General features: G+C 37.2%; 6 protein-coding genes across 11 annotated transcripts; 1 reads left to right on the top strand and 5 right to left on the bottom strand.

The window, feature by feature from the left end:
• Nucleotides 1–20,959: 20,959 nt before the first annotated feature.
• LOC148566630 (uncharacterized) lies at nt 20,960–22,808 on the bottom strand. The gene is made up of 2 exons (XM_088483766.1): nt 22,010–22,808; nt 20,960–21,918 (listed from the first exon to the last, which is right to left on the bottom strand). Exons 1-2 carry the CDS (start codon nt 22,806–22,808, stop codon nt 20,960–20,962), a joined length of 1,758 nt encoding a protein of 585 aa, XP_088339892.1.
• A 2,066-nt stretch (nt 22,809–24,874) lies between these two features.
• LOC107638816 (photosystem I reaction center subunit III, chloroplastic) lies at nt 24,875–26,066 on the top strand. 2 transcript variants are annotated; one of them, XM_016342215.3, is made up of 2 exons: nt 24,875–25,783; nt 25,892–26,066. In XM_016342215.3, the coding sequence occupies exon 1, from the start codon at nt 25,087–25,089 to the stop codon at nt 25,768–25,770; it is 684 nt and encodes a 227-aa protein (XP_016197701.1). In that variant the 5' UTR covers nt 24,875–25,086; the 3' UTR covers nt 25,771–25,783; nt 25,892–26,066. The 2 variants fall into 2 exon arrangements, with proteins under 2 accessions (XP_016197701.1, XP_016197702.1); XM_016342216.3 differs by having other exon boundaries at nt 25,870–26,066.
• Nucleotides 26,067–26,204: 138 nt separating this feature from the next.
• On the bottom strand, nt 26,205–28,298 carry LOC107635993 (metalloendoproteinase 1-like). Its single transcript, XM_021122324.2, has 2 exons — nt 27,824–28,298; nt 26,205–26,848 (listed from the first exon to the last, which is right to left on the bottom strand). Exons 1-2 carry the CDS (start codon nt 28,296–28,298, stop codon nt 26,262–26,264), a joined length of 1,062 nt encoding a protein of 353 aa, XP_020977983.1. The 3' UTR covers nt 26,205–26,261.
• Nucleotides 28,299–29,074: 776 nt separating this feature from the next.
• On the bottom strand, nt 29,075–33,399 carry LOC107638817 (LOB domain-containing protein 4). Of its 2 annotated transcripts, XR_015880829.1 has the most exons (3): nt 33,036–33,399; nt 29,459–29,863; nt 29,075–29,351 (listed from the first exon to the last, which is right to left on the bottom strand). XR_015880829.1 is itself a non-coding variant. In XM_016342217.3 (2 exons), exons 1-2 carry the CDS (start codon nt 33,222–33,224, stop codon nt 29,531–29,533), a joined length of 522 nt encoding a protein of 173 aa, XP_016197703.1. In that variant the 5' UTR covers nt 33,225–33,390; the 3' UTR covers nt 29,075–29,530. The 2 variants fall into 2 exon arrangements, 1 of the variants encoding a protein (XP_016197703.1); XM_016342217.3 differs by having other exon boundaries at nt 29,075–29,863; nt 33,036–33,390.
• A 5,801-nt stretch (nt 33,400–39,200) lies between these two features.
• LOC107638819 (uncharacterized) lies at nt 39,201–42,895 on the bottom strand. Its single transcript, XM_016342218.3, has 2 exons — nt 42,619–42,895; nt 39,201–40,751 (listed from the first exon to the last, which is right to left on the bottom strand). The coding sequence occupies exons 1-2, from the start codon at nt 42,893–42,895 to the stop codon at nt 40,468–40,470; spliced, it is 561 nt and encodes a 186-aa protein (XP_016197704.2). The 3' UTR covers nt 39,201–40,467.
• Nucleotides 42,896–43,938: 1,043 nt separating this feature from the next.
• On the bottom strand, nt 43,939–49,825 carry LOC107638815 (pentatricopeptide repeat-containing protein At1g02060, chloroplastic-like). Of its 4 annotated transcripts, XM_088485854.1 has the most exons (6): nt 48,775–49,799; nt 48,577–48,633; nt 46,826–46,966; nt 44,665–46,743; nt 44,393–44,505; nt 43,939–44,232 (listed from the first exon to the last, which is right to left on the bottom strand). In XM_088485854.1, exons 3-4 carry the CDS (start codon nt 46,957–46,959, stop codon nt 44,670–44,672), a joined length of 2,208 nt encoding a protein of 735 aa, XP_088341980.1. In that variant the 5' UTR covers nt 46,960–46,966; nt 48,577–48,633; nt 48,775–49,799; the 3' UTR covers nt 43,939–44,232; nt 44,393–44,505; nt 44,665–44,669. The 4 variants fall into 4 exon arrangements, with proteins under 4 accessions (XP_088341980.1, XP_088341977.1, XP_088341979.1 ...); XM_088485851.1 differs by lacking the exon at nt 48,577–48,633 and having other exon boundaries at nt 49,537–49,825; XM_088485853.1 differs by lacking the exon at nt 48,577–48,633 and having other exon boundaries at nt 44,669–46,743; nt 49,537–49,799.
• Nucleotides 49,826–71,536: the final 21,711 nt, after the last annotated feature.

Below are 71,536 nucleotides of genomic sequence, written 5' to 3'. Positions count from 1 at the left end.
CTTATTTTGATTAATAATTTGTTTTCAATGTTTTAGCTTTATATGTCAAATCAGAAATTTATTTAATTTATTTATTTATTTTTTTAACTTAAGATATTTTTTTAATTTTCACTTTTTTTAGTTCTTTTGTACGGAGTCTCCCTCCTTTTGTAGTATGATGATAATTTTTTTCGATTTAATTATTTGAGTAACATTATGATAAATTTATGATAATTTGGTCCTTGAAATTTCTGTGTAGATTTCATATTGTGGTATGTCGGTTAAAGTGGATTACCTACTAGAAGAGAATGTAAGATTCCAGAGGCTGCAACAACAGACATGCATCTACATTTATATGTGTATGTAAACATACATGCATATATTATATTGTTACTCATTTAGATCAAGTTTTTGTTCTTCACATTTTAATTACAAATGATTTTGTTTGTTTATGTTTGTTTTAATAGTCATGCTACTATCTCTTTTGCGAATCACTTTTTAGAAAATATTTTACTAAAGTGATGTTGCAATTGTGTCTATCATTGTTGCAGCCTTGTGAACCCGTGTGAACTAACAAAAGAAGAAGAGTATCTTGTACCAATCATTTATGGTACCATTTTGAATATGTATCTAGATTCTTAGTCAGGGTGACATTTATTATTGCTGCAATGCAATTGATGATTGAAAAAAAAATAGAAAAAAATAAGATCATATTTTAATTAATCTGTAAGCTCAAGAAATGTAGTATAGGAATGTAAGAAAAGTTTTGTGCAGGGTAATACTATTTGTCTGTTTAACTATTATTAAAAATCAAATGAAATGTTGTGGTATTTTTTCTTTTTCTTTATTCATTGTTTTTAAGGTGTTCATTTTATTTGGCCAAAAAAAGATGATTTCTCTGTCAACTAACTAATTCAATTTTCATGCTTAATGTAACACCTTGCCACACAGAACTTTACACCTAGGATGTAAAACAGAGGTGGCAAGGCGCTACAACTTCTAAAAGAAGGAAAAATTTATATACATAATATAGTGAAAAGGTTTATAACTAGGAGTCTTTGAGAAAAAATTAAAATAAAAAATGGTAAAACGAAAAGCGCAACATTCACGCTACGTAAGCGATAAACGAAAAAGATAAGAGAAGCTAATATAGATATAACCGAAAGAGAGTTCCAAGGTACAAATATCAAAGCTCAAGACTCAGCTCGCGAAGATAAACCGGCTTGATCATATAAGTATATAACATATATATAAGAAAACCCAAGAATAAACCCAAAATACAGAGTTACAAAACATATTTCTCCAAAATAACCTCTAAGAAGAAGTTAATATATCGCATACATAAGCAGTGGAGATAAAAGTATCTACATATGTACATATATCCAAAATAAAGCCCCAAAGACAAGAATCTCCGCTATCAGAAGCTTCCAGTATGCCTTAGTGAGGTGCCTCACGTCCTGCATCTAAAAACCACAAAATATGTATGAGTCCGGTTCTCAGCATGGTAACAGTGCCCACATAACTAACATATAAGGTCTCGGAAAAGCTGAAGGCAATCCTAGAACTTCCGACAATAGATTCAAACTTAAAACTAACATTTTAAACCATAAACAGAGTAAGGTATCTAAGGATTCCTGGTTCTATCTAACTTCCTAACTTAACCCCTAAGCTCTTCATCTCTTTCTCCAATCCTTCGAAACACCGATGCACAGACAGACAAAGTAGACAAGGCAAGCACAAGTAGATATTCAAACATAGCAAATATAGTAAATAAGCATAGATATTCAAGTAAGCAAACCCAAGTAGTGCAAACCAAACAAGTTACATAAATCCATATGATGCATGTATTTCCTACTGGCCATGAGCTCACGTGTCGGTTACTTTGTCAGAGCCCGACACATCCGGTAGCTAACCTGGATATCGTCCTCTTGAAAACCAGTGGGCGGTACAACACTACGAATCCCACCTGGCGGGTGGTACACCACCACGAACCCCACCATTGCGAGCGGTACACCACCACGAACCTCGCAAGATCTTCAATTGGAAAAACAACATACACATGTGGGCGGTAAACCACCACGAACCTCACACAACATTCTCTTTTAAAAACATGTGGGCGGTACACTGCCACGAACCCCACATACATTCTCTTTCTTTTAAAAATATGTGGGCGGTACACCACCACGAACCCCACATACGTATCGACAATGAGCAAGCGGTAAACCACCGCGAACCTTGCCAGGTCAAGCTCAAAACAATTTCATATTTAAACCTCTTTCTCAACATTACACCAACCTTTTATTAGCAAGTACTACAATAGTACATTCTCAAAAACATTTGATAGTAATATAGGAGTCTTTTCTTAAGATCCATACCTAAGGTAGTTACCAAAATAACACCGGCAGCTTAATTTCAATTATGTTTTTAAAATACCAAATGAATTTAGAATTGCACAAACTTTATGTCCAGGCAACTATCTCGGATTAAGCTTTCTAATAAACCAAAAATCATAATTTTTTGATCAATCTAACCTCGGAAATAGAAGAAAAACCATGCCTGCTCTGCAATGCTTAAAAACCAGAAAAACAGCAGCAGTGTGTAATATTCAATATTCCATATAAAATTCAAATTAATTCTAACCACCTTTAAAATTAATATGGTTAAACTTAACTTATCCAAGTTTCTTTCTCAATTAGTTCCAGGTCAATATCATTTTTAATGAAGAAGTTACACAATTTGAAAGTTAGATAGAAATAATTCAAAATCTATTTTAGAAATCAAGCAGCTTAGTATCTTTCAACTTGTATAACTTTTATTACAAAACTTCAATTAGGCTAAAGTTTGGTTTAAAAACTCCTAACTTATCTAGCAACAAGTGTGTCTTAGTTTCAGCCCAATTGCTATTCAATTCTAAGAGTTACAAGCATTGGAAATTGATGCATAACTTGCTGAAAACTGATTCTTTCCGGTTTTGATCACCAGTTTTCAAAAATTCACAACTCCCGATTCTTAACTCCTAAAATTCTGAAATTTTAGAGCAATAAATCAAGTTAATCAAATTTTAAAACAAAATTAGTTTCACTCCAAAACTCAGCTTGTAGGAGTCGCAGCAAGACAAACAAGTTGCTGCCCTGTTTGAACTTCTCTGCTGCAGGACAGATTTATCAACTTAACTTTAAAAATTTGCCATAAATTGTACATTTAACAAAAATGCCTCAAATTTTCCAGTCCAATTTCCTATATTCCCAAGTTTAATCCAGACTTGGTCCCACACAATTCCAATCATCACAAAATTAGTTATAATTTTTCAAAGTTTCTATCTTCATTTAAAAGTAATGCAGAAAATCAAATTTCATAATTCAACTTTGAAAATTCATAACTAATTCTCTAGTTAATACGAAATCTTTAAAATTGAATATTGATAACTATACTTGTTGTAGTTCGCTTAGCTTTTAGTCTCATATAATTCCAATCACTATTAAGATGCTGGTTTACTTTTAAAGTTGCCATTTCATTTCAAAACTTCATATTTTCAACAAGTAGTTTAGTATTTCAAAATTCAACCCCTTTAATACTTCTCAAAATCGATTCCAAATCAACTACCAACCAAATTCATCGCCACCACAATACATCAATAACCAGCTCAACGACAACAATCCAATAAAATTATCAAAATTCAGAAATTCTCAACAAGTGGTCATCAAACAATTCCCAATCCACATAATCAATCAATATCACTAATCAACAGTTCAACTCTTATCTTATGGTCACCTAACCTACGTTTTCACGACACATTATATTTTAATTACGAGAAACCGAAACCATACCTTGACCGATTTTCACGTATTTCCCAAGACCACCCACTAGGCAAGATTGCAAGCCTCAACACCAAAAATTCAGCAACTAGTTTCCAACTCCAAGCTTCCAATGTTACAAAATATATATATATATATATATATATATATATATATATATATATATATAGACACACACACACACACACACCTTGCCAATGAAAAATTGGAACAAAGCATGACAAGTTCACCAAGTTAATTTGATCCTTATAATGTACCGGACTTTGTAGAGCTCGACGCCATGGTCGTGTGGTCACAAACGGTGCGGCGATCGAAGCTACCGATTAAAAGTTACATGGATTTGAATAAAATCAAGGGTTTGTGAACTTAATTAATACATGTTCTTCCCCTTTTTGAATATTCCCAGCGTGTATGCATGCTGAATGGGGAAGATAATGAGCTGAAGCTCATTAAGTATGATGGGTTAGTTGGGCCCACGGGCCCGATTTGACTGGTTCGGTTCATTCGACTCAATTTTGGACTAAATTTTTTAAAATTAGTGTCAAAATTTTTATTTTAATTTGCTCTATCCTATTTTGTTATAAAATTTATGTTTCTAACTTATTTTGTTAAAATTTAATTTATTGACAATTATTCGCTAATTTTACGGAATTTACACTTAAAGTTTCTCTTTTTATATAGATGATGCGATTTGCTGTTTTATTGTTGTGATTAGTTCCATTCCATCAATACCAATAATGAAAATTTGTATGTTTTATGCCTTATTTATAGGGTTATCTTGCACAAGTGTTTGCCTTTCAATATCAGCATTCTATCATCACAGATGTTAAAATCTGGGTATGCTCCCCTTATTTAGTGCAAAAATGTTCACTTATATTTTGGAGTACCTATGATCTTCTTGAGGTTGTACAAAATGATAAAATATATGACAACGAATGAAATGTGAAAAAATAGTAAAGTTAATTTTAGAAAATATATAAATAAATAATAACTAAATAAAATGAAAGATAATAAACAATCTTAGTTTATAACCTTAGAATTTTAATGGTTGAAAAAGAGAAGAATTATATACTTCTAATTAACGGATGGTTCATATTGAAGAGACTCACCTATAAATTGAGTTTTTCTTTAATTCATTTCAATCAAGTCATCCAGATAGAATAAAATAATATTTTTTTGATTAATTTTCTCCTATATATGATAGAGAGAAGTGTGTTCTCTTTTTGTCAAGAGAGAGTGTTATTGTAATCTCCTTGTGATAGAGAGAAGTTGTAATTCTCAAAGAAAGTTATTCAATTGTTTCCATATTTTATACAAATTTCTAATTTTTCATCTCTATATTTTGCTGTGTCATTTGTCTGGTACCTAACAGTGGTATCAGAGCCAAAGGTTGCTGATTAATATTTTTTTTTTTCGCTGCGAGTTACCGTCTAAAAAAAATGGCAGCAAAGTATGAAATTCCAAAATTCAGTGGGAGTAATTTTTCCATATAGAAATTGAAGATAAAAGCCATTATGAGAAAAGACAATTGCGTGACAGCAATTGAAGGTAGACCTACTGGAATTACAGATGAAAAATAGAAGGAGATGTACAACAATGCTGTTGCAAACTTACACTTGGCACTAGCTGATTCAGTTTTATCAAGTGTAGCAGAGAAAAAGACAGCAAAGAAAATTTGGGATGCTCTCACCAAATTATATGAAGTCAAGTCACTTCACAACAAGATATTCTTGAAGAGAAGACTTTATACTCTTCGAATGAGTGAATCCACATCGGCAACGGATCACATCAACAATCTAAATATGCTATTTTCCCAACTCTCATCGTTGGAATATACCATAGCGGAAAACGAATGTGCAGAGCTCTTACTTCAAAGTCTACCAGATTCATATGATCAACTTATCATTAACTTAAATAATAATGTTTGACTGATTATCTTTCTTTTAATGACATGGCTGCTGCGGTTCTTGAAGAAGAATCTAGGCGCAAGAATAAGGAAGATAGATTAGAGAGCTCAAAACAAGCAGAGGCTTTGTTGATGACTAGAGGAAGATCAATGGAGCGTGGTTCCAGTGGGAGTCAAAGTAGACCAAAGTCACAAAGTAAGAAACAGGTCAAATGCTACGATTGTGGTAAGAGAGGGCACTTCAAGAAAGATTGTTGGAATAAGAAGAGTATAGAGAAGGTTCCAGAAGGATCAAGTTCTCAAGGATGTGTTGCAAGTACCTCTGATGATGAAGAAATCCTGTATGGCGAAGCAACAATTGGTTCTAAAGGCAGTAAACAGCTCACTGATGTTTGGATTGTTGATTCAGGAGCAACATGGCACATAACTCCTCATCGTGATTGGTTTTGTACATATGAACCTGTCTTGGAAGGATCTGTGTTTATGGGAAACGATCATGCCTTAGAAATTGTTGGAATGGGTACTGTCAAAATAAAAATGTTTGATGGTTCTATTCGTTCACTTCAAGGGGTAAGACACATGAAAGGCTTGAAGAAGAATTTGTTGTCGATTGGGAGACCCATATTGAAAGTGGGATCTTAAAAGTTGTTAAAGCAGCTCTTGTGGTAATAAAAGCAGAAAAGATTGCAGCAAATCTATACATGCTTGTGGGAGATACTTTGCAAGAGGCAGAGGCATCAGTTGCTTCAACAAGCCAAGAAGAAATGACGATGATATGGCATTGCAAACTAGGCCACATGTCAGAACGAGGCTTGAAGATTCTTGTAGAACGTAATCTCATTCCCGGGCTCAAATTGTTAAACTTACCGTTTTGTAAGCACTGCGTTACAAGCAAACAACATAGATTGACGTTTGGTAGATCAACTGCTCGGAGCAAGCACATATTGGAGTTGATTCATTCTGATGTGTGGGAATTGCCGGAGATATCCCTAGGAGGAGCAAAATATCTTGTATCATTTATTGATGATTACTCTAGGAGGCTATGGGTGTACCCGATCAAGAAAAAGTCAGACGTGTTTGCGATGTTCAAAGAGTTCAAAGCAAAGTTAGAACTTGAATCTGGAAAGAAGATCAAGTGTTTAAGGACAGATAATGGAGGAGAATATATTGATGGTGATTTTCTAATATTTTGCAAGCAAGTAGGTATTCAACGACAATTCACAGTTGCATATACGCCTCAGCAAAATGGTGTAGCAGAGCGAATGAATAGGACTCTCCTAGAAAGAGCACGAGCTATGTTGCAAACTGCAGGTTTAGCCAAGTCTTTTTGGGCAGAAGCTGTTAAAACCGCCTGTTATGTGATAAATCGGTCACCATCAACTGCAATTGAGTTAAAGACACCAATGGAGATGTGGAAAGGTAAGCCACCTAATTATTCTTCTTTACATATATTTGATTGTCCTGTGTACGTGATGTACAATTCCCAAGAAAGAACAAAGCTAGACCCAAAGTCTAGAAAATGTATATTCTTGGGTTATGCTGACGGAGTTAAGGGGTATTGCCTATGGGATCCCACTGCCCGCAAGGTAGTTGTCAGTAGAGATGTGATATTTGCAGAAGATGAATTGCAAAAAGAACAAGAAAATGACAGCACTATTAAAGAGATAACCACTGTTCAAATAGATGAAAAATGCAGAGAATGTGATCTTTCTGAAGCAGAACCACAGCACGAAGAACAAGAAGCAGAGGCTAATGACATAGAAGTTCGTCGATCCACTCGACAAAGAAGAACACCATCATGGCACTCAAATTATGTTTTGACAAACCATGATGCATATTGTCTTTTGACAGAAGATGGAGAGCCAACAACTTTTATGGAGGCTATGCGCAATCCAGACGCTTCTATGTGGATGACAGCAATGCAAGAAGAAATTGAGGCATTACATAGGAACCATACCTGGAAACTTGTTGAACTTCCAGCAGGTCGGAAAGCCATTGGTAGCAAATAGGTTTACAAGATCAAACGAGATAGTAATGATCAGGTGGAACGATATCGTGCAAGATTGGTTGTCAAGGGATATGCTCAGAAAGAAGGTATTGACTTCAATGAAATATTTTCTCCAGTGGTGAGACTAACTACTATTAGAGTAGTTTTGGCTATGTGTGCTGCATTTGATTTGCATCTAGAGAAATTAGCTGTAAAGACTGCTTTTCTTCATGGAGAACTTGAAGAAGAGATATATATGCTCCAACCAGAAGGTTTTGAAGAACAAGGAAAAGAAAACTTGGTTTGCAGGTTAACTAAATCTTTGTACGGTCTAAAGCAGGCGCCAAGGTGTTGGTACAAGAGATTTGATTCTTTCATTATTAGCCTTGGATACAACAGACTTAGTTCAGATCATTGTACTTATTACAAGAGGTCTGGTGATAATGATTTTATCATTCTGCTGTTGTATGTGGATGACATGTTGGTGGTAGGTCCCAACAAAGATCAAATTCAAGAATTGAAGGCACAGTTGGCTAGGGAGTTTGATATGAAAGACTTGGGACCAGCAAACAAGATTTTAGGGATGCAAATTCACCGAGACAAAAAGGATAGGAAGATTTGGCTATCGCAAAATAATTATTTGAAGAAGATCTTGCAACGCTTCAACATGCAAGAATGTAAACCAATTTCAACCCCACTTCCTATGAATTTTAAATTATCCTCAAGTATGTGCCCTAGTAGTGAAGCAGAGAGGATGGAAATGTCTCGAGTACTGTATGCATCAGCAGTGGGAAGCCTTATGTATGTCATGATCTGTACAAGGTCAGATATTGCTCAAACAGTTGTGGTGGTAAGTCGATTTATGGCAGATCCGGGTAAAGAGCATTGGAATGTTGTTAAGAGGATCTTGAGATACATCAAAGGAACCTCAAGTGTTGCATTATGTTTTGGAGGATCAGAATTCATTGTCAATGGATATGTCGACTCAGACTTTGCAGGTGATCTTGATAAACGAAAATCTACTACAAGCTATGTGTTTTCACTTGCAGGAGGAGCTGTGAGCTGGCTATCTAAATTACAGACTGTTGTAGCTTTATCTACTACAGAAGCTGAATATATGGCAGCTACACAAGCATGCAAGGAAGCTATTTGGATCCAAAGGTTGATAGAAGAACTCGGGCACAAACAATAGAAGATTTCTGTGTATTGTGACAGTCAGAGTGCCTTGCACATTGCAAGGAATCCTGCCTTTCATTCAAGAACAAAACACATTGGAGTACAATATCACTTTGTTTGGGAAGTAGTAGAAGAAGGAAGTGTTGATATGCAGAAGATTCACACTAAAGATAACCTAGCAGATGCCATGACAAAACCAATCAACACAGAAAAGTTTGAATGGTGTAGATCCTCATACGGCCTATGGAATACATGAGCAACATGAATTTTAAAAATTTATCAAAATTAGCTTTAAGTGGGAGATTGTGAAAAAATAGTAAAGCTAATTTTAGAAAATATATAAATAAATAATAACTAAATAAAATGAAAGGTAATAAACAATCTTAGTTTATAACCTTAGAATTTTAATGGTTGAAAAAGAGAAGAATTATATACCTCTAATTAACGGATGGTTCATATTGAAGAGACTCACCTATAAATTGAGTTTTTCTTTAAATCATTTCAATCAAGTCATCCAGATAGAATAACATAATATTTCTTTGATTAGTTTTCTCCTATATATGATAGAGAGAAGTGTATTCTCCTTTTGTCAAGAGAGAGTGTTATTGTAATCTCCTTGTGATAGAGAGAAGTTGTAATTCTCAAAGAAAGTTTTTCAATTGTTTCCATATTTTATACAAATTTCTAATTTTTCATCTCTATATTTTGTTGTGTCATTTGTCTGGTACCTAACATGAAATAAAGTAAATTAAGCACTCTAGGAATTTCAAGCATAACTATTAGATATCACATGATAAATATACAATTTTAGGAGGAAAAAAAATGATGGGAGTATGTCAATATGTGTGTTTGATAGTGTGTTTCAATATGTCTAAATAATTTTAAAATATAATAAAGGAAACCAATCACCCAAATGCTCTCTAATTAACTTAAATTTAACTCACAAGTTTGGGACTTCTCTCTAAACAAGTATCTATGTTGAAGCAATGTATTAATTTTAGCGCTAAGTGCATGTTCTAACTAGCTATATATCTTAATATATTAATGTCTTAAATTTGTGGACTCAAGCTCTGATTTTTAAATGAAAAATTGCCCTCAAATTTTGTTGTTCAAATCCTGCTTTCAAAAATGAAGATCATGTTCAAATTGTGTACTTTTATAACTGAGAATATAAATATGAAATACAGTTGAGTTTGAGTACAACTTAGTGATAAATATAGTGAAATGCATTGTGTTTTTAACTACTTAATATTAAGTTACATGTACTGTACTAAATTGTATACAATTGTATTTAAAGTTGATAAATAGTAAAATATACCATGTCTTTTCTTTTTTCTTTTTATTGTTGAGTTTTTTTTTTTTAATACCATAAATTTAGCCATGGTGTGATAAATCAAATGGGCCATATTTTTCAAATGGGCCATATTCTTTAAAAAATCAAATGGGCCGCAAATAGCAGCAAATATGCTTTCAGAGCAAAAATTTAACTGTTTTAAAATGTTTTAATTGCAATGTAGTAACTAATTGCTGGAACAATAAAATAATTGACAAAAAATTCTCATTTTGATTATGAATTTATAAATGCATGTGGTGATTTTATTGCATTAATTTAATAAAATCTATCATGAAAGCTATTTTGCTAGATCTTTTGAGTAGTCTTTCTTTGAATTCTCTTATGAGAGAAATGATATTTGCTCCACTAAATATAACCACCATTTTGGTTTATATTAACATATTTTTTCCTTGCTTATTTATGTTGATTTCTAATATTATTTATACTTTTTCCTTATAAACTTTGGATTTACGACTTAGCTAATAGTAAAATATTTTAGATAAATAATAAACGAGAAGAATTGGATACAAAAGCATTTGGAAGTGGTGGATAGTATTTATTTGCGTCAGAAAGAGCGACAATTGCTTGATGATTATAATAATACTCTAGTGCAAGAAGAGCTCTTATGGTTCCAAAAGTCCAGAGAGCAGTGGGTAAGGTTCGGGGATAGGAATACAAGATTCTTTCATATTCAAACTCTTGCGTGAAGGAAGCATAATAAGATTCATGGCCTTTTTCTCAAGGATGGAGTGTGGGAAACTGATCCAGAGGTTCTGAGTCAAGAAGTAGAGTCTTTCTATAAAAGCTTATTCTGTCATTTGGATGATGTTGATTTGGGTTGCCTTGGTGATGTGCCTCTTCCTTCTCTAAATGAGGAAGCTTGCAATAACCTTACGACACCAGTTACTATGGAGGAAGTCAAAGCAGCGGTTTTTCACATGAACTCTTTTAAAGCTCCGGATCCTGATGGGTTTCAAGCTTTCTTCTTCAAAGAATATTGGGAGATCATTGGTCTTGATGTTTGGAAGATGGTTAAGCAGGCATTCTCCGGTGTTCCTCTTGATCCGAGAATGTTGGAGACTTTACTAGTTCTCATTCTAAAGGTTGAATCACCGGTATCTATGAAAGATTTCAGGCCGATTAGTCTCTGCAATGTAGTTTACAAGATCATCACGAAGGTCCTTGTTAATAGGCTTCGTCCTCATCTTGCGGAGATTGTTGGCCCGCTTCAAGGAGGATTTATTCCGGGACGAGGAACTCCTGACAACATCATTATTGCCCAAGAAGTCCTCCACTTTATGAAGAAGACTAAATCAAAGAAAGGCACACTTGGCATTTAAGATTGATCTGGAGAAAGCTTATGACAGAGTTGACTGGAGGTTTTTAGCTCATACCCTTAAAAGCTTTGGTTTTCCTATTCCTACACTTAATTTGATTATGAATTGTGTCACTGCTTCTTCCTTATCTATTCTTTGGAATGGGAGTCGTCTGAATGGCTTTACTCCTAGCCGAGGTCTTAGACAAGGAGACCCTATGTCACCCTAACTTTTTGTGTTGTGTATGGAGCGATTGGCATGCTTTATTAGTCATCAGGTTGATTTGGGCTTGTGGGAACCGGTTGCTATTTCTAGAGGAGGACCAAGAATATCCCACTTAATGTTTGCGGATGACTTGCTTCTATTCTGTAAAGCTACAAAGAGACAAGTGCAAAATGTGATGTTGGTTTTAGAGACTTTTTGCAAAGCATCTGGGATGAAGATTAATGTGGAGAAGTCTAAAGCGCTTTGCTCCAAGAATGTCTCTGCAACAAGGAAAGAGGTTTTCACTGGGGTATCCTCTATCAGATTTGTCCAGGACTTGGCCAAGTATCTTGGAGTTACCCTTAGCCATTCTAGGGTGACTCGTTCAGCTTTCAATGGTGTCCTGGATAAGATTCGAAGTAGGCTAGCAAGCTGGAAAGGAAGTTTACTCAATCGGACTGGTAGACTTTGCTTGGTTAATTCTGTTGTCGCTGCTATTCCCACGTACCAGATGCAGGTCTCTATTTTTTCCAAAGGAATCATTAGTAAATTGGAGTCTATGATGAGGAATTTTCTTTGGAAAGGACAAGTTGATGGAAGAGGATTGAATCTTGTTAGTTGGAAGGTACTGGTTACTCCAAAAAAATATGGAGGTTTAGGGATTAGAGATCCTTATTGTGTAAATATTGCTCTTTTTGGGAAGCTAGTTTGGACTTTCTTCCAGCAGCCAAACAAGCTATGGGTCCAATTATTGGATGCCAAATACCGATCATCTCTATATGACTGTTTTAGTTATCCTAAGAAGAAGGACTCTCCCATTTGGAGGTGTCTTTGCAAGGCTTGGGAAGTGTTGAAGGATGGATTTGCTTGGTGTATTGGAGATTTGAACCAGAATTTTTGGTTTTCTAGCTGGAGGAAAGAAGGACGGTTATCTAATGAGATCGATTATGTTCACATTTCTGATTCGAATCTCTGGATACAGGATATTTGGTCGGTTGGTAGGTGGCATTTGGATACTCTTTATTCTCCTTTATCTCAAAATCTGAAAGATAATATTCTTTCTTACAATCCAGATGAACAAGCAGGTCCGGAAGTGGGTTGGTATTGGAGTGGGTCTGCTGCCAAAGTCTATAACTCTTGCAATGGTTACTTGTGGTTGTGTAAGCAGCTGTTTGGTTGGGAGGAGCGGGAGAATTGGCTTTGGCTTTGGCGCCAGCTTGTTCCGGAAAAGCATAAATTTTTGGCTTGGTTGTGTCTTAAGGAGGCTCTTCCTACTGCAAGTTTTCACTTTAGAAGAGGGATGTCGTCATCGGATAAGTGTCCAAGATGTCTTTCTAGCCAGGAATCGGTTTTACATTGTATTCGGGATTGTCCCAAAGCTCAGCTTGTCTGGCATAGGTTGGATATTTCTTGTCATCCTTTGGATTTGAAGAACTGGTTCTTGTATCATAGCAGAGAGCATCCGTTCAAGTTCTTTTCGGGACTTTGGTGGATATGGCAAGCAAGGAATAATGACATCTTTAATCCCGATGAAACTTGGCTTCCGGAAAAAGTGATTTATCTGGCATTAACTTCAGAAAAGGAGTTTAGGAATATCTTTGAATTACAACGTATGTCCCTTCCCTCTACTCTAAATGGTTTTTAGAATTCCCCATCTATTGGTACTTTTAAGATTAATTGTGATGCTAGTTATTTTGGTTCGGGTGATAGTGTTGGTTTTGCTTGTGTTATTAGAGATTGTAATGGGAGTTGGCAAAGGGGGTGTTTGGGAATGATTGAGAGTAATAGTATTCTTCAAGGAGAATTGTTTGCTATTTGGAGAGGATATATCTTAGCTTGGGATGTGGGTCAACGAGATGTTATTTGTGAGACGGATTGTGTGGAAGCATTTAATCTTGTTACTCAAGATGGTTTTGGGTTTATTGATCCACTGGTGCTCAAAATAAGAGATATCATGCATTGGAATTGGCGGGTTGACTTTCGTTTGATTATGAGAGATGCAAACACGGTGGCAGATACTATGGCAAAGATGGCGATGAAGTTACAACTTTCGCATGTGGAGCTTCTTTCACCTTGGGAGGAGTTTAAGAGTAGTTTTAAACGGGACTGTCCCTCTATTTAGGCAGTTCCTTGTTTTGTTTGTTTTGTTTTTCTTTGTTTAATTTATTTCAGTCACAAAAAAACGAGAAGAATTGGATGAAAAAGAATAATTAAAAGGAAAATAACCAAATAGCAGTGGTTGTTTGGTTGGAGAAAAGAGATAAAGTTGGAAGAATAAAATGGTAAAATTTTTTCAGAAAAAACAAACTAGAAAAACTTTGCTACATTTTGGAGTGAGAGTGGTAGAAATATGAATGTAAGAGATGATATTAATTTAATAAGATTAATTTTTTATTTGTTCTTTTTTTTTTATATCTTTTTTATTGATATGATTGATGAGTTTTTATTTGTTATTTTTGTTTGATGGATAAGCTAAAGGAGAAGGACTTGCAATGAAATTTAGTTGAGAATATTTATGGTAGCGTGTGAAGAACACTAATCCATTTTTATGCCTAACAATGGCAATATTAGAGGATAATGGAAAAGATGGTTAGAGGACAATGGAAAAGATGGTCTGCAATTCTGCATGCATGTGATGATCTTTAGTTCTAGAAATTTATAGTTGATTTATCGCAAGTAGAATAGCTTCTTTTTTATAAATTTCTTTTTTAAGTGTTAGTTATTTAATCTGATATGTTAAGTCTATGACTTTGTCTCTAATAAAATCAACGTAATTGATGAAATCATCTATAAAAAAAAAGTTATTATTGTTAAATTCTATAAATTTCTTGATTTAACGTTTTATTAATATCTGTCATGCTAATAAGTGTGACTTAGTTTTATTCTTAAAATTATAATATGTTTGATAACATATTGAAAAAGTATATTGTTACGGCCTGGCCCAAAACTCACGCGGGTCAACTCGACCCGAGTTCTCGCCGGACCAATGGGGCGTCCTCCACCCGACCCGGACACGCGTCCCGTACGGCTTGCACACAGCCGTGGGACAACACCTTTGAGAGTATGGGCCTGCCCATTGGAAGGGCCCACCACTGACATGTATATAAGGGGGAGACTGGCTCTCCCCCCAAGGTACGTCACATTCACACATCATTTCCTCTCCGCCTGCACATATTCTGACAAGGGCGTCGGAGTGTCTTTGCAGGTGGCACCCCCCTTCTCCATCAGAAGTGCTCGGGACCTCGCTCACCCGGAACCAGGGAACCACGACCAGACGAGCTTCTCCACCATCCGAAGCGTTGACCTCAGGGTCCTAACCCGAACCGTCCGGTACCCGACCTACCGAACATTGGTGCCGTCTGTGGGGACCGAACCCACGACCACCGTTCATGGATTTCGTGCTGGTCCAGACTGGGACTGGTTCCGAGGTAGCGCCTCCCATACTCGGGGGAGGCGCCGTCGCGACGGAATCCCGGCAGCAGCAACGATCGCCCCCGAGGGATGCGACGCAGACTCACGAGAGACGCCCCTTCGGGGGGACGGGTGACAACCACGCCAGGATAATGCAAGAACTACGCCACAGAATGCAGGACTTAGAGCGCAGGCTAGCAGAAAGAGAGCGCGACCAACGCTCCCCAGAGCGGAGCCCCACCCGTTCCCGTTCAAGAAGCCGCTCAAGGCGCACGCCGAGCCCTCAATACGAGTCGGAGAGCACCGGGGAACGGGTACGCCCCAGAAGAAGAAGTCGCGACCCCATTATCTACGCCCGACACGAAAGGCGGCGCGCGTCGAACAGAGGCAACGAGGAAGCCCACCGCGACAACAATGAGTCGAGAAGAACTGCCCGAGGACCCGTCATAATAGGAGCGACCCCTTTCCACCGCTCTGTACTAGAGGTCCGACTACCAAAACATTTCGACAAGCCGACAGACATGAAGTATGACGGAACGCAAGACCCCCTGGAACACTTGACGGCCTTCGAGGCCAGGATGAACCTAGAAGGGGTGGGAGACGAGGTCAGATGTCGCGCTTTCCCGGTCACCTTACCGGGCCCAGCAATACGGTGGTTTAACAACCTCCCGCAAGGCTCGGTGACCCAATTTACCGACATCAGCCGCGCCTTCTTGGCTCAGTTCACAACTAGGATTGTCAAAGCCAAACACCCAATCAATTTGCTGGGGGTGACACAGAGACCCGGAGAGCCGACCAGGAAGTACCTGGACCGTTTAAATGACGAGTACTTGGAAATTGACGGTCTGACGGACTCAGTGGCAAGTTTGTGCTTAACGAACGGGCTCTCGAATGAGGATTTCAGGAAACACCTCACCACGAAGCCCGTCTGGACGATGCAAGAGATCCAGTGCGTGGCCAAAGAATACATTAATGACGAGGAAGTCAGCCGGGTCGTGGCTGCCAATAAACGGCAGCCCGCCTACAACCAATCCCGGCACTTCGAAGCCAGAGAAAGACCAAAGGAACACGCCAAGGACGGCGGTCCGAGTAAACCATCCAAACCGTTCCCCCGAGTTGGGAAGTTCACCAACTACACCCCCCTCACGGCATCGATCACTGAAGTTTACCAACAGATAGCAGAAAAGGGGATACTGTCGAAGCCCCGACCGCTGAAGGACAGGACGGGAGGAAACAAGAACCTCTACTGCGAGTACCACAAGGGTTACGGGCACAAGACCCAAGACTGCTTTGACCTAAAGGATGCCCTCGAGCAAGCTATCAGGGACGGCAAACTCGCCGACTTCTCCCACCTTATAAGGGAACCAAGGAGACGCAACCGGGACAACGACAACGAGGACGGATCCCGACCAACAAGACGACGACAGGAGCCAGAGGGTGACGACCACGGTCTCACGGTGGTAAACGTGGTGACGGCCAGGAATACCGCCCCGAGGTCGAAATCGGCGCAGAAGAAAGATGCCAAGGTCTTAGCGGTCTCCACCCCACCTGTTAGAGGTCTTAAGGGTCTCCCACCTATCTCTTTCGGCCCGGAGGACCAATGGTTTGACGAAGTGCCGGAAAGCCCACCCATGGTCATCACGGCTAGGGTCGGAACTGGCCTCGTCAAACAAATCCTGGTAAACACGGGGGCAGACTCAAACATCATGTTCCGAAACGTTTTCGATGCCCTGGGATTGAGAGATTCCGACCTGACGACCCACCAGCACGGTGTGGTAGGATTAGGAGACCACTTCATCAAGCCAGACGGAATCATCACACTCCCGACCTCTGTGGGACAAGGGCAAAGACGAAGGACAATCATGGCAGACTTTGTAATATTACGAGATTCGACGGCCTATAACATCATCCTGGGGAGAAAGACCATTAACGACCGGGGGGCAGCTATCAGTACGAAACTACTGGTGATGAAGTTCATCACCGATGACGGATCCGTGGGATCCCTCCGGGGCGACTTGGAAACGGCGGTCGCTTGCGACCATGCCAGCCTTTCTCTCAGGAAAAAATCCAAGGAGGCGGCAGGGGTTTTCCTGGCCGACCTAGACGCCAGGGTAGACGACAAACCCAGACCAGAGCCAGAAGGAGACTTGGAAAAGTTCAGAGTCGGCGAGGAGCACGATAAGTTCACATTCATAAACAGAAACCTCCCGCACGAAATAAAGGAGCCTTTGATGGAAATGATCAGGGCTAACGCCGACCTCTTCGCCTGGACGCCTGCCGACATGCCAGGGATAGACCCCCAGCTCATGTCGCATCACCTGGCCGTAAAGGCAGGAGCCAAACCAGTGGCCCAGAGAAGGAGGAAAATGTCGCAGGAAAGGGCAGACGAGGTAGCCAAGCAAACGGCTAGCCTCTTAGAAGCGGGATTCATCCGGAAATTGGATTACTCGACTTGGTTGTCGAATGTGGTTCTGGTTAAAAAACACAACGGGAGGTGGAGAATGTGCGTAGACTACTCTGACCTCAACAAGGCTTGTCCCAAGGACTGCTACCCCCTACCTAATATTGATACGCTTGTCGACGCGGCGGCAGGGTACAGATACCTGAGCTTCATGGATGCCTACTCAGGGTACAATCAGATACCGATGCACCGACCCGACGAGGAAAAAACGGCGTTCATAACGCCAGGGGGCATCTATTGTTACAAGGTAATGCCATTTGGCCTAAAAAACGCAGGAGCCACATACCAAAGGTTGATGAATAAGATATTCAGTGAACTCCTGGGCAAAACAGTGGAAGTCTATGTAGATGACATACTCGCAAAGACCGCCCGACCTGACGATCTCCTGAGTGACCTTAACGACGTTTTCTCGTCCCTACGACAACACGGCATGAGGCTTAATCCACTCAAATGCGCGTTCGCCATGGAGGCCGGAAAGTTCCTAGGCTTCATGATCACTCAAAGAGGAGTGGAAGCCAACCCCGAAAAATGCCAAGCGGTCCTTCAAATGAAGAGTCCGGGTTGCATCAAAGACGTCCAGAGACTCGCTGGGAGATTGACAGCTTTGTCCCGTTTCCTCGGCGCATCGGCGGCAAGGGCCATACCTTTCTTCAACTTAATGAGAAAGGGAATGGCGTTTGAATGGACACCAGCGTGCGAAGAGGCGTTCAACCACTTCAAGCAAATCTTGGCGGCACCACCAGTCCTCGGGAAACCCAGAGCCGGAGAACCGCTCTACCTCTATCTATCAGTAACCGAGGAAGCGCTTGCCGCGGTCCTCGTTACAGAAGAAGCAAGGACACAACAGCCTGTTTACTTTGTGAGCAGGGCACTCCAGGGACCAGAGCTGAGGTACAGTAAACTGGAAAGACTGGCGCTGGCGCTCCTAGTATCCTCCCGAAGGTTAAGACAATACTTCCAGAGTCACCGTATAGTTGTGAGGACAGATCAGGCGATTCGGCAAATACTGCAAAAACCTGATTTGGCTGGTAGGATGATGACCTGGGCCATCAAGCTCTCACAATACGACCTACAGTATGAGCCTCGACACGCAGTCAAGGCCCAGGCAATGGCAGACTTTTTGGTGGAGGTAACGGGCGATCCTCCCGAGGAAACGGGCACACGGTGGAGGCTTCATGTGGACGGAGCCTCCAACCAAACGTCCGGAGGAGCAGGGGTCATCTTGGAAGCCCAGCAGGGGTCATCTATGAGCAATCGACCAAGTTCGAGTTCCCAGTGTCGAACAACCAAGCAGAATATGAGGCTCTCCTAGGCGGACTAATGCTGGCTCGGGAAGTCGGGGCGACGAGGGTCGAAGTATGCAGCGACTCCCAAGTCGTCACCTCGCAGATAAACGGAAGCTACCAAGCCCGGGACCCCCTCCTCCAAAAGTACTTGGAAAAGGTTAAGCAAATGACAAGCCAGTTCCAGGAGGTCATTATCCAGCACGTTCCAAGAGAAAAGAACACACGAGCAGACCTTTTGTCGAAGCTTGCGAGCACAAAGCCAGGATCGGGTAACCGGTCGCTCATCCAGGGCATGGTGAAGGAACCAACGGTCGCCCTCCACCTGACGGAGTCGAGCCCCTCATGGCTGGATCCCATTACCAACTTCCTGGAACTCGGCAAGTTACCTGAAGATGAGAAGGCGGCCAAAGCTTTAAGAAGGGAGGCGGCTAGATACGCAATCATACAGGGACAACTATTTAAAAAGGGACTCAGCCAGCCCCTATTGAAGTGTTTGCACCCCGACCAAACGGACTACGTGCTTAGAGAAGTCCACGAAGGGTGTTGCGGACATCACATCGGGGGCAAAGCCCTAGCAAGGAAGCTCATCCGAGTAGGATACTACTGGCCAACAATGATGAAGGACTCGAAGGAATTTGTCACAAAATGCACAAAGTGTCAACAAAACGCCAACTTCCACAAGGCACCAGCCTCCGAGCTAAGCTCTCTAACGACTACACGTCCTTTTTCACAATGGGGAGTCGACCTCCTGGGACCTTTCCCGGTCGGCCCAGGACAAGTCAAATACCTCATTGTAGCCATTGACTACTATACCAAATGGGTAGAGGCTGAACCACTAGCCACGATATCGTCCTCCAACTGCCGGAAGTTCATGTGGAGGCAGGTGATAACCCGTTTCGGCATCCCAGAGGTCGTTATCTCGGACAATGGGACCCAGTTCACCGGCAAGAAGTTCATGGAATTCCTCTCTGGCCTGGGGATAAAGCAAAAGTTCTCCTCAGTAGAACACCCCCAAACAAACGGACAGGTAGAGGCCGCAAACAAAGTCATCCTTCTTGGTCTAAAGAAGCGCCTAGACAGTAAGAAGGGAAACTGGGCCGACGAACTCCCCTCCGTCTTATGGTCCTACCGGACAACCGAGCAAAGCGCCACGGGGGAAACCCCCTTTCGCCTAACCTATGGGGTCGACGCGGTAATACCAGTCGAAATCGGCGAACCAAGCCCCCGACTACTCCTCGCGGGCATGAGCGAAGCGGTTGAGAAAGACCTGATCGAAGAAACAAGGGAGATGGCTCACCTAACAGAAACGGCGCTGAAACAAAGAATAGCCCTGCGTTACAACGCAAAAGTCCTCAAACGAGACTTCGAAGAAGGGGACCTCGTCCTGCGACGCAACGACATCGGCGTCCCGACCCCAGGAGAAGGCAAGCTGGCGGTAAATTGGGAAGGCCCCTACAGGGTAAGGGAGGTACTCGGCAAGGGCGCTTACAAACTCGAAAAACTTGACGGCAAGGAAATACCCAGAACATGGAACGCAAGCAACCTAAAGAGGTTCTACTCCTGACCCACCGGCTCACCGACCAGGGAGCCTAGCCAGATAGTTAGTATTCGCCCCATCCACATGTTAATTCAACTTGTTTACTTACTTTGTTAAATACTTACCCAACTGACGAGTAATTTTCACTTGTTCAAATTTTTTACTTGTTAAAACTTTCTTACTTGATATCTGTTCCTCGTGACCAAAATCTAAAACGGCACCCCGGGACGGATCACCCCGGGAGCCAGACGGCTCATAGGCCTCAACCAATTCGACGACTACGCGACCGAATCGGTCCGAACTGCTACCAAATGCGAAAACGGCAAGACGGGCACAAGATATAAGCCCGCCCAGAATAAACGATAACACGAAAACGACAACACGACAAACTAATGAGACAAGCAAAAATCATAGCAATCAAACGACGATAACTTATAAAGCGTCAAAATACGGAACGGACAAGTAAAATTGTTCAAGGCAAACAAAACGACAAAGTATCAACAGGTTGTTCAACAAATGCATTACAAAATATCCTAAGTTACGAGACTTCACTTCCTCGGCATATCGACAATTTTCCCGTCCTGGATAGTCTTGAAAACACCAATTGACGACGTCTCGAAATCAGGAGCAGCAATCTTCAGCTGGGCCTTCAGGGCATCTTCGGTCATTAAGATGGAATTCTTCCCTTGCTCCTTGGCCACCTTAAGCTTCTTCTTAAGATCAACGGCCTCTGCCTTAGCGGCTTTCGCCTCCGAGATGGCCTGCTCCCGCTCCTTTTCCAAAGCGACAACTCGACCCTGAGCGGCGTTCAGTTGATTTTCCAATGTCATCTCACGCTCAAGAAGCCGAGCCACGGTCTCATCGGACGCCTTCAGCCTCTCCGCAACAAACGACGACTTCTCCTCAGCAGCATTAAGCTTTCCCCCCATCTCGGACAGCTGACCCTGGAGGAGCTCAACTTGAGCCTTAAAGTCATTATTCGCCTTAACAGAAGACTCAAGCTTCCTCCGAAGCGCCTCCATACCAGATAGCTCAAACTCGGCCTTCCGAGCTATCACAGCCCCACGAAGCAAGGTGCGATACATCCACCTCGCCTGCCCGGACAGCTCGGTTGCATGAAAATGCTCTTCTGTCCCGGGTATCAGCTGGGAGTCAATGAACTTGGAAGCATCAAAATTCCTCTCCATTACGGTTAGGACCCCCTCCGGGCTGGAAGACATCTTTCGTTTCTTAGGAGTGTGGATAAGCTCCACGTCGCTATCCGGATGAGGGGAGAGGGTCGCCTTCCCGTCAGCAGGTCCCTCCTCATGGGTAGGGGAAGCTTGACCCCCTAAGCCCTGCTTTCCCGACGTCTCGGTATCCTGGGCAGGGGAAGCCTGTCCCTCCTTTTCCCCTGACGGACCCTCCGACTTGCAGGCGTCCTTCTCTTCGGCATTCTCATCATCACTAGCCTCAAAAAAGGTCTTCATCAGATTCTCGAGACCGGTCACGGTGGCAGACATTTCCACTGCGAATAAACAACAATAACGTTAGTCGTCAAACCGGAAATAAGAAGAACAACGACAAAGGAACATAAACAAACAAGAAAAGCAACTCACGAATATAGCTTCGACCGGCCTCCCGTTCACCCATAAGAAGGTGGGGGTTCACAGGATTCTTTTCAAAGATAGCAAGAAGAACGTTCGCTATCTGCTTATCTACAGCCGACAACCTCTTGTACGACACTTTCACAAAAGGATTCGACCCCGCGCCGAAGCTCCAGTAAGTCTGGATAAGGCGCTCCCCCTCTAACGACAACCAGAAGGGGTGGCGACCCTTGACGGGACGAACCTTGAAATACTTATCCTTAAAACCATGGTAGGAATCCTCAAAAAGGCTAAAAATCTTCCTACCCTGGGCAGCACGGAAAGAAAGAAACCCTTTTCTTGCTTTCCCCTGTTTGGAGGGGTTGGTAAGGTTGAAATAAAAGAGAAAAACGTCCACCGACGCCGGCAGCTCTAAGTACTCGCAGACCATCTCGAAGCAGCGGATCGAAGCCCAGCTGTTCGGATGAAGTTGAGACGGGGGGACGGATATCCGGTTCAGCAGCGCCATTTGAAAATCGGAGAACGGTATCCGAACACCAACTTGTGTGAACATGGATTTATAAAACCAGATCCAATCGGAGACGCGGGGAGAATGAAAATTGAGCTCATAAATACGCTCATGAGGAAGCGGGACAATGGCCTCGTAGTTGGCCTCCTCGTCAGTACCCCCACACAAGTAGCCGGCCTGCCGGAACTCCGTCAGTTCCCCCAAGTCCATCTGGTTGGGTGAACTCCTTATATCGTCAGTCACCCAAGCATACGGGTCGTAAGCCGCAGCAGATCCGGAAGATCGGGAGACAACGCGAGGCATACCTACAGCGGGGTACCACTCCGTTAGTCTATGAGGTCGGGAGCCTGAAAAATTCTCAGAAACTACACCTTTTCAACTCAATCATAACCAGATACAACTAAAAACTACATCCTACCTCACAAACCACCCAAAAAAGCCTATCCTGGAATGGTACCCCTTCCCTAACTCACCTAACCCAACACTGGAAAAACCTCTTAACAAAAATAAAACCAGCCATGCAGTAGATGCAAACAACAAATCACACAACAACAGAGCATAACGCAGATACCAGAAGAAAGAAACCAGAAGGTTACCTAGAAAGATGAAGGAAATCTGGGCTGCAAGTTGAAGCAGGAAGGAGTTCGCGCAGAAAACTTTGGATGTTAGGGAAAGAAGAAGTTGGAAATGATAAGAGTGGGGGGTGGATAGGGAGAAAACTGTTTAAAAACCACCCCCAAAAGCGCGAAAGGAAGCAGGGGCAAGATAGTCTTTGCGCACGGGTTTTTTCAAATCATTATGAGCATTAAATGCCCAGCACGGAGAACGAAACGGCAAACAGACGCCACAGCAGATCAAGAGACACGCGCACAAGAGACGCGTCCCTCCCACGATCAGCCGACCCAACGACAACGCACGAGTGTAAACATCATGCGCCACCAATGGCCCCCACGGCCATCGCTGACGCGTCGGGGGCACTGTTACGGCCTGGCCCAAAACTCACGCGGGTCAACTCGACCCGAGTTCTCGCCGGACCAATGGGGCGTCCTCCACCCGACCCGGACACGCGTCCCGTACGGCTTGCACACAGCCGTGGGACAACACCTTTGAGAGTATGGGCCTGCCCATTGGAAGGGCCCACCACTGACATGTATATAAGGGGGAGACTGGCTCTCCCCCCAAGGTACGTCACATTCACACATCATTTCCTCTCCGCCTGCACATATTCTGACAAGGGCGTCGGAGTGTCTTTGCAGGTGGCACCCCCCTTCTCCATCAGAAGTGCTCGGGACCTCGCTCACCCGGAACCAGGGAACCACGACCAGACGAGCTTCTCCACCATCCGAAGCGTTGACCTCAGGGTCCTAACCCGAACCGTCCGGTACCCGACCTACCGAACATATATTAATAAATTAATGTTTCATTAAAAATACTTATTATCTTTCATTTTTTAAAGTTTTACTGTAGAATAAGAATCTATTTTTATTATTATATAAAAGTTAATACTAATTCTTTGTATATTGAATTTAAATCATATTTTTTTTAATGATGTTATATTATTAATTTTGATTACTTGATAAAATTTAAAAATTAACCAATTAAATTTTAGTACAATATTTTAAAAAAGGTTAACACCACAACTCCTATAATTAATTGATTTATTACATATTATTATTCAAAGAAAATATAAAATATTAATTAAATGTAGATTCAAAATTAAATTAAAAATTTTAGTTCAAAGTGCTATAATTTTTATATTATTTGATAGAGAAGCAAAAAATTATTAAACTCAATTGTCTTAAATCTAATTACATTCCAAAATAATAATAACACTGAAGCACCATCTTAATTGAAAAATTTATACAACTTCACAGTGATATTTGAAATTAAAGTAAATAATTTTAATTTTAAAAAATACTCTCAATAATATATTTTTATCAAGATATTTTATCAAGATTAAGGAAAAAGAAAAGTAAACAAAATCAAGACAAAGATAAAAAATATATATACAAAGATAAAAAAAAAGATAATAAAAAATACATATATGTCAATAATTCATAAAAAATATGTCTTCACAATAATATATGACAAAAAAAAAAACAACTTTAACAATAATCAAAAATAGAAAAAAAAAGATAAATACCATATAAAAAGACTAAGTCTATTAATTAAAATAAATACAAAAAATTTTTGTACAATCATTTTTGTATTAAAAAATATTTAATTAAAAAATATATCAAATTTAATATCAATTTGTGTATATTTTAATTAATATTTAAATACAATAATATTTATTAAAATATATTTTATATTTTTATTAATTTACCGAGTTACTCTAGTAGTAAATATAGAAATAACATCACGTGACCTGGATGGTCTCTTATCCACCCCCAAAAGAGCGATAACAGAAACTGAAAGAAGCCAAAGAAACCAATAAGAGCACTCCACGTGAACATCTTCACCTTATCCACTATCCGTATCCAGCACCACCCACCACCAATCTTCCATTTCCAAATCTAAAAACCTTCCCTCACCACACTCCTTCTTCACACACTCCACACTCCCAACAACCACAACAACCATGTCTCTCACAATCCCCACTAACTACCTCTCCAAGCCCTCCCTCAAACCCTTCCTCACAAAACCTAAATCCACCACCATAATATGCAGCTCCACCGCGCCAACACCCTCCTCCGCCGCTAACAACAGCACCGACACCGCCGACTCCAAGCTGAAGGCTTTCTCCGCCGCCTTAGCCCTCTCGTCGATCCTCCTCTCCGCTCCCCTCCCCGCCGCCGCCGACATCTCCGGCCTCACTCCCTGCAAGGAGTCGAAGCAATTCGCGAAGCGGCAGAAGCAGTCGATCAAGAAGCTCGAATCATCGCTGAAGAACTACGCGCCGGACAGCGCTCCGGCGCTGGCGATAAAGGCGACGATTGAGAAGACGAAGAGAAGGTTCGAGAACTACGGGAAGCAGGGGCTGCTGTGCGGTTCGGACGGGCTTCCGCATCTGATAGTGAGCGGAGATCAGAGGCACTGGGGAGAGTTCATAACTCCGGGGATCCTGTTCTTGTACATCGCCGGGTGGATCGGGTGGGTTGGAAGAAGCTACCTGATTGCGATTAGGGACGATAAGAAGCCGACTCAGAAGGAGATAATCATCGACGTGCCACTCGCCACTCGCTTGGTTTTCCGGGGATTCAGTTGGCCCATTGCTGCTTACAGAGAACTCGTGACGGGCGAACTTATCGCCAAGGATGTCTAACTCAACAAACAAGGTATCTATCTCTTTCCTTCTTCTTAGATGATTTAATTATGTGTTACTAAGCAACATGTGCATCAATATTTAATTAATTTGTTGTAGTTTGATTGTTCGTGGTTATCAGGGAATCGAGGAAGGTGCTCTTAAAATGATATAACTCTGTTTGATGGCGGAAATTTGGTGGTGATGATGGTGGAATATTTATTATGCACACCTCTGTTGTAAATTTGAATTAGTTGTTTGTGGTGAATGTACCGAACGTAAACCACAATGAAAAATTGATGAGTTTTTGTTCTTTATGAGCTCTATTTTTATTGTATTCTAAAAGATATCAAAATGTTGAATGCATAACAACTATCAAGTTAGAGTAATCTGATCTTGCATGCTATTAAAATAGAATTTCGCTGAATTGAACATAATAAGTCATTCATCTTCCTACTAAGCCAAGTTAAAACTTAGTCTCTACACTAAACCCAATTAACTAGCAATACTAATTAGAATTTATCTAAGAACACCGAAAGCATCACAGCCGAAAATATAAACATAACCCATAAGCAAACAATAGCAACAATCAAGAGATGATAATATTGCAATCTAAATCCCGTAGCACTTGGATAATGAAAATTCCCTTGAGCTCCCAATGAATACAATCGCTGAATTCCATAAACATCATCAACAACAAACGCTCTCTTGTTTTTAAGAGGAGCAATCAACGGATACATGATAGCATCTTCATCGTTACTGTGTTTAAGTCCAAGAATATGCCCAATTTCATGCATTGCAACCCAAACCAAATCATACGTGTCACCGGTATGAATATTCTTATCTTCTTGTATTGGATCCTTAATGCTCCAACCCTTATCTGCATTAACATGGAGCCTTCCATCAATTGGCGGATAAGCGTGGGCAACAATGGTGTTGTTGAAGGTCACGCCATCGCCGTGCTCGCCACTGTAGAAACCAATCGTGATGTCGGAGTATCCCCGAGTCTCCTTGAATGTGAAGGGTGAAACATTTGACCATTTTGAAAATGCTAGTTTGAAGGCTTCTCTCACAGTCTCTTGTGGCACAACCGAAACACCTGACGTTCAGTGACACATCCAAAAACTTGTTACATCAGAAACAGAGTAAAAATAATAAATTTTATACTATTGTGCATAACTTTTAAGCAAGGTTCTAAAAACCAAAACCAAATCAATAGAATTAGTATGAGTTTGGATTGTAGTTTGTCAAACTGAAGTTTGAATAAAAGTGATTTTATAGAATTAATTTTAAGTAGAAATAAGTTTGTATCAACATAATTTATGTTTGACAATTCTATACCAAAATTAATTTTAATAAAATAAATATTATTTAAGTTAGAGTCACTTTTAGATAAGTAATTACTAAAAAGAACATGATATTAAATTATATTATTTTTTATGCATGTTTATTTTTTTATAATTTTTTTTAATATATTTTTTATATAGTATATTTTTAGTATTCTTTTTTAGTATGTTATAATTTTTTACTATTATTATTTATAGTTAATTTTTTTTGTTTAATTTACTTTACCTAATGAGATCAATAAATTATATTATAAAAAAATAATAATAAATATAATATACAAAAATCACAATTATAAAAATGTATAATGTCAAACAAAAAATTAATAAAAAATAAAAATAAAAAATAATAGAAAAAATTCATATAAAAAGAAATAATAAAAATTTCATAAATAATACAATAACATAAGAATAAAGTTGGTAAAAAAAAATAAATATTAAATATTAATAGCTAAAAACCCGTTAGTAGAAGCTAAGAATTTTTGCTTCTTGTAAGTGTGGTTTTAAATGCAAAATCACTTGTGCGTTAATGAAAAAAAAAAAAATGAGCCAAACCAACTATGGAAGCTTTCAAGAAGCTGAAAGTGTTTTTCTCTTTCTAACGTGTCTAGAAGTTCAAAGATTCAACCGCAGTTTAATAAAAATTGAACGATATAATAAAAAATATATAAGAACTGTAGGTGGGGTTTCTCTTAAGAAGCAAAATATGTATATTATTATTTGTAACTAACCTGATGGGTCAAAACTATAGGTGAGGTTTCTCTTATTATTAGGCCATGAAGGGGCATCTTCAATGAATGCATACTTTGATGTAACCTTCAGTAGGTTAGTAGAGAGACCACGAAGGTGACGGTGATGGTGATGGTGATGATCAGGGATACCACACCTTGGCATTGACATAAATTTTTTGGTTTGCGAATCCAGTTTTCCAGAGACTTCTAGATTGTAGTATTTTTGGAACTTCTTGATTGCTCCCTCAAAATCAGCATGGTCTTGTTCTTGTAGGTATCCAAATTCCTTTAGATACCTTCTAACTCCAGCAACTGCTTCAACATCTAGTTTTGATTTCTGATTATCAATGGAATCAAAGTTTGGTTGCGAGTGAATATTATTATCGCCTGATGATCTTAGGATTCTGGAGTGAACATTCAAAGGGTTTGCTAGGAGAACCAGGAGGAGAAGGATCATGCGGAAAAGATAAGACATTATTGTAACTTTAGATTAACAAGAAACAAATTTATTAAACAATGGATAATATAGGTAGTTTAATTATGTATAGAGGATTAGTTAATGGGCCTTATATATATATATAGAGTGAAATACAAGTTTTAATAATCTAATTAGTTATTACAGTTATGATCTTATTATTATGATTTATGATTTATGATATGATATGATGTTATCCAATTGAAAGTTTTAGTTCGTTTAAATTTTTTTAAAGATAAAATTTTTGAAAGATATGCGCATTTTATAGTAGAATGTACTCGATCATTTAAAAAAAATTACCTATTTCTAATTCAAATTACAGTATTTGCTTTAAATGCTTTTGAATTTTGATTCAATTGCAGAGTTAATTACTTGAGTTCAACTAAAGAATCGGTTTTTGTATTTAATATTAGTCAACTTTTTTAAATTGTTTCTTATATTAAATTTTAAATTTTAAACTCCAACTCTTAAATGTAATATAAGAGTTAAAATAAATTTTACAATGAAAAAATAATTACGGTTGACTAATTAAAAGTTAGTTCTTCTTAATTATTCCCTCTTCAAATATAGGCCCTCCTATGTGAATTTTGAAATTGAAAGATAACGGATCAAATTATGTATTCATGCATCTACTTTTTTCAATTACTACTGTGTTCTATTACTTATTAAACATGTCTAAACTTATATTTTTCTTAATCTTTCATAAATCAATGTTATTCATTCACTTTGCTAAAGGCAAATTCATCAAGGAGCAACCAACAATTCCAGACAAGACAATCACACCATAAATTTGTCTTTCATATAATGTCAAGTGATAATTTAATATTTACACAAAATGTGGCCAATAAAAAAACCACTTTAATTTCTCCGAATCAAACTAATTCAAGCGGGCGAACGGCCTCCGCCACAGCTCCTCCACAACTGCAGTACCCCGGCCGCAGCCGCCACAACTAACCTTAACTGCCACAAAAGTATAAAAAAACCAACTTTTTTTTGCTTTTTCTTTCTCCTCCTAATGTCTCAACTAGTAGTATAAGAAAATTTTCAAATGTTCTTTAAAACACTAATATTTCAGTAATTTTAATTGTCGGTTTTAAAATATATATTTTTATAATTGAGATCCACGAATAAAATTACTGAAACCTCAGCGTTCCAAGAACATTTGAGATTCTTTCCATACTATAAACATAGACTATATAATATGTAATTGCAATATCATAAATGAGCAAGAATTATGACCACATTGAATCATCATAGCTGGTCTGGTCCACCACCATGTCCATGCCAAAAATAGGCTTGGCCTGTGAGTCCATAACTTTCGATGGTGGGGACCCACTATTGGTTGGGCTATTGGGGCCCATCCCATTAGAAATGTAATTGGGTTGGCGCATCTTAAGGTGGACCACCTCAGCTTGGGCTATGGCCAATTGGGCTTGTAGCACATCAATTTGTTGTTGAAGAGAAGAAATTGCACCTACACAACCATAAACAGGGTCTCGGACTCTAGCATTGGCCTCATACACCATGCTACTCACTGCATCCCTTCTTTGATGCATTGGAAGGTCCTGCAAAGCATTGTTGAAAAAAATTGAGATTTTAAGTAAATTAATAAACACATAAAATATAAAATCGTAACCAGGTTTAAATGATAAAATTATGTGACTTAGCAGAAAATTTTAAAGATGGATTGGTTCATTCAAAATTATAATACCAAAAGATTTTAAGAATTAAATTAAATACGTTGCAAAGTCAAACAATTTTTTACCACATTGATTTAATGTGAAAATACAAAGTAAGTGATTAATAGAAAAGGGTAAATATGGAAAATGTATAGTTTCTTATGTCTTCCTAGAAGAGATGTTAATGACATGAATTACATATAAGTAGTAATTATATAACAAAAATCCAAAACAAGTTATTGTAAAGTTTTATAATTAGAACCACATTATTGAGACTATTTTCTTGTAGCTACCAAGCTCCAAAGATTCCACTTAATCTCTTATAATTTTTTAAAGAAACCACTAAATTACTATTTTAATTTGATTATCCATACTGAATTACAACGATGGCTAAACTCTTATTTATATACCTAATCCCTAATTAATACCAACTAATCCTAATGGACTTATTAATGGTGAGTCTATAATAATATCACATAATTATTAAAAAGTTAATCTAATTTACTTTGAGGGAAAAATAAAGAAAGAAAAGTAGGGTAGCAAAGAAAAAAAGGACAAGAAGATTGAATAGATTAATCCAACATGGTTTTTGATAAGGAAGTGAGCAATTTTATTCACAAATTGCTGTTTATTTTAATCTAGATTAGATATATTGAAATGATTTGAGAGACAGGTTCACGTGGTGCATCAAGGGGGATGTAAACTCAAATTTCTTTTCTTTAATGATGATAGAAAGTGAAGATCTAAATCTTTTTTAATTTGGTGCACGATGATGTGAATTACAAAATATAAGTTGGTTGATATGTCATATTTGGGGTTCATTATAAATTTACAATTGGTGCTTGATCTTGACTTTGGATACGAAAATCACATGTTCAAGGTCTCATTGGCTAACTAAATGACTATTTATATGGTGATGAAATAAATTGTTATTTTAAGATAATAGGTTAATCTACTTTATAATTTAACGTTACACGTATTACATATCTTGGGTGACACGTATTACTATCATATCATTACATTTGGCAAACCAAAAATTGTGAATACCCTCAAAATTAAAAATGTGAAGTGATAAAGGCAAATACAATGAATAATAGTGACCTTTGTTGAAATATGAGAAAAATACAAACAAATTAAAGAGATGAAGATGTATGATAAACCATCATGAAATCTTCTTTGTCCTTACGAAGTTTTCAACCGTTGCTTAGAAAAAAAGCCACCTCGATTGAGATGAGAATTTTGTAAGATAAATATATTATTATTATTATTATTATTATTATTATTATTATTATTATTTATTTACTTTGTATTTTTTGTTTAATTATTATAAGATTTTTTTAACTTTTAATATGAGTAATATTCTTTTAGACAATAATTAAATTTTTATTATAGTGGCAGGACTAATATTGGTTAATCTTTTGCGTATGTTATTTAAATATGAAATTTCATATTCAATTTTTATTGGTTTCTCTTAATAATACATATTAATAAAAAAAATATTCTAGCTTTACCATTTACCCTTCTTTTCAAAAAAGGCCAATATTTAATTATAAAAATATTCTGGTCAATAATAATAATAATAATAATATGACATGTTATTACTCTTTAGTGAAAGAAGCCAGTAATTTAGTACGTGAACTCGTGAGCCATACCTGATAGATGCTGATAATTTTTTTTATTTTTACTTTACTCTTCTTTAAACTCTTAGTCTTTCAGTCACAATTGGTGATAAATAAGAATACCCAATTCTTTTGTGCTTTCTTATAGAAACACTTTTATTTTATATTAATAAAATAATATTTATCTTTAAAAAAAAAAATAACATGTTATTACTATTCTTGCAAAAGTACTTGCTTATGTATAAGACCCCTCCAAAGTTGTTTATATTTTACCATTAAATATTTAAAGTTGTATGTCGTGTTCAAGAACTAGATGTAGTAAAAAGCACCACGCGTTGTTGATATTATATTGTCCAAAATAATTAGCACTCAATTTCACCTCTTATTTGATGTGTGCCCTGAACAGAGCTTTACTTTCTCTGAGAAAGGGACTTCAAATAAATAATCAATGTTTGTAAGAACTAAGAAGTAACAGCCCCTTGTAACTTTTGAGTGGAGGTGGAAAAGAAAAATCAAGGTTAATGTGTTAATAAATAATATTGGAGAATTTATAGTTCAATCCACAATGTCTGAAAATTAAAGTTCTATTCTTTGTGTATATAATTAAAAAGACTTAGTAGTATCAACATAATTAATCAACATATATATATATAAACACTACAAATCAAGTAGTTTTATGATATGAGATGTTTATTATCCTTAGTACTCAGATGGTTATTCTGAATAATATGAATGATGTTCATTTTTTATCTCATAACCCATTGTACACATTATACAAATATTTCATTGGCTCTCTAACGAGATTCAAATAATAAACACTACTAAATCCTTCGGAAGAGTCATCAATATACTTACTCCAATCCTTTTTTTAATAGTCATAAAATTTGCAAGAGTATAGTTGCCAAAATTATATGACATACTAAAACTTGATATGATCAGTTTATAATCTTTCAGATCATATTTAGGTCTATAGTCATATACCAAAAAAGAAAAGAAAAAAAAAAGAAAGAAATCAGGTTAAACAAGTTCAATCCAGAGGTGAAGAGTTATTAGAACAAGTTTAGAATATATAGCAAAAAGTGAAAACTCAGGTGATAACTAAGATTTGTTAGATGGTAATTTAATTAAATCTGTCAAATTATTTGACGATTCTTAATTATCAACTTCACATGAAGTTAACTATATCCAAGTTTAATTTACACCATAGTAAAATAACAAATACATTCTACCCTATAATAATGTTAACATCTACTTGAAGACATACATAACTGGGAAGAAGATTAAAATAGTGAAGGATTTAGGTAATATATCCACGAAATTTTAGATTCAAATAATCATAACTAAGGGAAATATTAAGGGGTAACATTTTTAGTGTAAAAAGGTGGAAATTGACTAGAATGGATTAAAATATAAAGGAAAAAAAGTTGTTAGTTAATTACCTGAAGCATCTTGTTGACATTGCTGGCACCAAAGACTCTATGAACATTAGCAAACTTGTGGGGTTCATCAGCTGGGAAATAGGGAGCAAATACACAATCTTGTGCACACCTTCTCCTTAGAAGCTTGCATGCTGCACATGGTGATGCTGCACCCTGCTTCCTCCCTCCACCACCACCTTGTTCCTTCATCAATTCTCAATTAAGGGTTCTTGTTTTTGGAGGGAAATTTGAGAAGAATAATAATGGCTATATATATGTGAAGATGCAATAATTAAGGAGTGTTATAAAAGAGATATATGGAACTTGGAAGAAGAAAAACACTACTTAAGAAAGAAAAAAAAAGTGAGAAACATGTGGGGAAGGAAGGAGGGGTGGCCTGCATTATAATAAGAGAAGTAGGAGATCAGCAACTTTTGTATTTTGTAACCATCAATTAGTCATCAATAATGTTTTTAATGGTGTGAGATTACATCTAATGGTGGAAGATTATTCACTTTTCTTTTGATGGTTAAGTGCTGGTCACAAATCACAAAAGTTGCTGGCCTCTAGACTTTCTCTTATAATAATAAATAATAATAATTATGTTAACATAATATAATTTATTATAAGGTAATGCCAAAACAGCATAGAGCCAAAGGGCAAAAGCAAAGAGCACGAATATGGTACAAAATATATTAATATATAGAAATATTTAAGTAAGACTATTCTTTAGAAAAATATATGCTTATAGACAAAAGTTGATATTGTATGAGGATTTTCTTCTTACCCAAATAATGATAGCCGTTGAAGTTAATTGTGTTCGGTAGGTCGGATACCGGATGGGTCGGGTGAGTATCCCGGTCAATAGGGGGAAATCGACTGGACGTACGTCTCCGGATTGGGGGGTAAGCGAGGTCCCGAGCTCTTCAGATGTGAAAGGAGGGTGTCACCTGCAAAGACATTCCGACGCTCAAGTCAGTGGGGTGTGCAGGCGAAAAGGGGGGTGATTGGTATGTGACGTACCTTGGGGGAAGGGTAGGTCTTTCCCCATATATACCGTGTCAGAGGTGGGCCCTGCAGGGACAAGCCCACCTTCTTCAAGGCCTCCCTTGCACAGCTGTGACAAAGCTGTCAGGGACGCGTGTCCGGATCGGAACCTGAGCATCTCCCCCGACCGTTCGAGTCGGGTGCTGCTCGGGTCGGGCCGACCCATAAACTGCTTGGGCCAGGCCGTAACAAATTGTAATTTTCTTCTTACCAAAATAATGATAGCCGTTGAAGTTAATTATAATTTACAATACAGTTAAAAAATTTTATTAAAAATCCACTTTATTTTTTATTATTTGAGCTCCATTTAAGGATCTGTCGTTGGCTAATAAGTTGCTGTATGTACAAGACGGAATTTAAACTTCCAACACTTATTTAAACAGACAAATAAATTAACCATTCGACCAATCAAGTTAATTAAAAACTCACTTTATCTAGTTTTACTATTGTGTCCTCTCCATAGAAAAATCTCTCTAATCTCTATCAACTTTCTTTTATGTAGTGACACTTTAGGGTGTCATTACATTTTATAATTTTTTTTTTGGGGTAGAAGTTAGGAATGTGCTTTACAAATTAAAAACAAATAGAAATATGCTTGTTTGAATTTATTCTTTAAAAAAGAAATCCTAAATTTTTATTTACCGTTAGTTATACCTACCAAGTACCAACATAACAAACTTAAGCACATTGTGATTCACATTGTCAACATTGTTATATCTTAATATCTTAAGTCAACTTGGGGTCTACTATAGTAATTACACTTAGTCAATAACTATATATATACATGCTTTAGGGTTGACAAAATAAATGACTTTGCTTTAGGGACACCAACTATAATAAGATTTGAGTACCCTGATTTAGGGACATGCATCCCCCCAAACCCTTATATATCTAACGGTTTATCTATCTTTTCATATCCTAAAGAAATCGATATGTGAATAGAGTCATAAGGAGACAACATTATTGAAATGGCATATATTCATTATTCACCGATAGACAATAGATTTTGGCAAAAGCTAACTAATGATATTTATTTATTTAAATAAATTTTCTCAAAATCTTTATTTAAAGTTGAGGTTAGTAGTGTGAAATGGGTGAGTGTTTTGTTGTTGAAATAATGAGAGGACAATAATGTAATGCTTTTGTTCAAAGGAGAGGAGGTTAGGATGCTATTTGAAGCAACCTACCATCAATAATGAAGAGTGGCATTGAACGAATGGAATGATTGCAAGGCTTGTGAACTTTAAAGGGACCAAAAGGAATTCTTAGGCAGCTGAGTTAGGTAAAGCAATGATTTCCCAATTCTATTTTGAGAAAGTATAGAGAGACAATGAGTTTAGTGTACAATGTGTACAATAAGAATAAAACTAAAATTAAGATCAATTAATAATTAAATTAATTAATTTTAATAATTTTTAATTTAAATTAAAAAAATAAAAATTTAGAACAACGGCAATTTCGTATAGAGAAAGTATAGGGAGCCAATGACCTAAGCATACAATGTGTACAATGAAGGTTTAAAAAGTATTAGAGATATGGTTATTAGTGTTACATTATCCTATTAAGTTATGCTTTTGTGATGAGTGGTTTCAGGACATGGTATTAGAGTTCCAGATCCGGAAGGTCAAGAGTTTGAATCTTGGTGAACCCAAAATTAGCTTTTTATAACATGAGATGTTTATTATCCCTGATTTAGCCCATTGTACACATTGTACGTTTAGGCCATTGGCTCCCTAGCACTACTCTTTCGTATACTGCACACCTCTCCCTCCGCACTAAAAATCTCATCAAACTGCACACCTCTCCCTCCTTTTGACTGTTTACCGTTGCCGGATGTTGTTTCGCCGGCGTCATTTTCCGTGACTGCTAACTCTCTATCTTTCTTTTCTCTTTTTTCTTTCTTAATTGGCAGAGCACAGTAACTCATAAAACGCAATGGCCAGCGGAAGCGGCGATGCCACTTCTGTTTCTGCATCTTCTTCCTTCTCGAGTTTTAGCACCCGATCTGGCTCCCACATGCGCCGCACTTTCCACTGGTACGACTTCATCGCCCTCGGCGTCGACGGCATGGTTGACACTGACGTCTTTGTCACCACCGGACGCGTTGCTCACCTCTACGCTTGGTCTCGCTGTTGTCCTCTCCTACGCAATTGCAGGCTTCTGCACTCTTCTGCGATTGACAACTCCCGCAACACGGGAATCAAATACAAAAGTGAAAGCCTTTTTTTTAATGCGGATGTTCATTACATTAGGTCGGCGGATGGTTATTTTTATGTCTAATGCGGATGGATTTGAATGTTCAATGCAGTAGATGTGCAGATGGTTGTTTTAATGAGCATTTGGATGATTAATTTATTGAATTTAGTTGAAGCATACAGACTTAACATTTTTAGGGGTGATCAATTTTATATATAATCGGATGGTTATTTTAATTGGGGTGAGTCACGGCGCTGTTGGGACTGCTGAGGTGGGTGATGGCACTGCTAGAGTTGCTAGAGGGGTGGTCAGAGCGTTATTGGGGCTGCTGAAGGGGTCAGACGCTGCTAGGGTTTGGTAGTGGGTAGGAGATGGTTTAAACTTGAAACTGAGGGGTAAAAGTTTTTTGTTACTAGAGTTTAGGGGTGTTTCTTATTTTTTAATCCACCATGGGCCAGTAAATCAATCTATTGTACACATTATCAAGATTTTTCATTGTCTCCTTAGCAAAATTCTTCTACTTTTTCTTAAAGATGTGATATAGATTAATATATATCTCATTAGATACAATACAGATTTAGAATAAATAGATAAAAATACACATGAAAATTTAGAATGGACAAAGATATACAATAAAAATTCGTAATTATTAAAATACACATCAATTTTTTTTTGGACAAAAATGTTATATCATTAATAAGGAGTTTGATATTGACAAATCTTTAATGTATATTTTTGTTCATCAAAAACAATCTCTAAAATGCATTTTGATATTTATAAATCTTAATATGTATTTTTTCCATTCTAAATTCTTTTATGTATGTTTATGTGGATTTACTCTTCTAAAATGAACTATGTAACATAACAATTCTAACTCATTTAGAACTCATATGCAATATCTACCATTAAAATGAGTAACACCTCTTTTTAATTATTTTTAGTAGCCATAAAGCTTATCTTGAGGATTTAATTTTGTATATGCACAATTCTACTACTTTACATTACACGCACTAAAAGAAAAGTGAAGAGTACTAACTTCATTTAAAATATGTTTATGTATTTGTTTGTTTTCACGAATTTTTTTATGTATAAATATTTCTATGTAGAATTTGCTACATTCAGTCAAGAACTTTTTGTATATCAAGAAGTGTCTCAAAAAAGAATAATTTCACATATTTTTTCAATATAAATTATTGTCTACAATTAATTTAATAATAAATAAGATGTGGATCAATTTAGTGTCTTACACTCATTATATAGCATAATATTTTTCTTGTTAAGAAGCCTTGGTGCAGGACAAAGTGATTGGGAGTAATTTATGAGGTCAAGGGAAATGGGATCAAGTTGATGTGGAAATGGAGCACCTCTTCATTATCATGTAAGCATACAAAGTGGCAATTTGATGGTCAAGACTCAAATAAAAGAAGGGCAATGTTCAAGACCGTTTGAGAGAAAAAGCACAGCTTTATTTTTTTCTTTCGGTTGTTTTGATTTGATACATTTCAGAAAAACAAAAGTTGGAAAACAGAAAGAGCAAATACCAAATTCAAAGCAAAGGGGGCCCATTTTGGGAAGATGTCATCAATTTTTTTGTCCCCAAAATATATACTTTGCACCTTTGGTATCTCTTACTTTTGGTAAATTTTTGTTAGAAACGAGGGATTAATCGGTGCAGAGTTTATGTCACATAATTAGCATTGTCTTTCAAATGATAGTAGCATTCAAAGAGAGTAGTTAATAAGTTAGTCAAAGAAATACCAACAAATGTTAAAACTTAAAAGTATAGTGCTAAACGACTTACACTTAGAAGGCATTATTAAGAGAGTTTCTTAGTTTTAACCATGATCAAGGGTAAATTTAGTAATAAAAATTTAATCTATTCAATAGTAATTTTCTTTGTGTTAAAGGAAATCATCCTATTTCTTTATCCTCTTCCTAGCTTCGATTTGTAAAGGGTTAAAATAGAAGCAAAGCATTTTATGTAATATATATTCAACCTTAGATCTAAGCAGTCAATAAAGAAGTTTTTTTTTTTCTTGGTAAAGAAGCTTTGTGACGCTTAACTAAGGATCCTAAACGCATCAATGGAGTATTAACCAACAAAATGAAGACAATTTGTAGTATATATAATCATGACCCTGTCAAATCATAATTTCTCAATGTACTTTATTTTCATGCTCGTTCTTATAGAGGTTGGGCGGCATGAAGGGATAACTATGCTGATGGGGAACATGATTTTGACTTTTGGAAAATCTGATATTGCCCAAGGAAATAGAGAAACGGTTCATTGGAAAATAATAAAAAAGAAAAAGAAAGAAAGAAAGAAAAAGAAAGGAGATCTTACACAGTTCACGGCCATTGATGAGAGAAAAAAAGATGAGAAGGGGAAAAAAGAAAAATAGTGGTAATTGAAATTTTATATATATCAATAGTAAATATTCAAAACATATAACGGTGGAAATTTAACGTAAGTACTTTTCCAATCCAAAAGGTTGTTCTAATCTACTAAATCTAGTATACTTTTATATTAAGAGAAAAGTTTGACAAGAAAAAACTAATTGGTGCTGGTAAGAAGGAACAACAGTAATTGATTAGTAGTCCCTTACTTTCAAAAATAATTCCTAGCTAGACTAGTAAGGGCAGCAGGCCCCTCTTCACTTTCTTATAGTATCTTTTAACTTGTTGAAGCAAAGTGAATTCGATCGTGTTGGAAAGATAACTATCGAAGAAATTTAAGGTTGTGTTTAGTTTGTGCTTTCATTTTCGTATTTTTTTTTTTAGAATTTATTGTTTTACAGTTTTTTTCCTTCACAGATCCTAAAAACAGAAAATATTAAAAATAAAAAACAAAAAATAAAAACGCAAACCAAATGCATATTTAATTTTCACAACCGAAATGATTTGCTTATAGTAGGGGAAAAAAAGCAGAGGAGGGATTCACAATAAATAGGATAACAATCAAGTGCTAAAGGTCTCAGATTTCTTTGCACATAAAAGGTGCAATTGGTGGCCATTTACAAAGTAATGCAGGGTGACTTTTATCTTGATTACATTGTCATGCATGAGGGTCCCTATTATGCCTTTTTGCTAGGCCCTTAACAGAACAAACAAACAAAGCATGGCCAGCAAGTAGGTCAAGTTTTTGTCACCAAGGACTACGGGGAAGGGAAAGGAAGCGTGTTTGTGAGATAACATACTCAATGAACAATCTAGGAATAATGTGCCAAAAAATAAATACACTACATAAAAAGAGCCAGAGCAGACGTAATAAGGTTGACAGCAACACAAAACAGAGCAGTATGCAGCAACTAAAACTAGAAGCATACAACTACTAATTGAAACTCCCTGTCTATCTTCTGCATGTTCCAGTTGAAAATGTTTCCTATAGATCCAGCCATGGCAGCAAACCCCCTATTTACAACGTTGATTCATCACTCTAGACACCGGTGTCATGGGGACTCTAGAAAGTCTCAGGCACAAGTTTGTTTGAACTGATCAAAGCCTCACTGTGAAGATTATCCACTTTCCATAATTACCATGATTTGAATGATGGATAAAACCTACTACCTGGTTTATCATTGTTTGAGGATATGTTAAATCATAGGTGCACCTGCACCTTCATAGTCCTTGGAGATAAAAACAACCTACTTGCTGGCCATGCTTTGTTTCTTGTTCAGTTAAGGGCCCCTAGCAAATGAAAAAGATGATCCAACCTCTAAATCCACATCCCCACTAAGTAGACAATTGTGAATACTACTACCTCAGCAATTGAGAGAATTGTTTTCAAGTAGATAGTCAACAATTCAGTTAAGTGCAAATCCAAATCCTTCTCCAACAACAAAAATGTCAGATAATAAGACACATTTGTACCTATTATTAGACATTTAGAGCGTAGCCAGTAAGCTATATTTGGTGGTTTATATATTGCTTATAGTAGTTGTCACCGTGAAAATACACTTTGCACCCCCAGAAAAGAGAGAAAAGCTTAAGCTAACTTGGCTTTGCTAGATTGACTTTGAAACTGCAATCAACAGAATAATAGTCCTCCAACTCAAGGGCCAGCCTAGAATTCTTAGCCATGACAGGGACTAGGAAATTCTTAATTAACTATCACATGATCATTGAGCAATATATCCTTTTTAGTTCCCAACTACTTTGCACAATAACAAATGCATAACAAATAAATTGCAAAAAAGAAAAAAAAAAATAATTAGGTGATGTAGCGAGGAGGAAGCTCGCCTTTCTTGAGAAAGGAAAGAGAGTACTCTGCGGCATCAATGAGGTCAGCAATATTGTGCAATGAGCGCTCGTCCGAACCTACCCAGAACATTGCACGAACCTCTGCTTTCTTCGCTAATCTAGCTGCAAATGTGAGTGGCAACTTCGGCGAGTTAAGGCTTCGCAATATCTGACGGTATAGTGACAGGACTCGCCCTCTGTTCTTAGCTAAATCCTCAGCTGTAGCCCATATCAGACCACTTCTCATTTTTTTTGCTGTAACAACACAAGACAACCATAATGAGCAATGAAACTAAATCCAAACTATTGAACTTTGTACGATTGAAGCGTAAGTATGTTTCCTTTTTTTTTTACTTTGCTAAATGGTAATTTTAATGCTTCCAAAGTATTCAATGCATTGAAAACTTAGGTTTGCATTATTTTTTCCACTCCTTAACAAGTGCGGCAAGAGTTCTCATTAGCAACCCCCCAACCCAAAAAAAACCTCACACACACTTTTTTTTTTTAACTTATTCCATACCCAAAATATTAAACAGTGGAGCAAATCAGATTCAAATACTTAGGCATAAAAGAAAGTCAAGCACCCTTTAGAAAAACAGCTGTTATATATATAGTCTAACTGCAGTAATTAGTGTTTCATATGATAACCGAATAATCAAGATTATCCATGAGAATACATAAATTCCTGTCAGCAAATCCAAATATTGTGATGTAACAACCAAAATTTTATATGATAAGCGAGGAAATATCATCTTCAACATAATAGAAGACACAAATACAATACATAGGAGCACCAACCAGCAATTCCACACACAAAAATTGCAGCAAACAAAATCGATGAAGACACAACTAGAACTAATTCAAAATGGAGATGAACACAAACCAAACAACAACAACAAAAAATAGTAGCAAATGACATAAATAAAAAGGAGGGGGATGCTCCTCGAGAGCGTGGGATTCACTAACCATGAAAGGAAGGAGATATCCAGAGAGCGCCAGAGAAGAAATCTACAAATTCGTAATATTTCTTTGGGTTTTAAGAGGCTTATCATTTGGAGAATAAAGCGATCGTTTCCCTTATTAAAGTAATACGCTTGTTTTTATTGAGAGTAAATACCAAATTGTACTTAACAAGTTCATAACTAAAAGAAAAATCAAAATGCACATAAATCATAGCGTAAATACTAAATCCACCCCAAATTCATAAAGTTCCACCACCAAATGAAACAAGGTAAAGGATTCGACGGTACCATAATTGTTTGAACTATTAAATGGTCACAGTAATAAAATATCATAGTTATCAGAACCGAACCGGTAATCAAACCAGTTATACGACCAGGTCATTGGTTCAACCGGGGAGTCAATAGTTCACCCAGTTGACCCGGTCATAATTAAATAAAATTATAAAATTATAAAAATAAAAGCAAAGCAAAGCTTCTTGGTAGAATATATGTATTCAAGTTGAGGACTTGAGGTACATTTTGCATAAATGAACGGTGAGCTTTTCTCATACAACATTTTGAGTATATTTGTCATTCTAAAATGAAACATTCAAATGTTTTTAAAGCAACACAACCCATCAAATGTAGGCGAAATTGGTCTTACTATGGATATCAACAAAGGACTTGAAACAATTCATTTAAACATCCTTCTAATTTTAAGTTTGAGAATGCCTATTAGATCCAACTGAGTTGCAGGCTCAAAATGCAATTTTCCCAAGTTGCTTAATTCGAAATTTTACACTATAACAATGTTTAATAATGAAGTGCAAGATGTAATCACAGAACTCCCACAGAATTCAGAGTTTTGTTTATATTCAGGCCTGAAAAAGCTTTCACCTGCAATAGAATCCACCAAGGATTCTGCATAGTATATTTCCTCTATTATCCGGCAAATTCAACGACAAATTCAACTATTCAAGTATTCAACTCTGTTATCCAGCAACAAAAAAATTTGCTCAGGTTCAGCAACAATTCTAAAAAACCAAATACAACAGCAACAACCAACAGATTCAACAACAACTCTAATTAAAATTTGCTCAGGTTTAACAACAATTCTAATTTCACCGAAATTGACACTGAACTAGTGAAAGAACAGGGTCGAAAACTCAAAGGGAGCTCACCTGGTTGACTGGTTCCGAGACGGCGACGAAACAAGAAGACGACCACAACCACCACCCAAAGGAGCAGATGCTGCTTGATTGGTTCCGTCTGCTTCTGCCGCCGACGAAGCGAACGCAGGGGCACGAGACCGCGACGACGACCTTCAGTCTCAGATGAGTGCGAGACCAAGAGAGTGATGAGGTGATGAGGCCGTGAGAGACTGAGAGTGACGACTGACGAGGTGAGGGGAGAGACGAGGCTGGGGGTTGGGGGGTTCCATTTAGATTTGGGTTTCATTCAACGGAGAACCCGGGGGGACCAATGAACCGGGTTAAATGAACCGGATGGGTTGAACCGGTTTCCACAAGGTCCAATGCTTGTCCGGTTTGACGAGTGGCAAGTGGCTCGACCCGATCAAATAACCGAATTTTCGGTCGAACTGATTGAATCGAGTAAGATTTGATAACTATGCAAAATATATTTTTTAAATTTTTTTATAATTACTAAATAGTTCTTATTTAATTTTAATTACAAATTAATTTTTTATATATTATTTAATTATAAAATATATTTTTTATTTTATAAATTATTATTTTATTATTTATCTATCATGTTTATTAATAATTAAAAATAAAAACAACAACGAAATAAATCTTATCGTGACCTTCATACATATTTTGACAATGCGAATCAATGAGTTTTTTATCCCTTCGTTACTTTCGTAAAAGTTAAAAGTCCTAAATCATGTTTGTTGGTAATTCAATCGATTAGAAGTACAACCAATCAAATGAATTTCGTATTGGGTTTTTCCAAAATTTAATCGATTAAAAAAATTGTATTTGTTGGTAATTTAATCGATTGAAAGTACAACCAATCCAATCGAATGAATTTCGCACGACAATATGGATTTTTCCAAAATTCAATATCAATCGATTAAATTTCGTACTATATGCTTTTTTTTCAAAATTCAATCGATTGAAAGTGTACACTACGCTATATATTACACCATTATAATTTGCTCTAATACTTTTGCCTGTTTCCAAATTAAGGAGTTAAAGATTAAAACAAAAATACCAACAAATAAACCAGCTTAAAAAAAAAAGTTTCGTTGGCCTTCTTAGTATATTAATAACACGTTTACGATGAAAAATTTTATCATCAATATAGGTGTCCAAATGATAGATTGTGCGATCGTTAACGGAGATTACCTGTATAATATGGATCTACTACTACTACTACTAGAGCATGAAGCCCTGAAATCAGCAACTAAACCTGAACTAACCTTAACAACCAATAATGTTCAATTTTCTATTTTGATCAATTTGAAGACCAACTCATCCTTAGTTAGAAAAGGGGTCAATTATATAGATCAAAAAATGTAGTTACTTTCTATTATATACAAGTCATACTTACAAAAAATTAAATCTCAAGTCCTTTCTTAGGTTTATGTGTACAGGTCTTATTCCTGCTGGAATACCAGTTAACTTCACCAAATTATGGGAAATAAGTACATCTTGTTCTACTTCAATGTTGAAGAGAATATCACCTAAACCCTTTCGGCTTTCAGCAGAAACGGGCAGACATGGCTTCTTCTCACAAAGAAAAAGGTCCTACCACTATGTACTTTAGAAGACCTGTAAACACAACAGGGGAAATGGAGTAAGTTTTCAACAAAGTGGATATGTTTTAAAACTTTAATATCTGCCACAAACTTGGCTTGATTACAACAATTAACATGAACAGGTTAATCAAGAAAAAGAAACAGAATAATGCGTAAAGTATAATGTTACTTGCCATTACAATTGATCTATTGGACACTGGGCTTATCTGCTTCTGCGCAAAAGCTTCTCCGATCTACATTCACTCAGAAACTACCATCCACAAAATAACTGTCCCTAGCACCTTATCTGTCAAATGTTTTAGATCAATTTTGTTTGTGTAATAACAAAAATATTCTAAAGATGAAACAGAGATAACTATGCAGCATCAGAAGCTTATTATGCTATCAATATATGATCAAAATGGAACAGATGAGAACAAAAGACTGAAAAAGAAGTGAATTTAACTTGCTTTAGGTCTGGACTCTCGGCATTCTCTTCGATATAAATGCAGCTTCCTTTAATCTCCCTCCTGCCTCTAGAGCTGCTATCAGATCATTTAGGCATGTCAGTTCCTGATGTAAACCTTTCTCTGCTAATTCATAGCATAAATTAAATGCTTCTGAAACCTTGTTAATTTTACAAAGGGCCGCAATAACTGAATTACACAAGTCAATATCAATATTTCTATGATGTTCCATACTAAACAACAACATCTTGCATGCTTCTGGTAGCTTTCCTCTTTGGCAAAGGAATTGAACCACTTCTTCTATTTTAACACGGTATCCATTCTTATAGTGCAACTCAATAATCTGAAATGCTTTATCTCGCAGTCCAGAGCCAAAAAGGAGCAGTAAATTCTCAGTTGACAGGTTTATATTTTGTCTAATATTTCTCTCCAGCATCATGACAATAAGGGAGGTAGACTCATGAACACAACCTTTTTCCAAAATTCTTGCCAATATAGAATGCAAGGTAGATGTTTTAGGTTTATATGAGCTCTTTAGCATTTTCTCTAGAGTCTCCTTTGCAAGAAGAGGCTTATCCTTCCGAAGAAAACCATCAATCAAACAATCATATATCTCAAAATCAGGAACAAAATCTCTTCTTAGCATCCATACCAAAATCCCATAACCATTTTCATATGCGCCTTCTTTACAGTGCCCCATAATCACGGTCTTATATGATAGGTGATCTTGTGTTCCCCTTTTCATTAGCTGTCTAAGTACCTTCTCAGCCTTCTTAGATTTCCCATGTTCACACAAATATTGAAAAATAGGACTATATGAGGCAGCAATTGGCTTGGAACCATAATTACTTAACAAGGTTTCATTCTCATATAATTCATCAAACAGCTTCTCTGCTGCATCATAGTCACCTCTCTGACACAAACTCCGAATCAGAACACTGTACGAGGCTGAATCTGCTGGGACTTGAAGGTTTTTCATGTTTTCAAACACCTTAAATGCTTCATCCAGGTTTCCTGAAGAACAATGTGCATGAATTAATATATTGAAGGTATATGTATCTGGTACGAAAGTCCCATCTCCCATCATTTGGCCCAAAATATCCTTTACCTTGTCCAACTTTTGTCCCTCACATAATCCTTTTATCAGAGTATTGTACGTAATTACATTTGGCTTTAGCCCCCTACTAGTCATCTCTTCAAGAAGAAACAATGCTTTATCTACTTGTTGTTTCATACAATACCCTCTAATCAAAGTTGTGTAAGTCACAATATCAGAATTCAAATCTTTGCATTTCTTGTTCATACCATTCACTAAGTTATGCGCTATACTAACCTTCCCTGCTTTACACAAGCCATCAACGAGTGTATTATATGTAACAACATCCGGATCGCAATCAAAGCTCGTCATCTCTTTAAAGAACCAAAACCCTTCTTCAATGTAGGAATTCTTGCAAAACCCTCTGATCAAAATATTGTATGTGTACACATCTGGAGTGACACCGTATGTCCCAAGCATTTCATCGTACACAGCTCTTGCCATATTGGTCCGGCCCCGCCTTAGCAATATAGACAAAACACTGTTGAATGTGACCACAGATGGTGATACACCAATTGATTTCATAGTCTCAAAAAGCTTAATGGATTCTTTGAAGAGGCCGGCTTCACCATAACTTCTAATTAAGCTATTGAAGAACCTATCCTCAAGCTTGACTTCTCCATTGGACTTTTTCTCAATGGAAAACAGAAAATTCCTAGCAACATTGAGATTCCTCTGACGACCAAGGATTTCCAACATCATGAAGTAGGATTGAGCATTGTGCGGGAAACCCATTTCATGTGCCCACTTGAAGAACTGAAAGGCCTTGGAAGGTTCCTTGATATGGCGTAAAGTCTGAAGCACATTGGTTTTGGAAAGAAGGGTAGTGAATGAAGACAGCAACTGATTTGACCAAGGTTTGTAATTGATGAGATTAGCCATGTCTTTGGCTCTTTTACACGAATTCCTTGATCTGGGTTTCTCATTTTGGTGGAGCTCTTGAACCCTAGTATGATTATCTGTCTTCTCAGACCATAACTTCCTGAATTAAATAGATTATGAGAATATGAACAAAAACAGGGACACACAAAAGTAGTTTAAAAAAATTGTCTTGGGAACAGCACCTGAGAACAGCACAGGGATTAGAGCTGAAGTTGGAGATTGGAATGAAACGCTCCTTGGTAAATACTTGTGATAAGAGACTCTGAGGGCCACTGTTTAAATCCTCAGCTGTAGCCCATCTCAGACCACTTCTCATTTTTTTGCTGTAACAACACAAGACAATCATAATGTGCAATGAAACTAAATCCAAACTATTGAACTTTGAACGATTGAAGCATAAGTATGTTTCCTTTTTTTTTTTACTTTGCTAAATGGTAATTTTGATGCTTCCAAAGTATTCAATGCATTGAAAACTTGGTGTTTAGTTGGAGGAAATGTTTTCTGTTTTCATTTTCAATTTTCATTTTCTAAAAATTGTTTTTGCTTTCAAATTTTCAGATTTTAGAAAATATATTTGTTTTGATCATTGTTTTCAAATTTCAAAAAAATAAAAACACTGAAAACATGTTTGGTTTGATTATTTTCAATATATTAAAAATCTTTAAAATAATATTATATGAACAAATTAAATAGTCATGCATAATGTCATGGTCATTAAAACTTCATTCTTCTTAAAATGTCAGAGTCATGTATAAATTCATTCTTCTTAAAATGTCACAGTCATGCATAAATCCATTTCATTCTTCTTAAACTTCATGTAGTTCTTTTGCAAGTATAAATACAATTAACAAATAAACTAGAACTTTGACACAAAAAATACAAGCAATTTTCTAAGCTAATTTACTAATAAAATAACCAAAACACAATTGTAGATTATACTTTCCCTTTAGCCTAGCTACATTCTTCACTGGCTCATACAGTATGCCAATAAAAGCCTTTGTATTTTTATTGGACCATTTTTTGCTATCTTCAGTTTCAGATTTTCCCCCATCTTATGCTAATAAATATCAACTACTATTAAATATGAGATGCAACAAAAGAAAGAGATATCAACAATGTTACATGTAACTATTAGCAAATGGCAATGGAAGTAAAACAAAACCTAGCTTCTTAACAAAAATCAACACAATGCTAAAAAAAATTGGTAGAAACCAAAATCTCCAAAATGGCAATTTGAAAACAGAAACGCATAAAAAAAAAAAGAATGTTTCATTTTTTTTTTTCAGAAAAAAAAAGTTTTACCAAGAGAATAGTGACCAGAGGCAGCACGAAGCAGTTAAAGAAGAGCCGAGAAGATGGAGAGGAGGGAGGCCACATTTAGAAAAAAAAAAAAATACGTGCCTTTTATCTTTGGCGTGATGAGAATCGAAGAAAGGCACTTCATAATTACATATGTGCAACCACTTTCCAGATGAAAATTGTGAAAACAGAGAATCAGCATTTCCTTGTTTTCACCTTATTTTAAAAACATTTTCATAGAAACAATTTTTATTAAAATCAAACAAACATGTTTTCATCTCTAGTTTTCATTTTAAGTGAAAATGAAAATTGAAAACCCTCAAACCAAACACCACCTTAGGTTTACATTTTCAATTAAAATTTTTTGCACTCCTTAACAAGTGCCATAAGGGGGCAAGAGTTCTCATTAGCAAAAAAAAAAAACCACAGACACACCTTTTTTTTTTTTTAACTTATTCCATACCCAAAGAGCGGAGCAAAACAGATTTAAATATAGTTTAGCTCAGTAAGTAGCGTTTCATATGATAACCTAATAATCAAGATTATCCATGGATAATACATAAATTTCTGTCAGCAAATCCAAATATTGTGATGTAACAACCAAAATTTTATATGATAAGTGAGGAAATATCACCTTCAACATGATAGAAGAGACAAATACAATACATAGGAGCACCAACCAGCAATTCCACTGACAAAAATTGCAACAAACAAGATCGATGAAGACACAACTAGAACTAATTCAAAATGGAGATGAACACAAACCAGCCAACAACAAAAGAAACAGCAGCAAATGACATAAATAAAAAGGAAGGGGTTGCGGTGGGATTACCATGAAAGAAAAGAGATATCCAGAAATGAACAGAGAAGAGATAGGTGAAGATCCCAGAGAAGAAATCAACAAATTTGTTGCTGCTTTCGTAATCTTTCTTGGGTTTTAGGAGGCTTATCATTTGGAGAATAAAGCGTTACATTTCCTTATTAAAGCAATAAGCTTGTTTTTATTTAGAGTAAATACCAAATTGTACTTAAGAAGTTCATAACTAAAAGAAAAATTAAAATGCACATGAATCATAGCGTAAATGCTAAGTCCAGCCCAAATTCATAAGGTTCCACCTTCAAATGAAACAATTACACACAACTTGTGAATGTTATTGTTGATCACTGTTAATAACTTTGATGCTTTAACAGTTTAACAAGAACGCATTATAGGATCATTCAACAGAACCGCAATGAAAACTGTGTTACGTCATCAAGTGCAATGAGATTAAAACACTGACCAATGAGTGACGAGTAGAATACCAAACACTTCGTCACGAAAATGAACGCAGCAACAGAAAAGAAGGAAAAACAGAGAAACTTTGAGACACAGACTCATTTAGTAGCAACTAACAAAGAACAACAACCAACAATCAACCATGAACAAAATCATTTACTAATGTTATTATTAATTTTATTTTAGATATTTGTCCATGAATAATATTTATTTGAGTTTAACATATAATTTAAAAATGCAAAATAAATTAAATCATAAAAAAGGTGAAAAAAACCTGGGAAGAAAGCAGCGACGAAGTGAGAGGGGAGAAGCGCTTACCGTCGACGACGTCACTCGGCGGAGACCGGAGAAGCAATTAAGGACGCAGTAACGGCGATTTGGGTACCGACAGAGACGGAGTAGCACTGTGGCGGTAGCAAGTAGCAACGCATGAGAGGTGAGAACGGATCAGCGACACCGGCTGCAACAACGCCGGCAACTGCGACGCTGGTGGAGCTGGCAGACGGAGACCAGAGGGAGGAAGGTAGGCTGGCTGCTGCAGCTTACTGCAGCTTAGGTGGGTGGGTGTGGGTCACCGGATCGATTTGGTTCTTTACCTTTCTTTTTCTTTTTAACTTCGAAACGGCATCGTTTTTATTGATTTTTCTTTTTGAATAAGAGGTAATGACCAAATCAGTACTCGACAGATTCAAACGCTGACATTTTAGTACCTGACTATTGTTATTGACAAAATAGTACCTGAATGTTTTAAAAATTTGCCAAGCGTGTCCTGATGCTTGCAGGACCATAGCTCCGGCGAGTAAGAAGCTTACGTGTTTATCGGTTTTTGCTGACAAGAGAAATTTATTTTGAGTTGGAATTTATAATTAAAAATATTATTCCAAACCCTAATCCCTCCCCCTCCCTCGTCGTAGCCCCCTTTCCCTTTCCCTTTCCCTTTCCCTTTCCCTCTCCAGCGCAGCCCCTTTCCTCTCCCTCCCTCTCATATCATCTCATCTCATCTCATCTCATCTCATCTCTGCAATAAAAAAGAACAACAATCTAATATCTCAAAATTCCATCTTTTCCAAGAAACTACAAAGCAAAATTTTCGATTCTCTCTCTCAAATCAGAGAAGAACAGGACGAGAATTTGAAGAAGAAGAAGAAGAAGAAGAAGAAGAAGAAGCTACAATTCCTGAACATCCCAGATATCTGTTACCTTTTCTTCCTCTTCGCCTTCTCTCTCCTCTCCACCGCCGCCGCCATCTTTACCGTCACTTCCCTCTACACCAATAAAGCTGTCTCCTTTTCCTCCACCATCTCTGCAATCCCCAAAATCTTCAAGCGTTTGTTCATCACTTACCTCTGGGTCACACTTTTGATGTTCATCTGTAACTGTCTTCGTGATTTTCTTGGTTTTGTTTATTATAGCAATTGATACACAGAACTGGTTTATGTAGTTTTTCATGGTTATTGTGGGTGTGTTGGTTATTGTGAATTTGGTGGGATTGTTGGTGCAGAATGTTTTTTACTGTTTGCAAAAGTTACCATCACCAAGGAATTGATAAAAGTGTTTTACATGATCATCTTGGTAAGAAATTTGGGGGGTTTGTAGGTGGATTTTTTCTTTTTCTTCTTTTTTTTTTAATGTAATTGATGGAATATTGTAATACATTTGGAAAGAAATACAAATGGTATTGGTAGATTGTAATTTGAATTGTGATATTGTGTTCTGTTGTGCATGCTTCTATCTGTGCCTTTATATGATCTGCGATGGGAGGGAGAGGGAAGGGGGTAGCGATGAAGAGGGAAAGGGAAGGGGGCTGCGATGGGGAGAGAAAGGGAAGGGAAGAGTGTGTTGGGGGCTGCGATGAGGATGGAGGGGGAGGGGAGGGGGCTACGTTGGGGAGGGGAGGGCTGCGATGGGGAGGGAAAGGGAAGGGAAGAGTGTGTTGGGGGCTGCGATGGGGATGGAGGAGGAGGGGAGGGGGGCTACGTTGGGTAGGGGAGGGCTGCGATGGGGAGGGAGATGGAGGGGGAGTCTGTGTTGGGGAGGGAGAACTTAGGGTTTGAGGGGTGGTTTGCCATGTCACCAAAATACGGTGGCCATGTCAGCATTGTGTTTGCCGGAGATTTGCTCCGGCGAGTTCGGGGATACGTTTGTCAAATTTTAAAATTTTTTAGAGACTATTTTGTCAATAACAAAAGTCAGGTACCAAAATGTCAGCGTTTGAATCTTTCGGGTACTAATTTGGTCATTACCTCTTTGAATAATTATCTAAATTCAGGCTCAATTTTTTCGTTATAGAACCATGAGGGTGATGTGCGGGGATATGAAAATAGAGTGTGCTAGATCAAATGGTGGGACAACTTTATTATATTGACAGGGGATAGAAATCGCATGGTCCGAATTGCTTGTTTTAGAAAAACCTGTGAACAATTCGGAGGGTCTGATTTGGCAATTGCTGAAATTTGAATTTCACAGCATGCAAATCGGACTGTGGATTTTGTATGTATATATAAATTTTTGTATAAATACTAGAATGAAGTCGCACGGCCCGAGTTTAATTTTTTAACATTAATTTGAATCAGCTCTCCCTAATCGTTGGGTCTGATATAAGGGTATTGTATATATAAAAAGTGTTCAACTCGTAGAAGAGTCTCAAATCTCAGATATCGTCTTCTTCTTCATCTTGCTCGCTTCTTCCTCTTCCTCTTCCTCTGATTTCTCCATTTTTGTTTTTCTCCGTCTTGGTATGTAGCCTAAAAATTTGGTAGTGTAGTTTCTGTTGTTATTTAGTGGAGTGAGAGAAATGGATGACAGAGTTCTTTTAAAAGTGTATTATTTTGGTCAAATTTTGTTACAAACATCTGAAGGAGTAAAATTCATTTGTGAAAATTCGTTAGATGTTGTTATTCCCTTCACAATCTCATTTGAATAGCTCAAAAGTGTGATCTATGAGGAGATAGATTCTGAGATGCCAAGAAAAATATCTTGTATTTTATACAGATATCCCATATCGGTGTTTGGTGGATTCGTCAAATTTGAAGTCAAATATGTAATGGACGAAGCTAGTTTGCAAGAGATGTTTTCAATGTATATTGAAAGTCGTGCTCAAGTCTCGTTCATCGAGTTGTACGTTGAGTTCGAACAATTTGAGGCCGACCGGAATATTGTACGCGAAGATTACAATAGTGACAGTGAAGAAGAATTCGAAAGCAATTACGAAGTTGTTGGTCCAGACGGTGATGAAGATCAAGGTGACGGCACCATGGCTCCAAATGTGACGGACGTGGCAAATGCACTCGCAAACGAAGTGCCGTTTGAGGAGCCATCTTTCATGCGAGTTTTGGATTTGGATGCCATGCATGTTCCGGAGTTTCCGGAATATATGAGTGTAGGTACATGGTTACGTATATTTATAAATAGGATTAGAAGCTTGTAATAATTTAAATTGATCGATGGACTAAATAGTTAAGTGAAGTGTGAAAAGATGATGAACTAGCATTTGTTTATCGGTTTATTTAGTTAAGTTTAAGGTAATAATGTTGTTAGTTAGTTAGTGATTTAGTTTAAAAAAATTAGTATTTATTAATCAATATTTAATTCTGTGTTTATGTTGTTATTTTGTTTAGAATGAGATAATGACCATATGTACATTTTATTTATATCATAATTGATGCTATGAGTATTGATTTACTTCTAGTTTCGATTATTAAACATTTGTTTATTAAGTATTTTCTGCTCGGCTGCCTTCGTCGCAGAAATTCCTATTGTCGCAGACGGTGAATTTGCCGTTGGGGTGGAATTCAGTTCCAGAAAAGCTGTTATTAAGGCAATGAAAAAGTATACCATCTGAAGAAGTGTAGACTACCGGGTGTATGAGTCGGAGCTGTTGACATTTTATGCCAAGTGTACACAGTATGGGTCAGGGTGTGATTGGCTTGTCAAGGTTAGCATGATCAGCAGGAAGCACTGTTGGATTAGAAGGAGGTATAATAGTAGTCACACCTGTACCAGAGCCACCATTTCTCAGGAAGTTGGATTCGATCACAATTGTAGAAGCCATCAAGCCGTTGGTGGAGGCTTACCCCTCGTTAAAGGTAAAATCAGTTATTGCAGAAGTGCAATCTAAGTTCAACTACACCGTCAGTTATCGGAAAGCATGGTTGGTTAAGCAAAAGGCAGTCGAAAAAATATACGGAGGTTGGAAAGCATCGTACGAAACATTGCCTATATAGTTTGAGGCCATGTATCATAAGGAGCCATCAGCTGTCGTCCATTTCGAGACTATGCCTGCATATCAAGACGATGACTTGGTGACTGATATTCGGGTATTGCATCGAGTATTTTGGAGTTATTACCCCTGCATTAGAGCATTCAGACATTGTAAGCCAATTGTCCAGGTGGATGGAACTCACTTGTACGAAAAGTATAAGGGTTGTCTGTTAGTGACAGTTTCATAGGATGGCAACAACAATATCGTCCCAATTGCATTTGCTATTGTGGAGGGAGAGACTTTTGATGCGTGGCACTTTTTCCTCAGTAACATGCGACAACATGTTGTCACTAGGGATGGTGTGGGGCTGATATCCGACCGATACGAATCCATCAATGTAGCTGTGGCACGCAGTAACGGAGCTTGGGAACCTCCCAGAGCTTTCCACATGTTTTCCATCAGGCACATAGAGTCGAATTTTCTGAGAAAATTCAAGGCACCGTACCTACAAAAACTGGTCGTCAATATAGGTAACGTTGAGTAATTCTAAGTTCGTTGCTAACAGAGTTACCTTGAACAAGTGCTTGTCATCCATTTTTTTTTACGATTGTTTTTTGTTATCGTACAGGTTATCCGCGGACGGTACGCGAGTACGAAGTGCGTTACCAGCATTTACGGGAATGGGGCAAGGCTTACACTAACTGGTTAAACGAATTTCCCGCGAACAGTATGCATTGGCATTTTATGGTGGCTACCGATGGAGCCACATGACGATGAACCTAGTGGAGTGCATCAACTCATTGTTGAAGGGTGCACGCAATCTCCCCATCATTGCTCTTGTCAAGGCAACATTCTACAGGCTGAACAAGTTGTTCACCCGAAAAAGAGCCGAGGCAGAAGCATGGATTAATGCTGGGCATTTTTTCTGAGCTCGTGACTTCAAAGTTGCATGCAAACCAGCTAGCATCAGCAAACATCCAGGTCAGTTGCTTCGACTGGTAGAATGAGGTCTTTGAGGTGCGTGAGATGCCAAGTGGACTGGAATATGCCGTCGACTTCCGTCGACAACGATGTGACTGTGGAGAGTTTCAGGTGGACCGGATTCCTTGTCGACATGTCTTTGCATGTTGTGCAAATCAACAACTGGATTGGCAAGCCTATGTGCATGATGTGTATAAGATGGACCAAGTTCGGTGGGTGTACCGAGCTAGGTTTAGGCCACTGGGGAATCCAACTACATGGCCCGCTTACAATGGGCCTCGATTCGTACCGAATCCGTTCCTGAGACGCATTTCCAAAAGTCGGCCCAGGATGACGCGCTTCTTGAATGAGATGGATACGCGAATGTTACGTCGTCCCAGGCGATGTAGGCAATGTGGGACTGAGGGACACAGTCGTAGTAGATGCCGTCAGACAACTGGTGCAAATGCCAACAGAGATGCCCAGTAGATTCATACGTTGTGATAAGTTAAACTTTGTAACCTATGACAATCTACCATGTGACAAATGCGACTTTATGTATTATCCAAACATTCCTCCATATTATGATATTTGAAACATTATGTTATGATATCTGAAACATTATGACTATAGAACAGTTAATTAATACCTAAAGAACTTGAAACAGTAATACATAAAGAAGTTTACTGATAAATACAAAATATAATATTAGTATAACAATAAGTTCTACAAAATGTTAACTACACAACAACTACTTTCTCATTGCCCACTTTACATCCTTCACAAGATTCTTGCATTTCTTGGCGGCCTTTTTGAACACAAAAGGAGTGTACCGACTAGCACTATGACGTGGAGGATCAACCCTGAGATTGTAACCTTTTCCTGCCTCATCTGGAGTACGTGCCTTACCTGTATACAATTTAATTAAACAACTACATAAAGCAATCAAACCAGAAGAGAGATAATAGTAGTATAACAATAAGTTCTACAAACCAGCCAAGTTTACCATATAGTCAACTGAATCAAAATATAATCAACCATTAAACAAGTAAAGCAATGTATAAAATATAATACCATGATTACGGGATTCTTCATCCTCGTCGGACTCCTCTATTTCATCCTCCTCCTCCTCCTCGTCTTCGTCATCCGGTTCATCTACTATATACCCATCAGTCTCTTGTTCAAGTGTGTTAGCATTTTCTTGAATAAGACCCATTGAAACACGATTAGGGTTTTGACTATTAAGAATCTCACAACCACCGTCACTCCTACTAGAGTCAACAGATACAAACCCTCCAGAAGCACCGGACGAAGTGGCTAACAAATGCCACGCATCCAAGGAATACCTACCCACCATAAAGTAATCAGGCTGCTAGACATATTGTGATTGTCCTGCATCTGCAGACATGAAACCAAGCAACTGGCTAAAAGAACCTCCATCTCCTGTGTCAAACTGTGGTATATCCGAATGCTGCTGATGTATTGGGTACGATGTGGTAAACTGTGTTTGAGGTACATATTGGCTTGAGGACATAGGTTATTCTTGTGGAAGTGGATTCGGATGTGGAGGGGGTGGTGGAGGTGACTGTGGCTCCTGCTCTTGACTGTCAACATCCATATGTTGATTACCCTCATCATTCTCTTGAACCATAAGATTGGACAAGTTCAAACGGTCCCCAAATTTTGCTCGGTACCAGTACTTGTAAGTATCCAAGGGATGTTGTGAAGGCATGGAAAGCTCAGTAAGAACGTGATTATACCTATTTGTCCACTACATCACCCAAAATGAATGAGTCGTAGCCGTGGCCCAGTTAAGATTCTTAGGACCAGTAAGGACTTCTCCGTGTGTCTTGTCTAGATTCTGTTCCTGATGCGGAACTCCCTGAACAAAATCGAACTGTCGCCTATACCTATCAGTTGCATGCCACTCAATGCATTCAAAACTGACCAACGACACCGTAGCGCTCCAACAGACCGAGTGCATGTAGATGTCTGGAGGAATTATGTCCGGATCCACGCGATCGAGAGCATAAGCAACCCACACAAACTGGAAAAGATAAAGTAAACACATGATTACAAATCCACTACACAATCACAATGACAAGAACAATAACAATAACAATAAGATTAACACTAACACTAAACCCGAAACAAATTCTTCTTTAATGAAAACACACCTGGCCTTCCTGAAGATCATCCAAGGCCTTCCTAAAGTGAGCAAGCGTAAGATATCTATAGCGACGGTCTCCATGCTCCCAGTTACGCCACCTAATATGACTTATTTCATTAACACAATGGGACTCTAAATAATAAGATACGGGGTTACTATAAGATAATATTACCTGTTAGCAAGCGGAAAACTACGGGATTCCCTAGGAAGCGGCGCTAGATATGGCAGGCGGATCCAAGCCCAATCAAGCAGAAGTGTTAGCGGACCATCAATCTCCTTACAGTCATAACGAGATGCCCTACATAACGCCCTGTATAGGTGTGCTAGGCATGCCGATCCCCAACTGTACTGTCCAATACTCCCAAAATCACGAAGCAGTGGTAGATACTTCCAATGCACACCTGCGCCAGACTTGTCCCCAAACAAGATCGCTCCGATCACCAACATAATGTGGCACTTCACGTACCTCTGTATACTGTTTTCATCAGTCAACTATAAGTTTTCTTTTAGATCCCGCAGCCAGGTCAGTTTTATGCAGCTTCCTCTACATGCCGACTTACTGGGTGCAACTTCAAATTGGTGTAAACAGTCCGCCTCCAAGGCTTCAAAACTACTCATTGTCATCCCTGTCACTGGAAGACCGTCCGTCGGAAGACCAAGAATTATTGCCACATCTTCAAGCGTCACAGCACATTCACCGATCAGAAGGTGAAAGGTATGTGTGTCTGGGTGCCACCTTTCGATTAGAGCATTTACTAGTACTTTCTGACATTGGACTACCCCAATCTGAGATGCATGATAAAAATCAGTTTGTCGTAAGTACTCCTCCACCCTTTCATTGTACCGACCCGGAGGGACTGGATGATCACATGTCAACATCCTTAAACTCTACAAAAACATAATAAATTATTATTAATCAACTCGTTAACATTTTCTAATTTACTACTAGAGCAACTAAAATATCAAACTCGTGCTAAGCTTTTTCCTAATTACAATATTTAGTAGTAACCATGTACTAATCCACCAACTTATTAACTCTCATTAGTAAAAAATCTGCATAACTAACTCAACAACATATTAATTGAAACCACACAACCATCATAAATTATCTTACTAAATCCAATTAATACATAATTCCAATTCTTATTAAACCAATGCTCCTATTTAATTAACAATTCTAGCTTAGTTGTTTATTTATTCACGGTAACACAAAAAAAATGTTATAATATCTAACACCATAATCTCTAAAATTAATTATAAAATTTAATTAACTAATTATAACTTTAAAAATTATAACTTTAAAAATTATTACAAAAAATATTCTAACTACATTTAGAAATAATCAAACTGTTATTTTTACATATATTTCTAAATTTTTTAAAAAAATAATAATTTATGCTGTTTATATTCCTAAATTCAATTTCTAACAATAATAATAATTAACTTCCTAACAATGATAATTATAATTATAAAAAATAAAAAAATTCCAAAAAATAAATAATATAATCAGGTAAAAATAATAATAATCATTTACATTCCTAAATTCAATTCTAATAACAATAATAATAATTAACTTTCTAACAATGATAATTATAATTATAAAAAACTAAAAAAAATCCAAAAAATAAATAACATAATTAGGTAAAAATAATAATAATCATTTACATTCCTAGATTCAATTCTAACAACAATAATAATAATAATTAACTTCCTAATAATAACAGTTATAATTATAAAATATTTAAAAAATTCCAAAAAAAGTATAATGTATTCACGTAAAAATCAATAATAAACATTCTTACTCAAGTTCTCACAACAATAATAATAATTAACTTTCTAATAATAATAATTTTAATTATAAAATATTAAAAAAATTTCAAAACAAACTTACATATTTTGGATGACTGAGATAATGTATGATATGAAGTTCTGGACGATCTACGTCTCTACATTTTTTTTTCTTTGGCATTTTCAGCTTACTTCCACCATGCAAACCAAGTTTCAATGGAGAAAGGAAGAAGAAGGAGGATGGCTCTTCTTTGGGGGAAAAGATGAAAGTGAAAACGGATGCTGGGTATGGGTTAATGTTGGGTATAAGGGCACTGCCTGGGGGAGTGATCTGCGCGCGACACGTAGATGGAGGGACAGAACTCACATGGTCCGTTTCCCATCTACAACTCGGACCGTCCGAGAAGGCTCCCTGAAAACGTATGGTCCGATTTGTGGCTTGGCTGACACCACACACAGGTCAAGCACCCCCACTTTCCATAACCGCGTCCAACCTAATGTTTACCTCCATATTGAAATTAAAAAGCGCCTAAATTCATCTCTAATATTTAAATTTTTTATTTAATAGACATACAAAACAAATTCTTGAAAACTTAGGATACCTTTAATTTTATAATTTGTATTTTCATTTTTTGTTTTTATTTTAATATTTTTTATTTTTTGAGTTTTGTAAAAAAAAGTAAAAACAAAAAATAAAATTTTATTGTTTTTATTTTTTCTTTCATAAAATTCAAAAAATAAAAAACACTAAAAATAAAAGTAGAAAATAAAAACGCAAACCAAATATCCTGTTAAACTAATTGTATTTTTAATAAAAATTTTAATTTATAATTTTAACATATATATTTTTAAAAGACTTAATAAATAAACTCAATTTTTAATATCCAACGTTTTAGATTTTTAATTTTTAAAATATACAAAATAATCTTCAAATATTTACTTTTATATGTAAAGACAATAGTCTCTTTTCAAATTAGCTTTCCAAAAGTTTTAAAACACTCCCTCACATGTTAGAATAGTTTATTTGCTTGTGAATTCTTATTATTATTTTATTTATATAGGAAAACAAAAACAAAATAAAAAACAAGAGCCTACAAACCCGAATAGCCGCTAGGGTGAAAATAGGGGTGTTTATGGATCAAATTCAATCCGCATATTCGCAATATTTATTCGAATTCGATCCAAAAATTACGAATATGGATCCGATCTACAAGGTTTTCGAATCAGATCCACACACTAATCGAATTGGATTGCGTATTTTGTGTTGATATCTGCATATCCGATCCGCATATTTGCGTATCCGCAAAAATAAAGAAATAAATAAGTAAATATTTTTTTATGTTTTATTCAACTAATAATTATCATATATGTTGTATTATTTTAATTTATTATTTAAGAAAGGTATGTTTAATATTATTTTAAGCGTAAATATATTTAAAAGAATAGAAAAAATGAATTTTATTGATATGTTTTTAATAAAAATAAGCTTTTAAAAATATTTTTATGTTTTGCGGATATATTCGATATCCGATCCGCTTCGGATCGGATCCAACCTTAAAAACTGCGGATATTGGATCCGATTCGATGATTTTAGTGCGAATCGGATCGAAATTTTGGCCATATCCGATCCGATCCGATCCGCGTTCACCCCTAGGTGAAAAAAGGTAAGGTGGCCTGTTAGGGCAGCTTAATCTATATTTAGTCTGATTTAATTTGTCCTATTATAAATTAGACATAGATTCAGATTTTTATAAAAATCTTAATATGTTATAAGTCAGGTTCAGATTCACTAATTAATTTTATTGGATTATCAGACTTGTCTAAGACTGTTAACGCATAATTAAATACATAAATAATTTTTTTATTATCAACAAAATTATGAAATCTTTTAAATTTATTATATTTTATTATAAATACTTTTATATATTTTAAATATTTTAAAAATTTAAAAATCCTTATAAATATTAAATATGACATATTACATATAAATATTTTTATTCAAAAATAATTTTTTTAATAATATTTTTATTTTTATAAAAAAAATTATCAAACATTTTAACAAAATTCAGGCTAATTAACTAGATGACAGGCCAGATCTTTTAAAAGCAAAGTTTAACCTTACCTGACCTATTTTCACCCCCTAAATTAGTCACCCACTTGTAATCTACAATGTTCATCATGGTTTATATTAGTTTTGTGTTTGCTGTTTATAGCACATTGCAACATGAAATTTATCAATTTTTCGTCTCTTTAGAAATAGAGTTTACAAGCATTTCAGACTTTCGAGTACCGTCTTTGTTATAAGAACAGCAACATTTAACATAGAAATTAGAATACTACTCATTTATATTTATGTCAAACTTATATTTTGTTGTATGTTTGTAGTACAGAACCCAATGTGGGTATCTGAAATTTATTATTTATAACAATCATAATTGTTCATTATATTTATATTTGTGATAATTGTCTACCGATTTAGAATATTAAAACTTGTCAATATTAGTGATTGTGATAATTGTTTATATGTATTTGTAATTATTATTCACACATTTAGAATTATTGTCAAAATTAGTGGTTGTGACAATTGTTTACTTGCTAGCATTTGTGATGAATGTTTAATTTAGAGTTGGAATCAAATTGGCAATGTCAAGGGTTTTGATTATTGTTCTCTGAATCACTATATTAAAACTTGACAATGCAAATAAAAGGACTAATGCTCAATCAAATACTGGAACTTCTAATCAAATAACAAAAGACATTTATTTTTGTTAGTCAACTTTTCAATTAGATATAACTCTTATATTTTGATTTTTTTTATTGAAAAATAACAACATAATAAAAAAAAAACTGTTTAAGAAATAAGACAGTTTCGTTCAATGTTATTCTCAAATTTCTTTCAAAACAACGAGAGTTCTACTTGGTGAATATGAGTCTTTATTGTCGTTTTTGTCATAATATTTACTACTTTGTTTGTATCTCTCAAAATCAACTTGAGGTTAATAGGCTATTTTCAATACATGATGTTTTGGATTTTCAGCACCAAAAGAACAACAAAATCAGAGTTATCCTAAAAATAATTTACAAGAGTAAAGGCATCTACACAATCTGTTTCACAAATAACATCTCTTTGTCCCAAGTCTCAAGTTATAAGATATTCTCTCCAAATAGGAGACAACTCTTCTTGTAGAATTGTCAACTTTCATTCCAATCTCTGCTAACACAGGCAAAACCAACGCGATCACCAATACTAGGATACTTACATCACAATTAATTTTAAAAGTACCCATCAAGGGAGGAATTCATGAGCCACTAATGATAAAGGGAATAGAAACTCGTTGCAATTCAAAAAATTCCGAAACTCCTGTTCCAAAGACAAAGTCATACTAATCACCTTATTCAGGGGGCAAGACTTGTATAGATGAAAGATCTCATTATTCCTAGAACGTTAAATCCACCATAGACCAGAAAAGAATTTAAAAGGGCGCTATTTACTATGAAACAAGAACCAGTTCATCAAACTCAAGAGTTGATCAGAAATCTCCAAAGTCTGCCAAACTAGCTGAGTTTTCAGACAATCCCAAATACAATGAACAATCGATTCCTAACTAGAAAAACATCGTGGATAGCTATCCGTTAATGAGATGCCCCTCCTAAAACAAAAAGCAATAATAGATAAAACCTCCCTAAGACAAAGTCAGACCAAGAATTTATGTTTATATGAAATAAGTTGACGCCAAAGTCAAAGCCAATTCTCCAAAAACCTTGTGTAAAAGAGCTGTGTAATTGTAGTTCTTATCCAAGACCTTGATCAATAAGGCATCTTTATAAGAATCTGCCAAGTAGAGCTTTGCCTCTTTTGTGAAGTTAACACACGGAGGTTGAAAATTACCGTACTTACTATCACCGTTACTATAACATCCCCAGAAAGATATCCTACAAGTGCAAAGGTCTTTGAAAAACCCTCCCGAAAAGAATACTCCTTAACACTGGATGCACACCCACCTTCATTCTCCCCCTTATCTCTTCCGACGGCATGGCCGCCATCTTCCCGCTCTCCCCTTCCTCATTTTTTTTCCTATATAATACTTCATTTCCGCTCCTTGCCTACATTTTGGATATTTTGTTATCAAAAGAAATTATTTTGAAACTTTTAAATTTTTTAAAAATTATTGAGATTTTTAAATATGTTAAAAATTTTATATTCCACTTTGAGGATTAATTTAATCGATTTGCATACCTAGTGGTTAAGTGTGTGAATTAACATTTTATGTCAGCAGGTATCATTAATAATTAACAGATCAAATCTAAAAAACTAAAATCTTTTGTGTATTTTGAAATCTAAAAAACTAAAATCTTTAATATAAAAAACCTCAAGACAGGTTTTGCTAATTACTTTAAAAAAAAAAAAAAACTAAACCGAGCAAACTACTGTTGGTTCAATCAATTTACTGATTTATCGTTAGTTTAACTATTTTTTTCTCTTATAAATAAGTTTTTCAATAGAACTGAATTAGTCAGAGAATTTGTTTTCATTTAATCGGTCGAATAGGTTGATTTGATTCAATTTTAAAATTTATTATCTAACACATAATAAAGTTTTGATTAAAAATTACGAAAAAAAAACTAATTTTTCTAATAAAAATAATTCTCAAAAACTTTTAAAAAATAAAAATTTATTATAAATTAAAACACCTGACCCATTAGCAACATAGAGCTGATCATAAACAATATAATATGAGGCTGAGATGATGCTTGAAGAGTCAATTGTTAGGTGATGAGTGACACCAAAATCTGAGAACCACGATTGTTCAGAAGCAGAATTGGATGAAGCTATAAAAAATTGAGGTTGATGAAAAGCTAATGATAGTGGAGGAGGTCGTCCATTTATTGAAGAAGTTAAAAAAACAGTTTGGAAAGATTGATTTTGAGAAAAACCTCCTTGATAGAATTGATCAAAACGAAAAAAACATTGTAATGCAGTGTGACCAAGTCTTCCACAAACTTGGCAGCTTTGTCTGTTGCTAATTTGCCAAGATTTTCTTCCTCCACGCATGAATCTTCCACCAAGATATCCTCTTCTGCCTCCACAGCCTCGACCAGCAAATCTTGAGTTTGAATTGCCTTGTTGAACAACGATAGTTGTTTAAATTTCTCCATTGTGTCCTCATATGAGATGAGTAAATTCTCAATCTCAACAATACTGAATAACTTAGATTTAGCCTGAGTTAATGTTTATACAACTTGAGAATTCTTTAGGAAAGCCTTCACAGATAACTTCGATGTAATCCTCATTTAAAAGAGAATAACCAACAGCAGATAAAGCTTCAACTAGTTCCTTGACTTGTGACAGACATACTGCTATAGAAAGATTCTTCTTCTTGAGATTCTTGAGTTGTTTTGTCTTTATTTTGATTGATTCAGCAAAATGAGTTTGTAGTATGTTCCATATTTCAAATGCAGAAGCACATCGAATAATTTTGTTCTTGAAAGATGCATCAACTGAAGTCAAGATTCATGAGCTGAGATTGAAGTCTTGAAGCATCCACTCAGAATATTTTGTAGATTTAGTACCTGCTATTTTGGCGGTGTCAGAATCAAATTAAGGAGGTGTTTTACCTTTTTGTATATGATCTTCAAGCTTCTGGTCTTTGATGACAAAGAGAGCATGTTGTTGCCAAGTTATGAAGTTCTTGTCATCAAGTTTATTTAAGATTGGAGCCAGAAAATTTCGTGAAATTAATAGAGGAAAGCGTGATAGCCATGAATGATCAAGAAGGCTCTTGATATCATGTGAACTTAGTTGTAAAAGTGCTGCAGAATCATGAACTGACCTCAGCAATGTTCAGTTTCTTTTATGCTAAGGAAGATAAAAAAGAGTAGTATAGAAAGAAGAGAGTAAATTATGTTTTCCTGAAAATTGAAATTGTGATTATTTTATTCTGTTAATACAAAGAAAATATAGGTTTTTTTATTTTAATAAATAAAATAATTATAATAATTACTGAAATAAATAATTTAAAAAATATTTACCAAAATAAATATTTTTTCTTATCTCGTTTATACTGTAAACGACATAATTTTGCATGTATCTCGTTTGGTGTAAACGAGATAAGACAGGTAGAGCGACACGTGTATATGATATACATATATCTTGTTTACACTGTAAACGAAGATACATGTATTTAAAAAAAATGTTTTTGAAAATAATAAAAAATATTAATAATATCAATAATCTAAACTTTTAGTGTTGAAGTGGTAAAGCATTCAGGAAGAGAATGGAAGAACTTCATAAGATAGAAATTGTGACCAGAGAGCAATGAATGTTCTCTCTCAGTCTCAGACTCATTTTATTGAATTGGGTTTTTCTTGACTTATTTACAGCTGGTTGCAACCATTAAATATAACAACAATTAGCTTCCTAACTAACTATTATTTACAACTAACTCAGCTACTAACTACTCTAACAAGTTACTTCACGTGTTTACTCATGTGACACCCCTTCTCAAGCTAGAATCGATGCTCTCCATCATTCTGAGCTTGCTCAAATATTGCTGAAACTGATTAGGAGCCAATGCTTTTGTTAATATGTCTGCCACTTGATTGTGGGTGGAGATGGGTAGCAACTTTGTGACTTGCTCTTGCCATTTGTCTCTCACAATGTGACAATCTATCTCTATATGTTTGGTTCTCTCATGGAATACGGGATTAGCGGCAATATGCAATGCAAATTGGCTATCACAGTATATTCCAATAGGTCTTTCAAGTCTTATTCTCAGATATTGTAACACATAAGTGATCCACTGTGCCTCCCGTGTAGCCATTGCTAGAGCTCTATATTCAGCCTCACATGAAGAGTTGGCGACTGTACTTTGTTTCTTACTTTTTCAGGACACAATTGAAGTGCCAATGAAAAAACAGTAGCCTGAGGTTGATCTCCTTGTATCTGAACAAGTGCCCCAATCGCTGTCTGAAAAACCAGTTGGTGTTAGATCTGTGTCAGCTGCAAACACCTGCCCTTTGGTTGGTGTTCCTCTTAAGTATCTTAAAACTCTCAATGCTGCTTCAAAGTGTATGTCTGTGGGACAATCCAGATATTGACTTAGTCTCCCAACAGCATATCCAATTTCTGGCCTAGTATTGGTCAAATAGATCAGTTTTTCAATCAGCTTCCTATACTCTGTATTAGACTGCAATGGATTTCCAGAATTCTTGGTCAATTTGATGGTGTAGTCCATTGGTGTTGCTGCTGGCTTGGCATTTAGCAGGTTATAATCCTTCAAGAGATCGAGGCAATATTTCTTTTGATTCACCATGATCCCCCTCTTGCTTCGAATCACCTCCAAGCCAAGAAAGAACTTGAGTTCACCAATGTCTTTGATCTTAAACAAAAGATGCAAATGCTGTTTGATGAAGCTGATCTCTGCCATGTCATCCCCTGAAACAATTAGGTCATCAACATATACTAATATAACTGTGAAACCAGATTTTGTAGATTTGGTGAAAAGGCTATAGTCACTTCGAGACTGACAGTAACCAATCGAGAGAAGAGTGGAAGTGAGCTTAGTGTTCCACTGCCTGTTGGCTTGTTTTAAGCCATAAAGGGAACGATCTAACTTGCATACCAATCTCGGGTCAGAGAGAAACAGTCCAGGAGGAGGCTTCATATAGACCTCTTCAACAAGATCCCCATGTAAGAAGGCCGTGTTGACATCCAATTGATGCACGAACCAGCCTTTGACTGCTGCTACGGCAAGTAAGATTCGAAGGGTTGTCATCTTCACAACTGGGCTAAATGTTTCAAGATAGTCCACCCTAGCCGTCTATGTGAAGCCCTGTGCCACTAATATGGCCTTGTGGCGTTCCACCGTTCCATCAGCATTGAGCTTCAATTTAAACACCCATCTGCAGCCTACAGTCCTTTTTCCAACTGGAAGAGGTGTTAGAGTCCAAGTCTTATTTTCTTTTAGAGCATTTAACTCCACATTGATTGCTTCTTGCCATTTTGGATCAGTGATAGCTTCAGCATAGCATTTGGGTTCAGTGTGTTTTGGCTGAAAAGTGGCTTGATTGACAAATACAATGGAGGATGGACATAATGGAATGGGTGGTAAAGCTGAATCTGGTATGGTGGATTCAAACAATAGCAGGGTGGAATGTTCAAAAAAATTTTGTTTTAAATCATGAATAATGTCAAACTGGTGTTCAAAAAATTTTTCATGAAGACATTGTGAAGAATGAGTTGTGCTGGAATCTGGTGTAGCTAATAGAGCTGATGAAGTAGTCATGCATTGAAAATCAGCAAAGTATGCTGGTTTTCTTGTCTCCCTAGTGGACCTTCTTAAAGGTTGCATAATGGAAGTGTGTGATGCAATAGGAATATTGGTATGAGAGGATATTGATGGTGCATGATCTAAGGATGGGGACCTAGATGCAGTTTGCTGTTGTGATCCTGGTTGTGTGTGTGATTGTTGAATTTCAATGCACAAGGGATCCTCAAATGTATGCAAATCATGTATGCAAAAATCTGGGTGTGTTTCAATCTCAACTTTCTCATTTTGTACAGTTTTCTGTATTGTAAAAGTTAAAACAAATTCATAGAAAATGGTGTTCCTTGAAATGAAGATATTTTTACTACTAAGGTCATACAGTAAATGTCCTTTAACTCCTTCCTTTATACCAAGATAGACACACTTTCTGGCCCTCTTATCCAATTTGCTTCTATGATTCACTAGTGTAGATGCATACACCAAACATTCAAAGATTTTTAGATATGAAATATCCGGCTGTTTATCATATAATAATTGATATGGTGAGAAGTTTTTTAAAATACTGCTGGGAATTCTATTCATCAAGTGAACTGAATGTGCCACAGCATAATTCCAAAATTTTTTGGGCAAGTTGGAGTGAAACATCAGTGCTCTTGTTATTTCTAGAATATGCTGATGTTTCCTCTCAACTATTCCATTTTGTTGAGGCGTTTCGACGCATGATGTTTGATGTATGATTCCCTTTAGTGCATAGAAAGCATCAAGTTTGAATTCGGGTCCATTGTCCGTTCTAATCTTCTTGATAGTGATACCAAATTGGGTTTCAATTAATTTGACAAAACTTTTAACTAATTCAGCAGCTTCACTTTTTCCTTTCATGAAATAAATCCAAGCGAATCTACTTTTATCTTCCACTATCGTTAAGAAGTACTTAAAACCAGAAATTGATACAGTATTTATTGGACCCCAAATGTCAATATGTACAACATCAAATCTGTTCTTACTTTGTGTAATTCTTGGTACAAAGAAATTTCTTTTTTGCTTTGCATAGTGACAAGAGTCACATGGCTTATTACAACTAGAAAATTGTAAATCAGTGTATGCCTTTTGCATCACCTTTATTCTATGATTCGGCAAATGCCCTAACCTAAGATGCCACAATGCAGAATGGTCAGGATATGATGAGTGTGATGTGTGTGTATTGATGCATGCTGAATTTGATGTAGCTGCAACAGGTTGAAGATTTTCAAAAGCATACAATCCACTTCTCTGTTCAGCTACACCAACTGTCTTCAATGTTTTCTTTTCCTGGATTGTACAACCATTTTCATCAAAAATCAGTTGACATTCAGAATCCAGAGTTAATTTTGAAACCGATATCAAATTGAATTTAAAAGTTGGAATGTAAAACACATTAAACAGTTGTAAATTATTATGAAAAATGACATTTCCTGCTAGTGTTGCAATTGTTCTAGTTCCATCAGGCATGTTAATGATCACAAGGTTAATTTTATAAATTCTATGGAAGGATTTGTGTGAGTAAGATACATGGTTTGTGGCACCTGAGTCAATGACCTAGGACCTTGGGCTAAAAACAGAGAGTGACATGATGTAGGATATACCTTTGTTGGATGGGAGGGTGGTGGTGCTAATCTGATTGATGCTATGCCTTGGCTGAGATTCTTGGTTTTGCAGGAGAGCAAGCAATGCTTCCCTCTGCTCTAAAGTAAAATGAGGCTCAGACCTATCATCCATCCCTTTTTGGGACTGCACCTGCATGTTGCTGTCTTCATCATCATATTCAACAACTATGTTGTTAAATGAGCTTTGATTGTTCTTGAGATTGGGAGGATATCCATGCTTCTTGTAACATATATCAATTAAGTGGCCTAACTTTTCACAGTAGGTACACTGTTTTTGACCTCTTCCCAACCATTAAATATAACAAAAATTAGCCTCCTAACTAACTATTATTTACAACTAACTCAGCTACTAACTACTCTAACAAGTTACTTCACGTGTTTACTCATGTGACATTTAGCATACAATTAGTACATGAAAGGGTTGGTAGAAGAGATTAAAATAGAAAGATGGGAAGCGTGAAGTTGATGCACGATAAAAATAACCGTTTTTCAATTGTTAGGAGAGGTTGATGGGGATAGTGGGAAGAGAATTGAAACGGTTATCTCTCACTACGTTATCTCCCACTACGATAAAAATAACCGTTTCAATTCTCTTCCCACTATCCTATCAACTTCTCCTAACAATTGGCAAACGGTTATTTCATCTTTTTGTATTTTATTAAACACGTAGGAATTTTTTCTCCAATTGGATCATAATTTAATCTAAAATTTTTTATGTACTCTTTTTGGATTTTTCTTCTCAAATAAAATAAAAAAATAATTAATTCCCCAAACCCTATTTTTCAGGTTTAATTACGAGGATACGAGTTTTTTTTTTGGTAATTAGGGGGAGTTCGCCGTACCCCCGGTGAACTCTATGTAGAGTTCGGCACATTATATAAACCCAGTGGGACCATTTATGTTTGTCCTATTCTTGTACAATCTCTCTTCAAAATTCATTGTCTTCCTCTTTTATCCTATCTTTTGGACGCACGTGAAGTTCATTGCAGACGACGTTCTTAGTTTTAGGTCAGTAAATAATAGTTTAGTTAGAGTTAAATTTTTTTGCTTAGTTAGAGTTAGTTTTTTTTAGCTTAGTTAGCGTAACTGTTAACATGTTAGTTAAAATAATTTAGTTAATAGTTGTTTGTTAGTTAGAGTTACAGAATTACTGATGACATATTAGTTAGATTTACTGTTAATTATTTTTTATGTTAGTTTAAAGGTGAGTTTAGTATTTGTGATTTTATTTTACTGGACTGTATTAGATGGAGGAGCAGCTATTAGGTTACGAGGGTGAGATGTATAGACTGGATCATGCTGATCACATTGTTGGCAGGCTTGATAGAGTGGTACACTTTTTTAACTGTTTTTTATTTTGTTATAATTAATTAGCAGTGAAACTCTAATTTTATGTGTTAACCGTCCCCATTTTTTGTGTTTTTTTGTTTCTGTTTGGTAGGCGCCTCGGATACTCCGCACCAGGTGGAATTTGATGGCACGGCCACCAGAGTAGATTAGGCCATATTTCAGACGAGTTGGGTTTGAGTATGTGGCCTATATGGTCGAGTTTGAGCATGACTGGGCGCTTGCCTCGGCTTTGATAGAGAGGTGGAGACCTGAGTCCCACACGTTTTATCTACTGTGCGGGGAGATGACTATCACCCTGCAGGACATAGCCTACCAGCTGGGGCTCAGGATTGACAGCGATCCTGTGAGTGGGTGCATCGGTGGGTGGGAGCAGCACCATCGGGGACGCACGATTGAGGAGATATGTGAGCAGCTACTCGGTGTTGTTCCGAGCCCAGATGACCGTCAATCACAAACAAAGTGGACGGTGAAGCTCACGTAGTTCTAGAACACAGTATGTGGAGAGCTGGAGCAGGACGCTACAGAGGAGAGCCTGATGAGATACATAAGAGGGTACATCATGCAGCTGATAGGGGGTATCCTGTTCTCGGATGCCTCTGATTCTCGGGTGCACATCAGGTGGCTCCCATTACTGAAGGACCTTGAGAGGTGTGGTCGGTTATCTTGGGGTTCGGCGGTCCTGGCATGGCTGTATTGCCAGATGTGCCGGGCCACGGAGCATGGCTAGCGCAATTTGGGAGGGTGTGTCAGCTTGCTGCTGTCCTAGGCTTATCACCGCATTCTGCTGATACGGTCTAACGGCTTTGATACTCGTCGATTTCCCCTACTGGAGAGGTATTATAGACACGTATAATAATCCTTTATGTTATTATTACTAAGTTAATTATATTGAGGAATAAGATATCATTGTGGTTGGCATTGTAGGCGGGTTCAGTACCGACCGGACAATGCCACGGGCGAGAGCAGGCTTAGGCATTACAGGCGTATCCTGAACGGGATTGGGATGCTGAATGTAAGTACAGAGTATTCATGTTTTACATAGTTAAGTTTAATGTACCTTTAATAGGTGTTTTATTTGAAATTTGTATGTCGTTATTTATATGTGTTTTGTGAACAGGTTGAGTGGACGCCGTATGCTGACCCACAGCTGATTGGTATAGTTCCACCGGTGATAGCTGAGGCAGAGGCATCATGGGCAGTTGTATGTCCGCTGTTTTGCTTTGCTATCGTCGAGTGGCATCAGGTGGACCGAGTTGTACATCAGTTCAGTGGCCTGCAACACATTCCGACCAGGCCACTGAACATAGACGACATGCACAGGTTGGATGGTCGGTTTGGTCGCGGGGAGTGGTTCCCGCAGCTTCTCGATGGCTGGCATGAGTTATGGGATGCTCGGGTCCACCATCATCTGCCTATATACCATCATATAGACCTACGACCGTCGCTCGCATACATGACTTGGTACCTTCAGTGGGCACACACGGAGTTATTCGGCCTAGGTGACCAGCACCTAGTGGCTGCCGAGGTTGTGCCAGAGGATCTACCCATGCACCATCCACTTGCTCCAGATCTGCATCAGCCGGATGATGGGCACCTAACAGAAATGAGGCCAGCAGCAGGAGGTGGGAGAGGTAGGGGCGGGGGAGAGCCACGGGGAGAGGTAGGCGCGGTGCTGGGCGCGAGAGGCAGGGTGGTGAGGCCCGCGACAGAGACCTGGTCAGCCTGCCAGTGCACTGGGCCGCTGATACGGGGTAGACGGTTGGGACTGTTTCAGGAGCAGTACTAGGAGACTACTTGTCACTGAGACCACCTGGCTCACACCACAACCTGCATACTTGGCACGCGTCCCGGATGATCATTCCAGTGGGTCATCGTCTACTGCAGATTATGCGACGCTGAGGGAGCAGATGAGCACTCCTGCACAACCTCCGGTTCCTCC

The sequence above is a fragment of the Arachis ipaensis genome, chromosome B4, assembly GCF_059453495.1.
Source record: "Arachis ipaensis isolate K30076 ecotype BB chromosome B4, ASM5945349v1, whole genome shotgun sequence".
NCBI classification, from domain to species: domain Eukaryota; kingdom Viridiplantae; phylum Streptophyta; class Magnoliopsida; order Fabales; family Fabaceae; genus Arachis; species Arachis ipaensis.
The sequence above is the reverse complement of the archived record's forward strand: the minus strand, read 5'-3'. Positions and strand labels throughout refer to the sequence as shown.

Excerpts from the sequence above, each read along its gene's own strand:
- LOC148566630 (XM_088483766.1), bottom strand. The coding sequence starts at position 22,808 with ATGCCTCGCGTTGTCTCCCGATCTTCCGGATCTGCTGCGGCTTACGAC. Across the intron at positions 21,919-22,009 it reads GGCCGGTCGAAGCTATATTC|TGGAAATGTCTGCCACCGTG; the intron begins GTGAGTTGCTTT and ends GTTTATTCGCAG.
- LOC107638816 (XM_016342215.3), top strand. The coding sequence starts at position 25,087 with ATGTCTCTCACAATCCCCACTAACTACCTCTCCAAGCCCTCCCTCAAA.
- LOC107635993 (XM_021122324.2), bottom strand. The coding sequence starts at position 28,298 with ATGTCTTATCTTTTCCGCATGATCCTTCTCCTCCTGGTTCTCCTAGCA. Across the intron at positions 26,849-27,823 it reads CTATAGTTTTGACCCATCAG|GTGTTTCGGTTGTGCCACAA; the intron begins GTTAGTTACAAA and ends ACTGAACGTCAG.
- LOC107638817 (XM_016342217.3), bottom strand. The coding sequence starts at position 33,224 with ATGAAGGAACAAGGTGGTGGTGGAGGGAGGAAGCAGGGTGCAGCATCA. Across the intron at positions 29,864-33,035 it reads ATGTCAACAAGATGCTTCAG|GACCTTCCAATGCATCAAAG; the intron begins GTAATTAACTAA and ends AATGCTTTGCAG.
- LOC107638819 (XM_016342218.3), bottom strand. The coding sequence starts at position 42,895 with ATGAAACCCAAATCTAAATGGAACCCCCCAACCCCCAGCCTCGTCTCT. Across the intron at positions 40,752-42,618 it reads TCTCGGAACCAGTCAACCAG|CAAAAAAAATGAGAAGTGGT; the intron begins GTGAGCTCCCTT and ends GTGTTGTTACAG.
- LOC107638815 (XM_088485851.1), bottom strand. The coding sequence starts at position 46,959 with ATGAGAAGTGGTCTGAGATGGGCTACAGCTGAGGATTTAAACAGTGGC. Across the intron at positions 46,744-46,825 it reads AATCCCTGTGCTGTTCTCAG|GAAGTTATGGTCTGAGAAGA; the intron begins GTGCTGTTCCCA and ends TATTTAATTCAG.